Below are 56431 nucleotides of genomic sequence, written 5' to 3'. Positions count from 1 at the left end.
TCCTAAAAATGTCAGCAACCATATCAAGTTTGTTACAGAGACTGCTAAACAATCTACAATTTGTCACCACGTTATGTGTTTCAAGTGTTTATCGTTGCTCCAAATTGAAGTATCTTGCTACTGTGGGAACTGCGGCTTCAGTCAGGGGTACCCTCATTGTCAGGATGGAAAGATGGAGAGGGGGGGCTGGAAGGATGGCTATTGATGTGGAAAGAAGAGCCCCATTCACAGCTTTGTAAAACAGAAGCTTTTAGAATTCCTTCATGAGACAAGACGCTGAGTACCGTGCTCGCTGACTACAGAGAAATACTGCCATTTATATACTTTTATACAAGACATTGTAGCCCAACTTTTTTTTTTTTTTACTAAAGGATTGGATTCTGTACAGTATAACAGCATTTCTAGATAGCTGCTGTATTTTAAACTGACATACAGCAATATTGACATTTTAATTAGTGCAATATCCTGTATCTTTAAATGTGGTTGATGCCAGCATCGTGCAAGATTCATCACTACATTTTAAGTAATGATAGATATTTTTTTAAACTACGAAGTCAAAAGTGTACAAATACAAAGAGTGTTTTAATGTAAGACAGAATATTATTATTGTCAGGATATCAGTTCAGAAAACCAATGTTTGTATTCAAAATAATCTGACTTTATATGCATCTTAACTTGTTGTTCATCAATAAGGATCATCATTATAAAATAATTGATTATAGTTGTGACAATAATATACAGTAAAACAATAAGGGCAATACTCATATTTTCAAATAAATGTGGGCATTGTTTTGACATACATTTGGAAGATTGGAAATATTTTACAAAGAAAATAAAGATACACCAAAATATAACTACAGAATAGACGAATCAAAATGATATACAGGCTATGAAATGAATAAAAATGGACCAAAGCATGAGATAATAGCTTGATGTTGAGATACTTAAATAACCCACAAAATTGTGTAATCTTTTGAACCGGCTGCCCTGTCATCAATGGTACACCTCTGAATCAGCTGGTGCCAAGCACAGAAACGTTAATTTCCATCCCCTCTCCGCAAGATGGCAGTGCAAGCACATTTTTAGTTGAACTAGCTCCTCTTCAGCAGTGACCGCTTGTGAGGGAGGACTGTCAATTCTAATCACTTTGATTTATGGCAACACGGTCCGTCGTTTAATGGTAAATGGCTCAGTGAGGTTAATGCAATTTATTCCAAAGTAACAGGGTAAAATGAAGTAAAAGAAGCGAGATGAATTAATTTGCAATCATGTACATATCATTTTATGTCAGAATAGATGTATCCTCTCTTGCAGGCTATTGCATGAAGTATGCTGAATTTCATGGACTTTAACAAACAACATTACAAAAATCAATCATTGGCATCTGCTGTAAATCTGTTGCAATGTAATTACAATCCACATGTGTTTTGACAGACATTATGTTATTTGTTTATGCATTCATTATTTTGAACAATGGACATCCACTCCATTAGAGGTTCCATTGCAGTATTTCTTGAAACATGCTGTTTCTAGTATTAAGAAGACACAGTAGAGGATGGGGCTGAAATGGTGAGAGAAGAGCCATATGCTTCACCCACACAAATCCACAACCATAAAGCTCTCTGCCCACCATAAGCAGGAAAACAGCACGCAGTCGAACACAGTAATCAGCACACTGAAAGTAAGATGCAGGACTGCTTTGATTAAGAGCCCTGAAGGCATAGGTAGAACTAGAGCTACTAAGCTGAGAATGTTTTTTTCAGTCATTCAGTCTTTTAAACACATTTTACTAGCTTCAAGCCTAAGACCCTTCCTTCAGTGCTGTCCAAGGTGCTGATATCAGCCTTCAGAACTACGCCTGAATGCAGCCCTGCTGCTTCACTGGGGGGAGAATGACGAAATGAGAATGATGACACAACTGCACAGCAATCACAGCTGATGCTTACTGCTTCCTGGTGCAATGCAGTCTTTATTTCAAATTTAAGACCCGCACATATATAGTCAGTATTTAGGGTTTCCTGTAATACCTCTTCTCCTGAGCTTTATTTTTGTTCTATACATACTGTAGATGTGGCTGACAGATACTCTCTGATGCATGGAATGCCAACACATCCACACCTGGAATTGTTCCCAAGTACTGAGGAAAAGAATAATAGCAGGCATTGTAATAAACCACCTTTAATAAATAAATAGCAGCATCACAAAAAGGAAGATGTACAGATATACAGGAAATGATACAATTGCCTTTACAGAGATATTCACTTGATAAAAAAACAGCAATATAGCTCAATATTTCTAAACACATAGTGGAACATTAGCTAACATTTACAGCTTAGATCTAACAACAAACAGATAAGCTCTTGCTCTTTAGGTAAACACAATGATGCGACCAAGGCCCTCCCAGGCCCTATCTCGCAGCTTGAATAAGTAACTGTAATGCAGACCGCAAGCTGCATATGTAATCCAGAAACACATGTAGCATCACTTTCCACCTCTGGGTTTAAAGGTGCTCACTGCTGGTCAACCTCTCTTTAAAATCTGCGCAGCACGACCCTTGAATTAGCTGAAAACAGAACCTGCATCACAAAGAGTGGACACGGGCATGAAAGGAGTTTTTTTTCATGCAAGAGATTTTCCTAAAGCTGGGTGGATTTTTTTCACAAACTGAAAGCACTGACTGACTATAGACATAGACCTGCCGTCAAATCACAAATGACAAAGCAATTGCAGCTGTGGGAGTCCATCTGTTGAGGGACCCATGACACTCAGGTATGCACTGAAACACAATCCCTCATGCCACACCACTGGATGATCACAGCATTAATGCTTTCGCCCTGCTTGTTTATATTTTAGGGATGCAACATAAAATATACCTCACTTGGCCACATGCTAAAAATTTGTGGAAGATGCTCATATAGTGAAAGGGCAAAGACTTAAGACAACAGCAAACATTTCTTTGTACTGTAGCACTGGGAGATGTCAGAATCAGGGTTATGGATCAGTGCATATGCTTAATAACCTTGATCACCACTCACAATGTTCTAGACATGCTAATTTTGTAAGAAAGGCCCAGATCAGTTTTGGTCTAAATTTCTGTATGTGTTTATATCTGTAGCATAACTGCACCTTAGAAGCTTAATTCATCATCCAAATTTCACATTGATCCACTTGACGCATGTTTCTGAAGCCAACCATTCATATGGAACTGGATTATTTGTGTTATAAACGCAGCCTTGCCTGCCTTACAGTCAGTTTATTCCTGCTGCCACATGGGGGCGGTACGACTCTGTGGTGACAGAGCAGTAGGTTAAGCGGGCTTAGCTCTGGTGTGGATATGTTTTTAAAATAAAAAAGTCTCTTGTGCACAGCTGCCAGGTTCATTCATAAACTGTCTTCAATTACAATCCAAACACGTGTCCAACGATACGCCTATATTTCCATGAACACGTAATGCAAAAATGATACATTCTGTCAAATTCCTTAGAATATGTCCAGGTCCTTGAATGCGCAGATTACTGTCTGGCCATGATTCACTGAGTCTGTGACCATGCCCTGCTTTACCCATCTGTCCCCACAGTGTGTACACAGGCAGAGAGCGGGGCCATGCTGCCATCACCCTCTGTGACAGTGGCATTGGCCGACCCTAAAAAAGCAGAGTCACAGGGCAGTGAAGTCACATCACATGGAGCTGGTGTGCTCTGTGGGGACACAGCAGCTGTTGACAGACACCTCAGATGCCTCTGCCTGCATCTCCACCGCCTCGTCCGTGTGGTCGAGCTCCAGGCCGCCCAGCGGGTTCCCGTCGCCATTGCGGCAGTTGCTGTTGCTGTCAACGCTGTCTTTTCCGCACAACAGGGTGGGCGTGACAGCATACGATGGGCAGGGCGTGTGGGCGGGGAGGGGCTTGAGCCCTGCCCCTGGATAGCGGCAGCGCATGTAGCTGGAGAAAGCGCGGCGGTAGGTCTTGTTGAAAAGGGTGTAGACCAGCGGGTTGACCCCCGAGGAGATGTAGCCCACCCACACAAAAACGTTGAGAAGCTCCCCCAGCAGGGGCCCGTCGCAGGCCCCATGACAGAGCACGTTCATGACGTTGGTAATAAAGAACGGGCACCACATCACCAGGAAGAGGAAGAAGACCACGCCCAGGACCTTTGAGGCCCGCCTCTCGTTCTTGATGGCCTGCATCATGCCCCGCCTCCTGTGTCCCCCTGGGTCCCGCCCCCCAGGAGAGCTGAGCTGTGAGGCAGCCTCTGAGCTGGGGATGATGGAAATGCTGTTGGAGGGCGTGGTGATGAGGGAGGGTTCTAAATTCAAGCAGCTGAGGCTGCTGCGTCTGGGCTGAGTCTGTGGGGGTGGGACCGGCTGCAAGGGCTGCTGGGAGGGTGCAGACTTGCCCTCGTACAAGAGATCTGAGGCCTGCCGCTGCAGCACCTGCACGGTAAGGCAGTATGTGACTACCATGATGACCAAGGGGATGAAGAAGGCCACAAAGGAGCCCACAAGCACAAAGTTCTCCTCATTCAGCACACAGCTGCCATTCACAAACACCTTCTCTTCATTAAGGAGCCCGATCACAGGGATGGGCATAGAGATCACTGTGAGGGGACAGAGACAGGGGAAGAGAGGGAGGGAGGTAGATGAAGAAAGGAGGAATAGAGAAGTAAATGAAAAGGAAAGGGAACAAAATTAAAGCCTGTAGACTTTATCAGATCTGTGCCTCTTAAACTAATCTCCTGCCCTTAATCACCTTCCTATCTATACTAACTCTGCACATGAAAAACCTCCAGACTAACAGACACTCCGTAATCGCTCAGCCTATCCATCAATCAGACAACTTAATATAGAGCTCTAAACAAGGAAACTGTCACCGTACTCATGCCAGAACACACCACAGAAAAGCCATGCAAAATCATTAGAGAAAACACCATGAAATGGAGTGGAAAAAGAATCCCAACACCATGAGATTAAGACAAACACACTTCTGTTATGAGTGAATCTATCTAAAGATTTGACTCCAAGGGGCTTCATAGGGGAGATGAGAAGACATCTGTCTTCAGGCCTTGAAGATAAGAAAGAAATGAGCTGGTGGGGAAGGGAGCTGATTACAGAATCCTGCTATCAAAAGCCTGCAAGGTCTAGGGGGGAAAATCAATGGAGATAATGATAGCTCCGTCTGTCACTTCTTTTAAAGCTTTTCTCCAAGTGAAGCTGTCATAAATCATGTCCCTAAGTGCTTGGGGGTGAAGGAGAGGGGCAGAAACGTTGGGCCGGCTCCATTAGACAGAGGGCTTTCTCATGTACTCCTAGATGCAGAAAAAATTGATACATGCAAGAGAAAGCAGGTATGAAGGGTGGGCACAGACAGGGAGACAGTTCCAGCAGTGCACATGAGTTACTCGGAATTCTGTTCAGATTTTTACAATGCAAGCACTAGGTTTCTTGTTCACCCTTCTCTGCTTCATCCAGAGAACAAATTAACAAATTAACTCATACAATGACAATTGCGATGAACTGTTATGAACTGCAAATGCAATGAATTATGCAGCAAAACTCTACAACGACTACATACTTTCCCCTTACCTCTTCTACTCCTCCTAAGACTGTGATTAATAAGATAATGTGCGCGCAGAGGAGGCTGTAATAGCAGCTTTACAGAAGACATTGTCCTCCAGCCCTCACCTATGGAGATGGTCCAGACAGCAGCAATCTTTAGCATGGCCTTGGTGCGGGAGTTGAAACGGCTGTGCTCGATGGGGTTGCGGATGGCTACGTAGCGGTCCAGCGAAATGGCGCACAGGTGCATTATGGACGCGGTGGAGAAGAGCACATCCAGGTAGATCCAGATGGGGCACAGCGCATTCGGAAGGGGCCAGGCGTAATCTGAGCGGAGGACATAAGAGGGGTTTCGGTGACAAGCAAGTTCACTCTGAATGCACACTGCATAAAAGAAAGGAGGACAGGGTGGTTAGGGTCAGGAGACAGCTACTGGAGGCACTGGAGAAACAAATTTATGAAGAAGACAGAAAACACAGATGTTGGGACTCGCTGACATGGCGGCTTTCACGGCGAAACGTATGAGCGGAATGTCATTTACATTTCACTGCCGTCCTGCTTCGCATAAGCTCCAGCTGACTGCAGCTCGTCTAATGAAATCAAATGAGGCTGGGGAGAGTTACTGGACTACTACTGGATTAGGGCAATGGTGGGGATAATCTTTCTCTGTAACTCCAGAGACATGTTCCTTTTATTTTTTCAGCACACTTAATCTGTGCAGTCAATCTGAATGCCCGGTCTGAAACTGCATCTATCTACCGCATCAGCTTTGAGCGACTATAGCCAACTGCAGACATGAAGACCAAAACGGAACCGCTGCTGTCAGTTGCACCCCCAGGAACCATGTACTTTTAATGAATTGACTTCTCACTTACGACAGCTTCATCACGCTGACTAAACCCATTATCCCTCCGCTCACTTTATTCATTTAAACAATCCATCAGGCCAGACTCGGTCTCCATGCTAATGCTGGGAGATCTCTGCCAAACTGACGCAGGACACCCACCCCCTTCTCCTTTCCCAGATGCAAAGTGGAAAGACTTTGCCAGAGGATGACAGAATAAAGGAAGGAGGGATGACTCAATTGAACAACTGTTGATGAAAAAGAGCCAAAAACAGGGGGCCCGTCAAAATGATTTACCTTCCCAGACTGTGGGTCGGACCGCGGGGGCCCTGTCTGAGACGCGGCCCCGCAGCCACCTCCCTTCACGCCCATCCGGTCAATCGGTGCACCCCTCCTCTCCCCTCCACTTTCACACAGCCTGGTTCTGCCTTGCCTCTCCCACATAACCACATCCCTGCCTCTGTGTGCCAGTTCTGGGTGCCAGGTCAGTGCCCTGATCGTTTATTGAAGAGATCAACCACCCACTTCAGGCTCTTCAAGATTTCTGGGTGCTGTCGGGTCTTGGCAGAGTTTTGAGGTCAGTCAGCTTGCTGACTGTTGTTAAAGCCATACTTACCATTCACAGTCAAGCGAAGCTCACTAAGGAAGGATTTGCTGGGGGGCTGTATGTTTTCTGTACTGTATTGTGCCATAAGTGAATCAATATGAACATATCACCGTGTGACTCTGTGTGATTATAACACCGTTATATTATTGTATTTCTGACATTGTAACATGTACTGCATGATTGCAAAACCATACGTGCTAACTGTGCAAGACCTAGCAGTATGACATCACTGTTGCTTCTCACATTCAGACTTTGAGCTGGTGAGGCATTAACACAGTCCATATACAGTGCAGGTACACAGACCCCTGATGTCCGCATAATATAGGACACCACCATGACTGAGGCCACCACATGTTTGCTATTATCCACAAGACATTCAGTGTTGTGCGCAATCAGTAGCAAGTCATTTTCCCACAGATGCACCATATGAAGACTATAAATCACGCTGATAATAATACTGTGCACACAATTGCTTTCCCTTGAATTGTCTGAGCACACGTTTCTCACCAGGGTCTTCAAACATGCACAAGGCCCCACAAATAGAGCTGTTCAGACTCCCTCCCTCATTTCAAATCATATTACAAGATTGTCATCTCTGCTGCATTCCATTAGAATGATTTTATCAGAGGAGTAGGGCTCCTCTTGGGCCCTGCTGCGTGTTTGGCAGATGAGTCCAATACTCCCCAAGGATCATGACAATGTCACTTTGCTGGAGCTGGTATACAGCACTCATCACTTCATTAGACAATGGCATGACACAATCATGAGTCCTCGTTTCCTCCAAACAAGCCTACATAATGCATGGGCTGGGTTACCTGCAAGGGCCTGATAACAATGGGTGAGGAGGCCATATCAGAGTGGCAAAGGAGGAGGTAAACAGCCCAAGCACTGGCTATATGTGATCATTTGCTGTCAACTGTCATGTAAATACTGTACGTGAAGATGAATGATGAATGGTCTAATGAAACCGAAGGTGGCCGGGCTTAAATTAGTACCCTCGGCTCCAGCTTTAAGAGAGGCAGCCCATTGCCTGTCTGTCAAAAAAAATGGCTTGCCTTTTCCCCTGCAACAGCTTTGTGGTAATGGCGATCAGGGACTGTCAGGGATGTATTTGTGTGCATTTGTGTTTGTGTGTGTTCACTCCACTGTTAGTCACTGGATGTCACAGTGGCAGCCCTTTTACCACTTCAATACACTTAAAGCTACAATATCTAGTGGCTTCAGGTATATCTTGATCAGCACATCTTAAGAGGCATTACACTACGTACAAGCATTCATTCACCATTTTGCTTTGTAGATTTAGATTTTCCATATACAAAGAGGGAGTTTATATTTACAAACCATATTATCCAATGGCATTCTTTGGTACAGAAACACATATTTAAACAACATGTATGTGTTGTCATGAACATTATAAATTGAATAATGAGTCATTTCTAAAATTCCCTAAATTTATGCTGTTGCAAGCTATATATAATGTGGTCTATTTTCATGTTTTGTTATGCCTAATGTCAATTCAAATATGCTGCTGTTTTAATGGGGAACAAAAAACTTGGCTAAATTGCTAATCTCAGTGTCAATGAAATAACTGGACACTGCTGATGCTGATTTTAAAACCAATCAGTGGTAATATAACATATTTTACTAGTAATATTAATAGCAGTAATGATATATTAAAAGTATATCAATGCCTGTATTGATAGTATATTTATATATTTTCTCTGCATCACCTGAGTTTCCAAGTAACGAACAACCTCTGTGTCTCAAAACAGAGCTTCAACAATTTTAGTCCTTCTCCTATTTTAATAAAAGTGTTTTTTTTTTTTTTTTTTTTTACAATTGACTATGGTCTTAAAAGACCACCTATTCCGGAGAGTAGCAGATTCCTGGCCACACTGATTAAGGGCTCAGGAATGGAGCAGTAATTATAATTAGGAGATTTCACAGTATGTCCAAATGTTTAATTTGGAGTAATTACTCAATTTATGTAATATAGACCTTGATGAAATAACTCACTTGGTTGTATTTGCAGTCATTTAAATCATTGGATATTTTCCCCCAACCAGTTAAAACAATTTTCAAATAATGAGATAGCCTTACATTATCTGTTATTGGTTTTAAAACAAGACATGCTCTACTGTCTTTCGGAAATCCATTCTTGTTCTAGGGAGAACATAATAAGGAGAGAATGTATCATCAGTATAGGGAATTTACTCTAGGATTCTAATCATTTACCCTCTCATGTAAAAGGACCACAAACTTCACTGTTTAACATACAGTACATAGAAACACTGCATTTTTCAAAAGCCCCGGATAAAAAATGAATCATTTTTGTGTGTTCTACAATGGCTAATATAAGCATTACTCTTACAATCGTTATCTTTAGTTATGCTACAAATATCCATAATGAATACATAGCTCACTGTGGCACATTTAAAGGGCCAGAGCTGAGTGTTACTGACAAGAGGATGGAGAGGACACACTGACAGAGCTGTGCATCAGGTAAGAGAAGGAGACAGTGACAGAGCACAGGAGATGGGAAAGAGGGCAGCAGCACCCAGTACCCACCGTACAGAATATTGATGAGCGAGATGGGCATGACCAGGATGCCCACCAGCATGTCGGCCACCGCCAGCGAGCGCAGGAAGAAGTTGGTGGCGTTCTGCAGCTTCTTCTCCAGCGACACGGCCAGGATGACCAGGATGTTGCCGCCGATGGTGAGGAGGATGATCACCAGGATGAGCAGGGCCGGCCAGTTCTTCTCCTTCATGGCCGCCGCCCTGGAGTCCATCTGGGACTTGGAGAGGTTGGCGTCCAGGTCAGCCCAGACCATGCTCTGATTCAGGCAGACGGAGGCGTTCCCCTGCCAGGCCATCCACCCACCGAGTGGGCCGGTGTCCAGGGAGGCCGTGCTGGAGCCCAAGCCCACAGCCCCTGGGCTGCCAGGGCTGCCCATCATCAGAGAATGAGTGTCCTTACTGGGGTCGCTAATGCCTTAAGCTCCACCTGGGAGCACCAGCGAACCAAATTAAAGGCGATTAATCCATACACAGTTAATGGTGTTTTCATGAAGCAAGGCCGTGATTGCTGTTTCATGAACTGTTTTGGAATAAAAATTATGTGAAAGAAAGATGAACTGTCCCGGATCTCCGCTATCTTTTAAATTTTTTTCTCCGTTCTCTTCTGATTACTGATTACAAAAGTCCATTTGTCCATTGTGATTTTGGTCCAGGAGCTAAGTAAAGCCTAGAATGCAAATTAAAATAATTCATAATATTAAATAATTATCATAAAATAAATAATAAAATAAAAATAAATAAATAAATCATAAATCATAAAAAATCATAAAATAATTCATTTCTCCTCTCTAAACACACCTCTTTATTCAATTCAAAAAGATATCATGCATTTATGAATAATTGAATAATTGTATGGTATCAATCACATCAATTATACTTTTTCTGCATTGTATTTTGATGATTACAATGCCCACAATCACTAGTTCATATTGTCATCTGACATAACAGTCTGTCTCTAATGAATCAAACATCTTGAGTTTCACAACATTTAACAAGCATTCACGCTCAAAAGAGCAAGAATGTCTTCATCTAAAAAAACTGCTACTAAGTAAATCAGTCTGAAGCTGCTGCTCCCCAAGCTCCCCCATAATAACACTTGATAAGCCAGGTTCTTCCCACATCCTGATCCCCTCTCTGGAAGTTGTATCAGTGACTAGAAGTCCACTAGATGACTAAGGGAGGGTCTCACTTACGCTTCCACATGGGGGCTGTTTGATTAAGTGGCAGCATCATTGCCAAATCTCTGCAGCTCCCTCATCCCTCTCCCACATGCCGGCGCCCCTGGAAAAACCGGCCAGAATCCATCTGCCGTGGCAGGAAAGAAAGCGAGAGAAAGAGAAGAAGACACCAATTCATAAAGGACATCTACATTCGATTTTTTCCACATGAACGGAAACATTGATTGATACAGAGGATAAATGCTATAGTTCAGAATATGAATCTTTCTCACCAAAACCCTCTTGACAAGGTATTATATATTACACTGATGAGGGCGGGCACAGATTACTGTGGGAATTATGCTGCAGTACAGGGTAAGATAGAATATGATGGTGCTAGTCCTCCTCAGCACTCTTGATCTGTCTTTTTTCACTTACCGTGCTCCATAAGACCGGACAGGTCAGATATATAGAAGCTCTCTGACAGATGGGGAGTGGATGAACAGGAAGAGTAATGGGTGAAGAACAGGAAAGGAGACACCCCCCCTCCCCATTCCATACTATACACATGTCAACTGGATGGACAATGAGAGTCTGACAGAGGTAGAGCCCTATTCATCCCATGCTAGCAGAGAGGAGGGTTGGGCGTTTGCTGGGTATGGTGTCATGGGTTACGGTTGCAGGGACGGTTGTGTGAATCGGAATTAAGATGTTTAATGTAGACGTTTGTATACATAAAAGAGTCTATGCAGCAGAACTAAGGGGCCTTTTGGCCTTTTAGTATCCAGATTAAATACTGGAGGCTGTTTTTGCTGTCAGTTTGATTAACTGATTATTCACGTCTGGCTATGATATGCTCAAATGACTTTGACTGTAGCAATAACACAACACCACCTCATTAGTCTCAGAGTTGATTGGGCACATGTGATGGGGGGTGATTCAAGGCTATAAAATAAAGATATATATCCAAGATATTTCGCTTGGTTAATGTACCATTAGAAGGCCTCAAAATTGATCGCTTCATGCCCACTCCCACCCTCATCACACAAACCAAGTCCCCCATAACCCACCATGCCAGAAAAGATTACTGCTACCCTTGTTACTACCCTTGTCTATATGTTTTTCAGGTAAACAGTACTGAAGAGAAATATAGACATAACAGGGTACATTTTAAAAAGGATTTACTGATATTTAACCTGTTAAGAACTATAGAAGTTTAACTACAACACAGAAATAAATAGAACAGTTGGTGGTTTTGTTTGGCACAAAAGAACAAAAGGGTAAGTAAAAAAATCCTTTTTATTCCCTAGTAAATAGTAAGAAGTTTCTTTTGATGTTTGGTATATGGCCCTGTGTCTTTGACTTAGTCCCTGTGGGGCTGTAACTGTCTGGAATGTTTCATATCACCAGTGCACAAAACACATGTTGCACATGACAACCGAAGGAAGCGGGCTATTAGAACCTTTCATTTCTCTTGGCATTCAAAGGTTCAGCAGGGCCTAGCCAAGTCCATGAATACCTGAGCGAGAGCGCTGCCTGAAAGAGGTGATAACACTCTGGCCGAGAGAGCCAAAAATTCCCAAAACATCGGCGAACAAAGGCATTAATGGACCACGTTTACGTCATCCTGGAACCGTTATCAAATGTCATGGAACAACAAGGCTCCTGGGATCTCTCGAAGGGCACACGGTCATAAGAAAACGGGGGGATGATTTTAGAAGGAACACAGACAAATGAAAAAGGAGGAGGCCAGGAGGGACTAGGTCAGGGCAGTCCAGCGGTGCAGTATACTAGTTTTTAGAGGGTTTGAGTTCTGTGGGAGCACTGCTCTTGTATGCTTTACTCCATGTTTCATTTTGGTCCTCTTCCCCTTGCACTCCCAACAACTGCAAACAAACAACTCAGGGTAATTTCTTTACTTGTTATTCACAGAGAGCAGATTAATGAGTTATTGATCTGTGATGAATCCGCAATCTGTATTTTGGAGGGATTCATTTGTTTGCCCTGAAAAATATACATAATTGCTGGTTGTTTCCTGTTGCTTCATTGGATACCTCTTCAGTTTTTCGTTCAGGCTTTATGAGTTATTCAATTCAAGTTAGACATGCAGCCATAGCACCATGCACAATAAGTGTTTGATTATCCTCTATCAGAATAATAACTGGGGGCCTTTTCAATCTACTGCAAACTGTTTAGTCAGGCCTTCCTTTTCAATGTTTTGAAATGTACTTTCTTTTAATTTCACTAGGAAATAAAAGCTTTGTGAATCTGATAGAAAATCATTTTGCCACTAAATGAGGAAAAGAAACCATAAGGAATGAATGTGTTTATATCCTTTATTCAAAAGAAGCCATGGTGTATGGAAATAGCCTATTAATGGTCAAATGTGTCATAATTAATACAAAATGCAAGGGCTATGCCTTAAGTAGTTGTGGATTTGTACCCTCTGGTTTGTAGAGGCCTTTTTGCTTTACTGCTTTAAAGTACGATCTCCCACTCTTAAGTCCATGAAATTGCTTTTGAACTAAAGCAGCATTTGTGTGAAGTCACTCTAATTCTACATGAAAGAGACAAGTTAAAAACTCCAATTCTGAGCACTGAAAAACAGGATTCAGTGCACTGAATGCCCTTGTTCAAGCTGAACCCTTCCATTTTATCTAATACTCTTAGGACAAGTAATAGGACAAATATGTCTTTTTTCTCTGGGACTTTCACTTTAGGGATATTTCAAAAAATTTAAATCTGATTAAATTCAGTGGAGTTTTCTTGTATTTGCTCCTCCAACAGTCAGGTTATGAAATGCTTCTATGGCACAAGACAAAAACAATATTTGCCATAAATCCCCAAACAACCAAGTCTAGACCTTTTTTGTTTTATTTATGCTTTCCCTCCTTTCTCACCCTTTTGGAATTGGCAAACGTACATTAAGCTCACCATATGTCCTTTTATTGATTTTAGGTTCCAGCTGTAGTCTGAAATCCATGAAAGCTGGTCAAAATTTTCACCTCACCCCTTACTCCCTCTCCCTATTCTTCCCCCTCTCTCGCTAAAGATGTATTCATGACATCCTTCAAGGAGTAGATCACAGACATCAGGAGTCACCTCAGTTCACCAGCTTCCAGTCTCCCTCTGACTGCACTACAACCAGACCTTCCAGTCCTCTCCTGTTGCTCTCCCCACTCCGACCCTGATATTTCTGATCTACTGCTGGGACACTGACTACCTGCCCCCTAGATCCCATCCATACCCTTCATCTGAACTCCCCAGACCTGCTCCCTCTCATCATTTACCTGACCAACTCCTCTGTCTGTTGGCTGCTTCCTGACAACATTCAAAGCACAGTCTTGCTTATGCAGAAGAAGGCTCCTCTTGATACTTCTGCTGTCCAGAGCTAAGGGCCTGTCTCTGCTCTCCCTTCTCTTTTCCAAACCCTTGAACATTCTGTATTTAACCAATTGTTCAGACTGCATCTCGGTTCAACTTCAACCCCCACCCACTAACACCTGCTGCTTGTGGTATTTGCTGTTTATTTTACGTGTAGTATTGTGATGTGTTCTGTGACCTAGTGCCTGATGTATGATAGTATACTTGGCTTCCCTTGTCAAGTCAAGTTGCACTAGCTAATTTGTGGAAGGGCTTGAATAGTGATAAGCTCACACTCACTGGTCTAGGAGTGTTGTTAGCCTTGTCTGACACTGTTGCTCTTTCAGCTTGTATGGATACACTTCTGTTCTTTTTTTGCTGGAAGTCACTCTGGACAAGAGCATCTGGTAAATGAATTTAATGTAATATAATGTCTGATTTTCGCTTTCAGAGCAACCTCCTTGACCCTGACCAGTCCAGCTTCATATTTGAGTTCAATCATCCATATTATACAGTATAGACATAACACTATAAGAAAATGAACCAATGTCTTTAACATGAACCACTGTGCTGTGATAAATATAATTTTATTGAGCAATTGATTGAAATGTATCAACATGCATTGAACAGGTGTTAAGCATTCACCATGGGAGGACACATCTGGAAGAAGCAATTTGTGATTGAAGCCATTAACTAATATCAATAGTTTTTTACTTGATTAGAACTACTGTCTACTGTGCATGTAATGTCACTTCAGGCAGCCAAGCTATAATTTAAAACATTATGCAGTCGCATTATGTAATATTAAATACATTAATTCTGTTAATTCTATTAAAATTAAAATACCAATTCCAATTCCAAAGTCTGCAATATGCACAATTCTAATTCAAGTTTCAAATGTCTAAATTCTAATTCAATTCTAATTCCAGAGATTTAACTTCTTAGCAATCCTAATTCAATTCCAATTCAAAGTCTACATTCCAATTCAATTCAAATTTCAGTGCTTGAAGATACTTGAAATTCCAGCTCATGATAAATCCTGCACTTTACGAGTTAATTCATGAATTTTCCAATGAATTTCAATTTAAATTGGAAGTGAGCCCAACCCCGCAACCATGTACTGGGTAAGATGGAGAGGTGATCTACTGTACATCTATATGCAGCCTCACAACAGGAGTGCCACAGGGCTTAGTGCTGGGTCCTCTCTTGTTTTCACTTCATGCCATGTCTCTGACTACAGTCATCTCCTCATGAGGCTGTTCATACCACTACCTGAAACTAACATCATCAAGGCAGAACTCCCCTACATACCAGCCAAATCCTGACCTCTCCATAGACAGTTCAACAATTCTACCAGCTAAGAGCATCAGGAACCCTATATCCATATATCCATAGACAAAAAGCATTCATTCTGTGATTATTTTGCATCAACTAGCCTGCGTTTCTGCAGGCTCCTCCTCTACAATCTGAAATAATCTGTCCATTTCTTACCACCTACTTGAAGGAGTTCATGTCCAGGCTCTTGTGATTATTCACTTGGACAACTGCATCTCACTCCTGATGAGCATCCCGGTAAGTGCTACTAGACTGCTGCAGCTGAACCAGAATACTGCATCATCTGGCATTAAACTAATCAGATTTTTATCAAGTCTCACCTTACCTTTCCTCACTCCACTGACCACCATCATTGCTCACATCAAAACCTGGCCTACTGCACAGTCAAAGGAATTTAATTCCAAAGGAATGGCTCCCCCATACCTATTATCCCTTTTCCAAGTCTATATCCCAGCAAAATTACTCTGCTTGGCTACCTCAGGTTCCCTGGCTGCACCTCCCATTCCAGATCATGCAACCCAGTTCTGTCTCTTCTCCACTCTGGCTTCACAGTGGTGGAATGAGTTGCCTACACCAGTCAGCAATGTGGAGTCTTCTGCAATTTGCCAGCGCTGCCCACCCTTTCAGACTATTCTTCACGGTACATTAGCCTTGTCTCAACACCCTAAATCTGCACTTTGGCTCTAGCACTTTACGCTGAATACATAATGCACTTCGTCTAGCCATTGTTCACCTGTATGTAAGGTGAGCGTTGTTTGCCACTGAACCTAAATTGTACTACTTTAAACTTGCTTTCTTGCCAATGATTACCCTTTGTTATTTGCACTTGACATTGCTTGCCACAATAGCCTTGTGAGTCACAGATAATTGTGGATAACAATATCAGCTAAACAAGTGTCTGCTAAATGAATACATGTCAACAGAAATGTAAAATGTAAAAACCTCCATACCCCTGCATACAGGCTGTTTTCCATACTACAGTTCCACAGTTCACCACAGCAGAGCAAATGACAATTTCAGGATAAGTACATCTCGACTGATGCCATCTGAGTAACTTGCAGGCACCTCATCAGTTGTAAGAGGGTACTAAAATGTGGTGAGATATAACAAGCACTAGGAGAGCACAATACATGACAATAATTATTAATTATATTAAAATAATATCGTTTAATAATAACAACAAAACTGTAATATTTTAATAAGTCATATATTGAATTATTCTAATTACAATGGATAAAAAAACAACTGAAATGAACCTTAAAATTGAAATGTAACATTCAGCTGTTTATTTAGGCACCTCCCTGAGAATGAACAGAGAAATACACCCTTCTGTAGTGTAGAACATAATGGTAAGACATTTGATATTTTCCTCTGTTAGGGACTTCCTCTTCAGCAGAGACTTGTTTAGACTAGCAAAACTTGCTTAAAAGCTAATTCTCTTGAAAAAAGTACACTTTCACAGCTTTTTCAAACAATTTGTTGCCAGTAAAGGCTATTTGACTGGATGCTACTGCAAGTTATTTACATGCAGGCTTCATTTAGCCAGGACCACTGACGCATGAAAGAGTGAAAGTTAGGTTTACGTCATCAACGATGACACTTCAAAACTAAGGGTGCATTCTAAGATACTGTATCTGTATTGTATTCCACCTACTGTACGCTCTACATCTACTTACTTTACCTACGTGCTTTTATTGCCATCAAAACATATTCATTCCTAAATGTTGTGCAGACTCAGGGTTAGAGGCCAAGATTGCTTAAATATTAATGTCAGAAACCCGCCATGTGGATTTCATGCAGCCTCACATATTACCATGTGTCATGCCACACTGGTCACCACTAGACATGATAGAGGTCATCACGATGGTGGGCTTGTTTGACCCTGGCTGCAGAAACCCTGGAGAAATGCCAAACTTTTGATTTGTCCCTTTAACACCGGTTTGCTTTCATGAAATAACACGCAGCAGAGGATGTGCAGTTTAACTGATACAAACTTCCCCCGACACAGATGAGCCCACAATCCTCTCCATGCAGGTCTAGGAACGAAGGTGAACACATTTTACAATGTGCGACCCTTGCAAGAGGCCATTAATTAAGACGGAAATGGGCTGATTCCCTAATTGCTCCCACTGTCTAACTAAAGTAAATTACTGCTGACAGATGGCGTGCAGGCTCTGGCTCTCTTATGGCTCCGCATTCTGCTCTTTTGAGTCTGTGCACTGCAGATCACAGGACAGGCAATCTGATTCTGATCAGCTGTGTCAAGAACAGCTGGGCCACCGCTAGTGGCCGACCGCAAGAACAATGTGGGATATGCTGTCATTCCACCTACAGGGTTAATGGCCTTAATGACCCCAGAGGTTGCTTAGACTGCTTAAACAGTGCTGGAGTCATACCACCAGCTAGGTTAACCCTCCATAAATGTCAAACAGATGTCCAGTGTTTAACACAATTCATTGAGCCAAGAGCATTATGTTTCTAACTGTGTTTGATCAGGCTGTCAAAGTAAATGAGTCTTTTGGGGCTGAAGGTGTGAAGAACCTATTTACTACTTTTCGATCAGCAGTGATGCAGGAACCTGACAGTGCTGCATCTGTTACGGTCTGGACAGGACTAACTAAGCTCTCTACAAGTCGGTACATCTTTTTACTTTCATCTTGCAGAACAACTTTACTCAATGCATCAGCAAGACACAGGTAAGTGCACAATGTAAATGAAAATCCTTGTTAGGATCAGGGCAACACACCTCACATACACGTTTGGGTATTAATGGGTAGATCATTACACAGCTAGAGGCAGTCTCCTCTTATAGGTATGCATATAAGGTATGCTTCTGACTTGAAGGAGCAGGGAGAAAAAAACGTCATGACAACTCTGAACTGAACAGAGATATTAATGACTAGTTGGATGCAGTCTGGATGGAGAGAACGGTATTTGGAATTGTTCTGGGGTCTTACACAATTTTGGTAATTTGGTTAATGCTGTTTGTGTTTGCAGGGACACTGGGACTACAGTGTTTTGTTTGAGTCTACCACAACCAGAGCATTAGGTCATGTGCTGTTGTGATTTGTTTCCCTAAGACTTGCAACACTATATATATATATTTTTTTTTTTTTGAGTTGCTTGTTTGCCTTTGGTTCTGTGAAGCCTGGTGACTCTGGTGGTTGTTGGAACCCACATAACAGTGGTGACCTGAGAGAACACTCCCAGACTTTGCTGCATTAGTCTGGGAGGTTTGCCTTGTGGCACGTTTTGTTTTTTTGTCTGTTTTTAACACACTTACACAACACACAGTTAGATTACATTAGCTACTTCCCTTTTACAGCCATGAACATTGTCTATTTTCAAGCCAAGGAGTAGCTGGGTTGTAACAATCCCAAGGAGTGCAGTGACAACTAAGATCATAAAAAGCCCCAGCTCCCCTGGCCTCTTTGTCTGGATATGTTCTGGTTATTATTATTTAAATATTCAAATTGGAATCATAGCACAATGGAAAATTCAGTCCCTCCCCCTGGTGCATCTGACATGCTGAAAATGTTTTAGTTCACTTGGATTCACTGCACTCCTTGTAAGTCTGAGTCATCTCATTGAAACCCCTCATTTGCATGACCTGTTCTCTGCACTGATTTCTTCCAATCATCTTCATCTACCTCTCAGTGAGACCTTGCACAGCTCCATACTGAATATTTGAAGCATCCACACCTGCTTTTTCCAGTACTGCATTTCCATCATCTCCCAGAAAACACTTCTGTATCTCACTGATGTGGTTGTTTTACTCTCCAAACCTTCCACTCCAGCCTCAGCCATGGATGAAAATATGTTCTTTGCCCTTGAGTAAGCAGAACCCAATTCTCTCTCAGCAAAATTGAAACTCTTTCCGGCGGTTTACCTGGCAATTGTTTTTATTCTGTGGGAGGAAATGTCCCCCTGCCTTCTTCGCTCATTATATATTGATTTCTTGGTTGTGCTTTCTACATTTTCTGATTTCTTTTGGACGAAGGGTTGAGATGAAATCTGAACAGGACTACAAGATTAAAAAAATACTTTTTACAGGTGTTTGCTGGGGATCTGCAGGCTCAATTTCACGGGAAGACGAAGAGCACAACCAGGTTTTGTTTGCAGTTTGGGAAGTTGTGAATGAATGCCCTACTTCTGGCTTTATGCTGGACAGCTAACTGAGTCAATGCTTCCTTTTACAACATCAGCCAAACAGTTTTGTCAGGCATAAATTAGTCTGTCAGGAGAAATGTCTAAACTAGTGATTTTGTGCGGGAGGTGACTTCAACTAAATAGCACTTTATACACACCCATATATGAATATGTTTATGATAATATGTACCCAGTATAAGGGGTTAAGTGGAAAATAATGGTGCATCTGCTCAATATTAAGATCCCTGTAATATATGGTGTGAACACAAATGACATTTTCTAGGTAAAAGAGACTCCATGGTTTGCTTGCAGAGTAAGCTCACAGTCATTCCCTAGTGAAAAATGGTGGACAGTTTTACATATGAATTGTGATTGAGCAACACTTGTTAAGAAGCTGAAGGACTAGATCTCAGATCACTCCCACATCTGAGAGGTCAGAAAAAGATTAGGGCAGTTTGAGGTAGCACGTTCTGTAACTTCAATCTTCTAATGTCTGTATAACTTCAAAAGGATTTAAGACTTAAGCATGTAGCTGCCTGATCAGAAATAAAATATGGATAGTTATCGCTATTTGTAGTTTTGTTGATTGTATCAATACTGTAGCTAGCTAGCACAACTGCCAGGATAACAAGCAATGTAAATTAGCCAGCTAGTGTTGCTTTGAATAATTCAACTTAAGACAATAATTAAATGTGTTGTTCAATAAGCTAGCTAGATAATTAATCGATGTTGTACAATAGCTAAGTCAAAGAATTTGGAGACTACAGATTTCTCCTCTATAAAGGACAGTGATCAACAGGGATTCCACCACTGCTAGCTGCCATGTCCAGTAGGTTTTGGTGAAGTTCTTGTAAATAGGTGTTTTGTTCTGTTGTGTAGGCAACGTGTGTGTGTGTGTGTGAGGGTGTACAGTAGGTTGTAGTGAAGTTCTTGGAGCAGCTCCTCACCACCAAACCCACATTTAACACATGTGGGATTCCCTTGGGGGAAAAAAAGATAAGTTCCATGCTTGCAGGCCTTATTAGGCTGAAAAAAGGACAAACCACCAACACTCTGTGACAAGGCCTAAGAGTACATGATTCCATGCAATTGAGCTTAATCTAAGATAACTTCATTCCCTTCGTAAATGAAGGGTCGTGAATAAAAAGGCCTAGTTTGATTGTTTCTAATCTTGTTAACTGCCTGGTAACAGGCAAGTGACTCAAACACTTGCCATTATAATTGCTGTCATCTCACGGACATCGCTGTCACATGTCAGATGGTGTGGTAATTTGCAGTACCATCTACATGTGCTGACCTGCAGTAGGCTAATGGTTTGGAGAACCACTGTAACAGAAAGCTTTAATTTATGTTCTTATCCATCCATTAAATAGATGGTGTCATTTTATTCATGTTGCACATACTCATAAATGCGTAGATGTAGGTCAGACACTGCTCATCAGCATTCTGTGACATTACTGTATGTCAGATTGCTGCTTCTTTCTCTGTTTTACACTACTATAATGATACAATAAGGCACACATCAAAACCTATATGAAATTATACCTCTGCACTGAATTACTTCTACAACTGATATGACTATAATTTATCCATGCCATTCAAACCATGGACTGCAAAGAGCATTCAAGATCTGCAAAGCTAAGATCAGAATGTAACCATTTCAATACATTATATCAAGCTTTATCCTCCCTAAAAATACAACTATGCATTTAAGTGAGACATTCTGACCACTGACCATCTAGGAAAGTAGATTTAAACTTTAACTAACCTGGCTGAAATAGTCCTAGTAAATATTAAGATGTGTGCAAAAGGCAACTGCCCACTCCTCTTAAATCAACATATCTAGCATGCTGAAGTACACTGCTTTGGCAAACACTGCTTTGGGCGTAATGAATAATAACAATAAAGTTGTAAAGAATATTGGGGGAGTAAATATGATTGTCAATTTTTCTCTTTAAATATTGGGTAGGGGATGGGTAGGATATGGTGGTTCAATTTCCCCCTTCATTAAAAAACCCTCTTTTATGAGAAGTAACTATGTTTTGCTTCTTAGCAACTTACACAACACACATTTAGTGAAGAAACACTGGCATTAAAGAAAAAGAGGATGAGCTTTCATTTTAAATGAATGGTTGGTTCCACGAACATTCAATAACTAGCCATTACCCTAATATACCTATATGTACTGGTGATGTTTTCATTACAGAATAGTGTTTCAGTGCTGAGTCTGAACTGCAAACAAGCCTTACTTACTGGATCTACCTCTTAACTTTAATTGTTGACATGGACTTTATATTGTTCTTAACAGCAATATTCATTAATGGCAGTACATGTAAATATGCTTAAAACTACATAGCGGTAGGCACGGTAGACACAGACAAGCTGGAGTACTTGTGCTAGCAAAGAGGAGTAGTACTGACATCATGTTACCCATGTCTCAGAGAGAGCTGCAAACTGGAAGGAAAGTCATGTCTTCAGTTTTAAGAAACCATGATTTTTGTCAAACCTGCATATAAGAACCTCTCTTTTCAGCAAACATTTCAGAATTCTCTTCATCACAGGGGATGAGAAGATTGGATGTTTGGTTTTTTGGCTTCATCACTGTATTTGAGCTCTCACCTCACCTCACCCTGTTTTGAATGGCCTTCAGAAAGGTGAAGTGAGGGCTATCTTGACCAAAGCAAGAGTAAATAGATCCTCTTTAGCAAATAGGAGCTAAACCAGGAGTAATTTACTTGACCAAATGAACAGCACAAAGATCTGTTTGCTCAAACTGGGGACTCGTGAATGGGTTCAAGGATTGACACACTGGAGTAAATCAAAGCCCAGCATCACAGTCAATGTTAAATCATTGCATTGACTTTTCCCTTCAAATGGGACTGCAGTTTACAGAATATTCTGAAAAGGAGCATGACCTTTTACAAAGTAATCTCTGAATAGCCTATAAATAATTCTGACACAGAAATGAAATATGGTCATGCAATGCACAGTTAGCACACTGCACTGATCCATGCTCCCAAGCAATATTTTACATTACTTTGCTGTCATTTAGCAGATGCTCTAATCCAGAGTGACTTACGTAGGTTACAATTCTATTCATTTAAACAGGTAGATGTTTACTGGGGCAGCTGTGAGTTAAGTAACTGGCCCAAGGGTTCAACAGCAGTGCCCCAGCAGGGAATCAAAACAGCTACAAGCAGTTATGAGCACTGTGCCTTACAGATACCCCTCTACTGCCCCTACAAAATCAAGACCATGGGATTTAACTGTATTTACAGGTCCAACCAGCCTCTATTTTCAGATTCATATTTCTCTGTCTTTACCTAAAGCAATTATTCTGAATTTATACTGACAAAATCAGCTTTTTTTTGTTTATAATTGGCAGATTAGGTCCAATGGGGGGGGGGGGGGGGTGTCAAACAGGACTGTACAAAAATACACTGTATGTCAAAGCAAATTTGTATATGACAGCTGAAATTGTATCATATTGTTGTGCACTTTCTAGTCTTTTTAAGTTCCGTGTTTGCAAAGATGCAAATTCTACTCCAATTAAGATTGAATAACAGCTTTAATGCACATACATAAGCACAATCCCTCTTTATTTCTGTCAGCTCAAGAAAGTCACATTCACATACTGGGCAATTTAATTTCTGTCAGCTCAAGAAAGTCACATTCCCATTCCTGGGGCTTTCCTTTCAACTTTAAGTCAACTTGACAGCAAGCGAAGAGGTCACTAACCAAGATGGTGTTTTGTTTGCTGGATAATTATCTCCTCATTTCTTCCTGCTCTTTGAACACGATGATGATGATGATGATGATGATGATTATTATTGCTGTTGCTGTTGTTGTTATTATTGTTGTTATGCTAGTAGTAGTATTACCAATACCTTTAAAAACATAAGCAATGGAGGTTAAAAAATTTCAGGTACCATGTCCCAGTAATTCAGGAAACAACATACAAAGCATGGCATGAAAAACCAAGGGCCTCTGGGGATTTCTGCCAGTGTGCTATAAACACATGTCACTCTGGTAATGGCATCCCTTTCAGTGAAAGCACTGTATTATAAAACAGACATTTCAAAATGAGATAGAGAGTGCTCCACCACTCAGGGTGAATGGGGAGTACATTATGCAACATTTATTAACATTTGTATGCATCAAAGGTATTGGATCTCAATGTACTGTTGATCAGCTCTAATATTTGTTTTTATTTTCAATTAAAATCAATGTTAATATAGCCATTAATGTTAAACCATGAGGAAATCTACTCTTTTGTCACACAGAAAATGACTACGGTGGGCTCTGTCAATGACTGTCTGCAGACCTAACCTTTCCTTATGTACACACACACACACACACCCAAACACACACACCCACACACACACACACACACACCCACACCTGCACAAACCAAACCACTGAGAAAACCATAAGAAGCTGCCACACAACCATAGCCTGAAACAGCAGACATTCATCAGCGCAGCGTACTGACAGTAATAGTGGAGGCTTGGCTAATGAGCTCAGCCGTACCAGGGTAGCAGCGTGGCTGAAGAGGGAAATGGAACAGCTGTCAATACGGGGCAGTGAAGCCATCACTCAGACCGAGGGGGGAGCGAGCGGCGCCATGACGGACGCCGCTCTCTCTGACGTCCGCCGCTTTGATGTTCATTTCACACAGAGCGGCGCAGAGCTGCGTTGGTGTCCTGTGACCCACGATGTGGGCTGCCTCCGCTCGTTAGGGACCACTGGAGACTGTTTTCCCAAGCCCTTCACAGCCTGAGGAGACCTGTCACATGTGCAATTTACTCCTTGCTTCACAGCCTGCTCGCAAAGCCCGGCTTTCTGTTTGCTAATACTCCCGCGCGGCCTGCACAACTCAATGAAATTGACCTACATGCAAAACATCTGGAATCTTACCTCAAGGATGGACTGAGCACAATTCGATAGGAATAAAACTCAAATCCAGTCCATGATTATCAGGCACTGCTTTTTTGTGTGACACTTAATTAGCACTCCTCTTGCTCTATCAGAGGAGCATTTAGAAATTTTGGTTTTCTTTGAAAAGGCACAAATGAAGAGGGAAATGAAAATAAAGTCTTCTAAGATGTAGCTCTGATCATTTGTCTGAGAGAAACTCCGGTGTTCAATTTTCTTTCAAAGTCTCTCTATGATAAAAGTAAGAACTCAACAGGTGAGTATGGGGGAAAGTGAGGTTTCTGACATTTTACCAGGTATTGGTGCTGATAATATTTTTCTCTCTTTGTATAAAGTATCTGACATTCTGTGGAAGGGTAAATGGGCTCCGGGCTTGTGTCTAACTATGAGACCCTTCTACCCACATCTGCTGAAAGAAAGGTGATTTGGCTTCAAATTGAATCATCGAGACCCGAGGCAGTGTAAAAACCAACCTAACACTTGAGGCCCAGGCGAGCTAGAGATTCCCGTCACCTGATTAAACTATGAGAGGGAAGCAAAGCACAAACTCCAAGGGTGGCACAGCCAGTTCTGTCAGCCCAATGGAAAATATTCTGTGATTGAGTCAGTGGCATGCACCCCAATATATTCACACCAATGTGATGTGAAAGCATGACAAAGAAGTCGTGTCAGTATCTCTGTACTGGCACATATAGATACAGATGGGTTTTCAGATGGGTTTTCTTGATGTCTTCTTTTTGTCTGGGTGGATATTCACTAAGCAGCTCCTGCATGTCCCTGGAGACTGCTTGAAAATCTCATCTTCACAGGTAGTGAGAAGAGACTGAGTTAAAGGACTTAGATACTCTAAAAACAGTATGAATGACTATCGACATTTTCTCCTCTATCCAATATTTCCTAATCCTGCTTCTCTGAAAATTGTTCTCTAAAGCTGCATTTACATATATACACTATTTTATTTAAACAAGCGTTATACTTCTGAGTGTTTTTGTGTGGGCAGAATGCAACTCAAAATACATACACTTACCCTTTCAGAATTCTGTTCCAGCTCAAAAAGGAAAAGAGTTCCACTCGAACAATCAAATTCAATTTATAAATACTTAATTGTTTAGCATCATCTCACATAGACAATTGAATAGGACAAAACAGAGAATTCAACACAAAAATGTGAACATAAAATATGAACAAAATAACAAGTAACTAGGTGACGTAACTCCAAGCAAAGCCAAATTTCCCATATTCCTCTGATTTGGCCAGCTGGCTAAGTAAGCAGTGACACTGCCCTTCAAAGTACCAGATAACAAAGATGAAATAATACATGAATGCTCAATATTTAACAAAGTGCATGTCTTTGCAGTAATCTAATATGCAGATACAAGCAGGGCACAGTTATTTGGAAAAATACAACTGATATATCTGGTAAACTACATACTCATCCTTAATATATTTTATTACATAATGATCAACTTTTTGTATTTTTTTAATGCCTTTTCTGCTTTTCACCATTTTGGAATAACTACTACTACTACATTTAGGTAATTCTCCACAACACCCTCTATACATGCACAGGACAGCTGAACTGAGACAGACAGTATACATGAGCGAGAGATACAATCCTGAAATACACTCAAACATAGCCATAGGCTATTATTCACACTACAAGCCCCACAGTGCACCACAGTGGAGCAAACTCTGACTCGAGGATAGATGCATCTCTACTGACATCACCATGCAACTTGCAGGTGCCTCCTAAGCTGCTAGAGCGATGCATCTCTACTGACATCACCATGCAACTCGCAGGCGCCTCATAAGCTGCTAGAGCAATGCATCTCTACTGACATCACCATGCAACTCGCAGGCGCCTCATAAGCTGCTAGAGCAATGCATCTCTACTGACATCACCATGCAACTCGCAGGCGCCTCATAAGCTGCTAGAGCAATGCATCTCTACTGACATCACCATGCAACTCGCAGGCGCCTCATAAGCTGCTAGAGCGTGCCAAAGTGGAAGGACGAGGGGATGCTGGCTGAGGAAATCCACCTTACCCAGGGAGAGGGAACTCAACTGCATTGCTGGTAGCGTGGCCAAGCAGTCTAAAGCACTGGATTTAGGCTCCAACCTCTCTGGGTTTGAATCCCACCGCTGCCATTGGGTTGATTTTGTCTGTACATTTGTACCAGCATAGTAGTAAGGAGCAGGACTTGTTTGTAATGTAATATAATGTTCTGTTGCTATGGACTCACAGTCTTTATCAGCAAATGACATAGTATCAACAGTTACAGCTATAGAAGTACTTATAACTATGCTCATTGGCAAAATAGTTTGGTAAGGGTAAGTTGTATTAGTAGCAGTAATCGTATTTGCGTTTTGCTTGGTAGTACTACTTGTCGTATTATTACATTTTTAATCATCTTTTCAAAGTTTATCAGATGTGACAGTTCATTTGGGAATGTCTGGAGGCAGAAAAGTTCACCGTGTGCCTCTGCATACTAATCTGCACTGTCCATCACTCACGAGTCTGGCTGTTGCCTCAGCCTGCTAAACACAGCGCTACTGCTGGCCCTCAGCAGGAGGTGACAGCTCTGTCGCAAAAGTTCGGGAAATTTAATTCTGTCAAACCCTCTATTCGCAGAAGTAATGACTTTGAGCTAATGACCTATCATAATTTGGACTATGCACACATGATAACATTGTTGACTTCTCAATTTTCTAATGCATATAATTACAGCCTTAGAATGAAGCTGGAGCCAAAAGGTATGCACCGTGTTTAATGAAACAGCTCGATAGGCTTTATTTACTGCTGGTCCGTCAGAATTATTGCAGACGTATTCGGAAACTGTCGGTGGCTCTCAGGATCACAGAAAATCTTGATTCTATGTTTTGTGGAATATGGTTAAGATCATGCCCATATGCTTTATGTGTCATATCAAATTCAGCCATATAACAAAATGAAAAGAAATATGAGCAAATGTAGTTCAGCCCGAACTAACTAAAGTCAAATGTGATTTACAATCCTGTTACTGTTGCTCTTCTGCCTCATATAAATACTGATAAGAGATAATGAGAAGACATTGACCCAAATCTGACAGTGATTGGGGGTGCAGTGTAAGGCAGGGAACACTTTTTAAAAATTATTTATTTTGCCTGTGCCTTACCCACGTAGAGGGAATTGGCAGCACAGCAAGCAGCAGTGAGAAGTACATAATTAACTGGAGAGACAGATCTGACCTTTCTGTCAGTTTGCATTGATTCCACCCGGTGGGGGGAAGTTGTCATCCAGGCCACAGCACAGCTGACCTTGGCACTACAGCGGGAGCATGGAGATGCTTACTCCATCACTGCTTCCACCTCTGCTGCACAAACTGCGTATCTGGTGAAAGGCTGGTTATACTGATCCACTGTACCTTTCATAGTAAACTGGAAACAGACTGGAGGCTAGTGTCAGTACTCCAGCCCCCTAGCTGTGGTGTTTTTGTTTTCCCCGGTCCATGTGCTTTTGTTTTTCCTTGTGTTTCTGACTTTGCCCGGCTCCCCGCCTTGTCTCCGCCTGCCTGATTGCCTGATCGCCTTCACCTGCCTGCCTGCACACCTGCTTCCCATCCCCTTGTCTGCCCTGCCCTATGTCTTCTCTGCGTGTCTCTGTCCTGTTGCTAGTTCGCTGCAGTGTATTCTCACCTGTTTCGTCCCCGCTGGTGTTTCTGCCCGTTTGCATTCCTGTTTCTCGACCTCACCTGTGCACCGACCTTGTTCCTGCCTGCCGCCTTGCCACTATTGCCTGATTGCCTGCCTGCCCGGTTCCTGACCCTGATTCTGTCCACGGACTGCCTTCCGGTTTTCGACCCTGCCTGTTTCTGATTTGCAATTAGCCTGATGATCATTAAACCCGTTTGGAACCTGAAGCTCCCGTGGTCCACGTCTGAGTCCTTTCCCAGCCCTGACAGCTAGTTCCAGACATGTAAGTTAAAAAGGCCAATATGTGGACACTAGCACGAAGGACATGTGAAAGGTACAGTGTGTGGGTGAGGCTATACAAGTGAGATTATAATGTCCATATGTGGGTGTGGCCCAACAGAAGATACTAGATGAAGGCTACGGTATGTCAGCATGGCCCCGCATAAGAAGAGGTGCATGTTGGTGTGGAAATGAAAGAGCCGGTGTGTGATTGCATTATTGTCTTTAAACAATTAAGTCATAATTTAATATCGTCTTATTAAACAATAGCTATTCTCAAAAGTAGGTGAGAAAAGGGTCCATTGTATATTCAAGCATGTAAAGGAATGGAGGTTCTTTCTGAACAGAGATATGTGGAGGAACCCAATGATGCTATCTCCAGAATGGCCTGTGAATCCTAGCCTTTAGTCCCTCCCTGTCAGCTCCATTACCTAATCAAATCATATTCAATGAGGTGGACTGGAGACTGTAGATACAGATTGCAACTGAATGCTATATAAAGAGTTTGTAAAAAGCCTTAGGGTATAATTGTGCAATTGTATGGGATGGGATTCTAACCCTTTTACCTAAAGGAATTGTGTGTTCTCTTATTATGGCTCACTCATGTGCTAGCTCCTGATTCTGAACTCCCGATATATCAACAATGGCATTTTTAAATCAGGAAAGCATTCACCAAAGCAGACGTAGTAGGTCCATGTGAAACAGCATGAGAACCTTGCTTTAAAACATGCTTGATGGAATAAGAACACTGAGGACACAACTGGGATAGCCGGCACACACATAAGGCTCATTAATGAACAGATGGAGAGCTTTAACCAGACGGGGCATCCACCATACTCTTAACTAAACCGGTCTGGGTTGAGCCTTGAGCCAGTGCATACGAAATTGCTGCACATTGTGACTGTGATAGCATTGCTACATATTCACAGGAAAACCCTTGGGACAGAAGCAAAGATTCATGGGAATTCATGTTGAGCCCCTTGGAATGAGCTTCAGAAACAACCCTCTCCATGTGTCAGAATGAGGGATTTCTTCGAGGAGAAGAGCTAATTTAGTTTATTGTAGGGGTGGGATAGGACAAGAATAGGGCTGTACTGGATAAAATTTCAGTTGGGTGCATTAATAAGCCAAACCTCTGATCTGTAAAATGAAAACGGAAAAAGTCCACAACAATGTAGCTCTCTGGTAAAGAAACAAATGCGAAATCCTCTCTGAATCGCAGCATGAAGCTCATTAAGGACAAGTCAAGAGAAGAGAAGCAATAATAATAGTAATAAAAATAAGATTGGCAGTGTTAAAATCTGAGGGAGAAATTCATTTAATTCCAAAGCACATTTCCATGAGCCTGGTCAAGTGGAACGGCTGATGCTGAAACTAAGAATTGTCCCCTTCACGCAAGGCTGCCTACCATTCGCTGTGGGCTTCTACCTGCGAGTTGTTGGGAAGCCTATTTAGGAGAGGAGGGAGTACTTCCTCTCGGCCAACATGTAAAAATAAATGGTTTGAATGTTTCATCAGAGCAGACTTTCGGCCACTGGCTGGGTTCTGCCATTCTATTTCTAATTCCCCCTTGAATACAGTATTGTGATGGGCACAGATGACTTGCAACTCAATCTCAGTGGATGAAAATATACACAAGGCTCTCAGAGATTCGCTTCTGCAGAAATTTCCTATAAGCAGAACACCATTGTATTATTATTCACTTGGGAAATATCATCAACAAACACCCGACAATATATAAAAGTAAACATTTCAGGGGTAGGTTGCTAACGTGACAGCAACTGGTGAAACTGGTGACAATTTTGGTATCTGTTATAGTTATGTGAAAAAGCAGTGAATAATTATATGTGTTATTATCCATATATTAACAAGTTTAAAACAATGAATAATGTTACAATGAATTATAACCAACTTCCGTCTGCTGTGTTGCAGAAAAAACAATTATAAATATTTATCATATCAGTCATGTTATTCACTCCATTATTCAATGATTATAATGATGCGATGTAATGACTTGCAAGACTTGCAATATCCTGGAAACAGACATAGGACAACCTGAATGTTGTGTTTTTCTCAGTATTTTCAGAAGATGTTACAAAATTCATGAGATAACTACTTAACCTGGTAGGAGTAAGTGGCTTTCAGTACTAGTCCTGGGAGATGCTGGTTCATGCATTGTCATTTTAGTTTCATCTTAATCTTAATCTTAATCTTGATCTGGTTTGTTTTAGCTTTTAGTTACAGGCCTGCATTTCCATTCAGCGTAGCCTCCAGGCAAAACATAACTATGATATGAATGTCTAGGACCCCAAATTTTTTTTAATGGTTACAAATATATTATTCATGTCATGGTTCCTTTTTTCTTCTCCACTGGAGTACCACCACTCCTTTTTTGTCTATGTCTCATTTCTTGTTACAATCTCCTTGGATCATAATGGGAGTGAAGCCACTCAGCTACATTATTTTTGAAAAAAAAAAAACTAGATAACTATCTAGGAGCTATGAAGCAAGGAATCTACTTAGCTAAGCTTGTAAATTTTGCAGTATTGTTTGATTTTTTTTTTTTCTTTTTCAGAAAAGCTAGTCTTATCTAGTTCATCTGTAGTTTATGTAGCCATTACAATTCTAGGGACCTGTACATGCATAGCACAACTATGTTTTTGCCTGAAGATTGGGTTTGCCCATTCAGTTATTTGCAAAAGAATTGCTGGAGGTGTGTTACAAAGAAAGAGTAAAGGTACTTAAACTTATTGTTTGCTATTTTCTGCCTCTGTGTTAATAAAGATCAAGATTCAGATGAATACAGTAGACAAATTTACTTTTTAATGACTTCTTCTGGGACCTGCAACAATTGATCAGCTAATTAATGTTCACTCACAGACAGCTGTGCCACATTTAAATGTAAGAAAAATAAGCTGAGGAAACTCATTTATTCTTATCTTGCAATCAACGCAAACACATCTCCAGCATATCTGTAGACAGGATTTAGACCAGAAAACTGTCATCAGACATTAAGTCAAAATTAGTATTAAATGAACCACTTAATTAAAATTCACTGTTTAATTGCAGCATACACAGTGGATTCACTGGCACTGGACTAGGACCTATGGTCTTCCATCAAGCAAGGCAGATCTTTCTCACTGGCAGGTAGAGAACTGAACAATTGCAACAAACTATAAACAGGGGAGTCTGAGAACTATTTTAAACTGATAATGGTCCATATCCTGTTTCTCAAGATTAATAAGCTTGCCAACTTTGATAAGGATCAGCCATCAGCAATCACTGCTACCCAAACAATTACATTTTTGTACCTTACATCACATAGCTACAATTATTACAAAGAGATCGTGTGGATTTCATTCATTTTAAACATCTAAAAGACTGGAGAGAAATTTATATCTTCAAACCAATTATTTTAGGGCTAAAGTAACACTGCAAGTGTGTGGTGGCAAACCCACAGGAGTAGAATATATAAAGTAAAAAGGAATCAGCTTCCTTGTTTGACTGGTAAATCATGCAAAGCACTCATAGATGGACTTCATGAAAATAATCATACAATAAAGTTAAAAATAAACTACTTTTCCACTCCTATTTGTAGCGCACCAGCTGCCACTGGGGCTACAGAGCATGAAAACAAGTTTTTTGGTGCAAATGCATCCCTCTCCACTCCCATTGCACGTAAAACAACTGGGCTAAATGATCAATTTCCCTAAGCAGCATTTCTAAAGGTTGATTAATGAGTAACGAGCATGTAACCACGCTGACAATCTCTTTTGTATATTTGTCTGACAGGTGTTTAAAAAGACTTATTGTTTTAAGTGTACCCTCCCTTTCAGACAAAAGGAGAACAGCATCTCATTACTGTCTGGATGGAGCATGGAGACAGAGAAAATGAATTAGATTAACCTTGGAAAAGGTGGTGATTGACAAAGGAACAAGGTGTAAAGCAGGGTGAGATCGGAATGGTAGATACAGGCTGTTACTGCTCCCATTATCAATTAAACTAAACCGTCCCACTGCCAAAGCTGTTAACGTCCATGTTCCAAGGTTCTTCAATTACAGACACTGAGGTAACAACAGAAAGGCAATAAATAAGGACAGAGCAGAGCAAAGTAGTAAAGGGCAAAAGAGAGCACTATTGGCTTTCACAGAAACATGATTCTCATTTACAGGGCTTCTGAACTGGTGGACTACACACAGTCACACCATTTACATGTTATTGTATGAGCCCGTGAACAGCTTTCACTTCATGCTGTAAATCTCAAGGATTCTGCGTGGGCTTGTTATATAGTGTGGAGCTGTAGGATCTGAACTTCACACATTCACTGGACTGACACGTTCACCTGTGGTGTTGTTGATCTTCTTAAATCTGTGTTTATTTTGAATACAGATTCCATCCCAACTGTAAACTCCGCCCTCTATCACAGACGCTGTGTAGCTGAAAACCAAGCAGAAGAGAAAAACTTGGCACACAGTCATTTCTCTCCTCCCCTGCATCATGCCCTCTTCCTCTGGCACCTCTTCACCTCCTTTTTTACTGCAGTTGCCCATTAGCAACATGAGGAGCTATAAAATACCATCAGAACTACAAAGACAGGACTTCCATGCAATTTGTGATTTTAGTTCAGCCAACAAACTCCTGACAAGGACGCCACAAATTGTGTAGAATGGGAAGTAATCTGGAGATTGTAACCTACAGAGGTTCTACTGATAGTTTGTTTTGCACCCCTCCCCCCCAATTCTCCTTACTATTGCATGTGCACACATCAAAAACACCTGAACTACACAGTTTACCAATATTTAATTCCTGTAATGCCCTCTGTGGTAAAAGAAAACATTTGATTCTGTTTTAATGGCATTAACATTTCATCATTTTTTCTTTGTACAAATTTGTAAAGACCGCACCAAATGGCTTCCCCTCTTTTCGCCATGGTATTTCCTCTGACTGTACAACAAGGTAGAGGTCTTGGATAATAAAGCTTGGATTGTTTGCATACTCTGATCTGTATTATTTTTCTTCCCAATGACTGGACCCCATTTGGTCGAGGAACCCTTTGCATTGATCCATGCTGGGCTGGCAGAAAGGCAGAAAGGACTTGCTCCTGCTCTGCTCTGCCAAGGGGGATTGCCACTGTGGTGTGGAGAGGCAGCACTGGCTGTAGGTCCAGTCACATACACAATAATGGAAACAGACACGACTTGACAACGGCATTTAATAGGAGCTAGATAGCTACGCACCATCCAATACAAGCTGACCACCATTTTACTCACTCCAACACACAACTCCAATCTGCACAACTCAGGACATATATATATATCATCAGGTCACATGCAAAATACATCATCATGCTCGCTACACCTTGCAGTGTCAATGCTGACCTTTGGGAGATGGGAACAGAGACAGATGTGACACAACTGTGATCTCACAGAAGTGAATGAAGCTGTTTATGTTCAAGGACACTGGTGTCCCCTGTTGTGTCTAATATGGCAGATTGTCCTTAAGATGCTTTCTGCTCCTATGCTTCAAAAGTAAAATGCCTCCTCTTTTTTAGTCTCAACTGTATTATGCGGAAAGTTAACTTTTTACAAAACACTAATGTGAAATGTTTATGAGTAGGAAAATGATACTTAGTGTCTAGATGAATGAAAATTTACACAGTCCCCTCTGCATCCACTATTGATGAAAACAAATGCATACATGTGCCATTAGCTAACAAATGTATGAGCACTTTTGAACAAGCTGGTGTAGTCGGTAAATTATTATCCAAGACTCCAAATTTACCAGTATCATTGCTGAACAAAATAGCCGAACACACCACATAATACACAATGAGCATTACCAAGGTTTCTGTTTTCTTGCTAGCTTGCTCAGAGCTCACCGTGAAGGCTGAAGTGAGGTTAAAACTACTGTGTTTTCTAGGCTTAACTCTAAATGCAACCCTATGTAATTACTAATGTAAATAACGTAACAACAGTTAAACAGTACAGTACAGCACAATGATAATAGTAAACTGCTTACTTAATATCAAGTGTGACACTACATTTTTAAAATGAAAAGCTAAGTCATGGCAATTAGGACATTATTTGACAGGTACCCCAAAAGGTTACAACTGTCTGGTAAACACAATGTGTGTTGTGGGTTTCTGCTCCACGCACATCATCTCTTACCCCAGGTGCTTAAGGTAACATGTCTACAGTGTGTGTGACATGTCCATTCTACAACCTGCCAGAGGATGACAAAGGCATCTTCTTAGGGCTTGCCAGGGAAAACGCAGCATTCCAAGAACATGCTCATTTGCACTGCAGAGAATATTGATTATTGGCTTTCAAATGAATCACCTCATTCGTAACTGACCAACTGTCTACCTCTCTCCACCACACCAATGGGAGGCAGTGCACAACAGCAGTTGCGAAGCACTATTAAAACCAAAATGGTTGCCAATTCAGTTCCCAGATGGGCTACTGCTGTTGAGACATCAGGTAAGGAGCTGAACTGACTCATTAAATACCTAGATGTATAAATAGATAACGTCAAAATTGTAAGCAATGTAAGTCACAGTGGATGAGAGCATCTGCTAGGCAAAAATGTAAATATCTTCCCATATTGCAAGGTGGCAGCCATGGAGATTGGATCAAGGGACGCAACGAGGAGTGTTACCATTTAAAGTATTTTCACATCAAAAAAATTAAGTACAGATGGTGTGGCTAAATGCAAAACTAAATGAATGAAGACACTATAATGAATACCTTATTCATAGCGCTTTCTGATCTTTCTGTGAAAAGATACAGTATTCTTTTCATAAGGATCATGTCCTTCATGATACATAAAGACTCTAGCAGTTAAGTGTTGTTCTTCGGGTCACTGTATGTCACGGTTTTCAAAACTATTTCAATCTAAAAATGCACCACGCAACATCCATACTGCCAGGCCTGCAGGGGTTCTGTCAGAGTCTGTTTGTTACAGAAGACAACATGAGAGATGAAATTCAACACAAAGTTAACATTTGTCATCAGACTCTCATCTTTGTCAGTTACTTCGCCCCTTCTCCCCCCCTTCGCCCCTTCTCGCCTCACAATATAATATGTCTTTTCTCTCATGTCTCTTTTGGCTTTTCTGTACCTCTTATCTTCCCTTTAAATTTCACTGCATTTTCTCTCTCTCTCTCTTTCTCTCTCTCTCTTTTACTCGCTCTCTCTCACTTGCTCTCTCTGTCTCACTGTCTTTCTCCCTCTCTCCATCTCTCTTTCCCTGCAACCTGAAAGTGCTGCATATCCCTTTCCAAATTACAAATTCCCTGTAGCTCCCTTTCTGTATCCCTCTTTCTTTTGTCTGTCCACAACATGGCGGCCATCAGCCAGGTATAGCCCCCCAGGAGAAGACCCAATCTTCTGACAGACAAGACCCAATCTTCTGAGTGGGTGATACGCTAGAGTCACCTTTCAAACTCCTCCCAACCTTGAATACAAATGGCTCCCCTGCTTCTCAGCAGCACATTCTTCTTCATTTGCACATCCCTCTCCCTGACTCCCTTTTCATTAAGAAAAAGTACATTGTCTCTTTACTGGCAAAGTACCAAATCATTTCAGTCAGAATGATAACCAGTCACAGGACATGGCTGATAAGGGAGTGACGGTCCCGACAGGAACCTTGAGATTGCATCATTTACGTCCCTGTTACAGTGTATTCTGTCCCCCAGACAACACTGCACTCTGAGCTCATCCGATTAATGGACAAGCTGGCCGTTAAGCCAATTCCTGGCCCAAAATACTACACTGACCATGACAACTGTTGTGAACAACAACAATAACAAAAGTCATCACTCTGTCATATCATGAATGCCCTTCCAAACTCTGGGCCTCTGTCCTCTCCCTCCTGTTTCTGGGTAAGTTTGGGCTGGTTCTATTCACCACACCTCAGCGGCTCCGTCTTCAGAAAGGCACAGAATAAAACCCCAGGGTTAGATTGTCACACTTACCCGATCTGCAAAAATTAGGCACTGGAAAAGATAAACAGGTTAGAGGCGTGAGTAAACACCGAAGAGTGCTCTCCAAACAGATAAGAGCTGGAGTCTGAGTGGATCGATTTTCCACCTGAAAAAGATGACCTTTTCACAGCATACCCCTGATAGACATCAATGAAAATAACAAGGAGCAACGACTTATCGCCCAAAAAATCCATTACAAAGCGCAAGCCTTGGCTTCTAATGCCCACCACAAACAGGCTCTCATCAGAGATAGGGGGCTCAGGCTTGACAGTGAATTTCCTCTATAATCGCAGGAGAGGGGGCTGTGTTATGACGCTAATGTGAACCTGGTGAAAAGCACTTACTGTGAGAATCCCCAGGAAGCTTTCACATCCTTGGAGGACACAGTTTTAAGGGAGGAAAGACTTAAACCAAACTGGTAACATGCATAATTTAGATTAATAGACTAAGAAGCAAAACTCGATATATCTGGATTGCAACATGAGTGGTAAAATCCTTCTTGTTGTCTGTGTTTGGTTAAGAGAATGACTCACACAATACATCTAGATTTATCAGATGGCAAGAACAAAAGGTATAGTACTTCAACAAAAGAGAAGAGAGACAAACATGTTTGGAGCTTATGGGGGGTGTATTTACTAAGAAAAAGATGGAAATAGGATCCTATCATTCAGGTCACCTCCACCTGGAACATCGATTGTTGAGAATTCAGTGAGCAGGGCTTCTCTTAGGAAAGTGACAAGGCCTTCCAGAGAAAGAAAAAATGAAAGGTACATCTGAGTGGGATAAAGGTAAGGCTTGACAAATGGGTTTCTGAACAAATGAACCACCGCAATCAGAAACAATCAGACCTGTCATCCTGTCACCTGTCACCTACCACTGTGATAACACATTGTCCATTTGACACCTGAGAAATTGCACCGAGCATATAACGTATATTACCTTTACACAGTAATCTAACTATATCACTGGATTATTTATCCATAACTATGTGTCATTCTGTGCATAACTACTAATATCTCAACACAAAAATCAAGGCCTATGTTAGGGGTGGATTCAAAAACCAAAGCCAAGTTGAATTCTGAATAAAAGATGATACTGAAACAACAGTTTTTGTGGGTTTAGTGTACAAATGAATGATCTAGCACAAGGTAACAGTTTTTAGCCAAAAGACTGGGGGGAGTAGCCCCCTTGATAGTGAGGATGAGATCTTGATATGTAGCTTGCTATGCAAGTGGACCTGGGTCTTTAGCACAGCAAGGTCCATTGATAGTACATGTGCTATGTCATTGAAAATTTGATCCTTGCCTTGGACCACATAGGTTATATTTGGCATGATTGTGATGTTGAATTCCACATGACGGCATCATATTTCTTCAAGAATTTCATAAATATCTTTATAATAAATATTTATAAATAAACATCTATGACAAACATACACGTAGCTCTATAACTTGATGTTACATTATTTGTCATTTTTGTGACGAAGTTCAAGGTATGAAGTGGAGACTTCATACAAGTCAGGCAGAAAGTGCATGGCCATCCCACTGGGCATTTTAAGCATCATTAAAGCCTGTGGCCTGTAGTGTTGTAGCAGACGAGAACAACATGGGGCACTCTCACACGGAAGAATGCCCACAAACTGGACAGTAAAAATAAATCATGTAGGACAAAATGTCAATACTTGCAGGTAGGGAAAACGAAATTGATTTGAGCAGATTTGCAAATCCCTGTTGGTTCATTTCACAAAGGACCATATTTTTTGTGAAAAAATGTCCTTGCTAAATTAACAATCTGAGCAGAAGAGAAACTCACTTCATTCTCACTATACTGTCTGTGTGGTATAAAACAGATATGTGAGATTAAACAATTCTAGTGACACATATGTTACAAACCAATTGTATCTGAACAAGAAGTTCTGACAGCGCTTATGAGTACAACAGGATAGTGATGGCTTGTTGAGCAGATTGTGAGTATTCAACAAAGAGCTGTTGAAGTGCAATCAAAAATAACAAATACCATGTTAATTACATAAGTGGAAGATAGTTACATACAGATGTGTGAATTTCACATTGTTGTTAATGCCAAGTATTTAAAAACAGGTTCAAACTGAAATATCACAATTCTCCAGGGTCTCAGATACTAATCTCTTACCCTCATGATGTCATTCTCTCAACTCTCCAATTGGAGGTGTGAAATTTCCCCGAACTTGATTCACTAATGTTTCACGCCTACTTGTGCCAAAGGACAAATCAGTATGTTTGATACACCCACACTGTACTCACTTGTCTGTCAGTGAATGTGAACACTCCTACACTCTCAAGCCTGCATTTGCAGCCTGGCAGAATGTGAGACCATATTTCGCGGACATCCTTTCTTGCTATCCCATCATGTTATTTCAGAGCAGTGCTTGTCACTGACATAACGTAATGGGAAAAAACTGCATGGAGAATGTTTGAAAAGTAATTTGCCTTAAAATTAGCATACCATGCATATTTTATCAGAAAAAGGTGATGCAGAATTTGAAAAATATATAGGACATAGGACATAGGACAGTCTTTAGTTGGGTGTACCAAACACTCAGAAATTCACTGGCCTTACATTCATAAATACTTGATATAAACCTACCTTCCCCAAGTTTTATTTTCTCAAAGTTCCACCATTCTGAAGAGAACAGAATTGATGTCCTTGAGTGGACTCACATTAGAATTTAAGTCCAAAGGACTTCAAAGTCAAAAGTTCACTAATATTCATTATTTATTGGTACACAAGCCTGAACTGACAGTGCTCACTGTTCAGGGCATAAACGTCAAATGCTCAATATGTTTTTATAACACAACAAATCCACAAAGAAATCAGTATGGTTGGTGGAAAATGTTTTTCCTGTCAAAGTTTATTGAACTGCATTATTCAGAATGACCCTGGATAAGCATATGACTATGGCTTTACCAATTCTGCCACAAACTCAGACCCATGTCATTTTTTCATTGAGTGCATCTGAGTTTTCGAGTTTCACAAAGCTGTCACATACTTTACTCTCCCGATTAGTGTGCATATTACAGATTTGCCATGTGTCTGTACAAAAATTCAGGTTTGAATTTCCTACACAGGGTATTCTGTCATTTACATAACATAAAATCAATAATGTTAACAAGCTCATTATTCCTTGTGGCCTACTGAAATGATAATGAAAAATCTTTTGTGAGAGACAAAAAGGAGCACTTGTTTATTTTTGCCACTGAAACATAAGGGAAAACCACAATGCTCTTAGACTGAATCTGGGTCTAAGTTAAGCTTATTCCTGGTGCTGTATATTTTGACTATATTATAGCACAGGGACTGACAGCAGTGTTCTGGATACTATAGGTAGCATTTCACTATTCATTAGGTGAGCTGTGAAGGTGTGTTTATAAATAGAGTACAGCAAGACACTGGAAGAGCAATTTAAAATGCACTGTTTATATGAGTGGGCTTATCTCAGCTGTATCTCAGTTGGCCTGGCTGAGATATACTGTATTTCAAGAAGAAAATTCTTGCAGCATAAAAACACTGTTAGATAATAATACAGTGCAATTGCTTTTCCCTCCTCTCCTGCCATTGAAGACAAAGAATTTGATATGTCTTTATGTCTTTTATCATACACAAGAGGCATTTAATCTTGTGGTGTAACAGATACGTCTGCATACCTTTCCACTGCTAGATAAAAAACCACTTCACTACCAATGCACTTTCATGGCATGTAACCACATTTTTGTCTGTTTTGTTTTTCCCAAACATGTTAATATGAAAAACAGATTTTTAAATAGTAAGCAATAGCAGATCGAAATATGTTTGATGGAATTTTTCACATTGGTCTCCACTGATGCTGTTAGTAATCATGGCGTATGGCTCACTTATCTTGAATGAACATTCAAAGAGTTAAAATACTTTCACAGTATTTAAAATAAAGCCTTTTACTGGGTACAGGACTTGTCACAGATAGTAGTCCATTCCCCTCCATTACATTTCAAAGTGACCCATGCAATTGTGTGGAATGATTAAGTTATAATAGGGAAGAGACAGAGACTAGTGCATTTACTGCTGGATTATATGAAGGGTGAAATACATTAAAGAGGTGGAGTACATTTTTTGCACTTACTGAGAAATCTGACCACTGGAAACTCTTCCCATATCTCCTACAAGGAAAAGTTTATTGAGTCAAACTGATGATATAGATCTGCCCATACCAAAAACTAGGAGGAAGATGAGGGCAGGCAAATACTGAAAAAGACAGGAAATGGGCAGCATTACCCTTAACTTGGCCTATGTACTGACAAAGCTTTGCAGGAGACCACACACTGCTTTGATTCCTGCCATGGTACTATGTAGCTACACATGTCCAATGTACTTCACACAACATGTAGTTACAACTGGACTGGTTGTTAAGGATTCAATACCCTCTCAAGCAGCATAATACTATTAATTACAATACACTATTAGAAGAATATGGTAAATTCTGTCCACACATCAACACTATGACCATGAAAACATAAAGAACTTTAACAAATGTGTGGTACTTCCAGATAATGTCCTAAGACAAGATTCAGAGATTGATGTTTTAAAGTTTCATCTTACCTTTCATCATACCCAACACAGTCCTGTGGATGATTGGGAGCAGCCATTTGAGATGATATAACAAATTTCATCAACGTTGCTGCTAAAATGGCTGAGAAATGATGACCCTGATAATCATGTTTTCTATGCCTTCACAGTTGGCACTTAGCTATTATAATACTGAGACAATTGTCTCAGTAATAACAGAGAAGCGTGTGTGGTGTTTTTTCACGTCCAGTTCACTTTTTATACTTTTTGACTCCATGCAAACATCTCTGAACAACCACTGAGTCACCCAGGTCTAACTGAATGCAAATGGAACTAAAATGCAAACTTATACAGTGTTCTAAAACCTATTTTGAAACAAGCTGACTCCATACAGACACCTTAGACAACTTAAGTTTTCTGACAGATACTGCATAGCAAGTTCTGTCTAAAATCAGTCATAAGGAAATTTTATTCACACAGTGTGTGTCAATTACTGCTTTGTCATCAGATAGTATTAGACTGTCACACGGGCAAATGAATTAATATGCAAGTTTGTGGTGTGAGGAAACTAAAATCAGACCAATAAACAAACAGAGGGGCCACAAAGCCATGTCTCATGTTCTAAGATATTCAACAATTAATACTTCTGTTTGAAATAAAAACTGGTCTTCAAGCTGGATATACAACTCTAGCACTTCATTTACTGATAAGGTGAGCAAAGGGCACAAGCCTGGTTTATAACCCTGGTTCACAAGCCTTTTTTATAAGCAATGAGTATTGCTCCAGCATTACAAGCAGGTATACTGTTAGGGCAACATGAATATTTTCATGAACTGATCAGCTAGCTCTCTTTGAATAGGCTACTCTATTAACTCTGCATAACTCAACTTGAAGCAGTTGGTTTCATTTGCTTGGCATTGGGGACACAAAAAAATATTCAGATCAGGAGCCAAGTAAAAATATTTCTGTTATTCTGATATTCTCAAGAAGCGCACACTATGACATTTAAAAGCATAGTCTTAGTCTTAGATTCTGTGCAGCTGGTCAGCTTGGAGTAAACTCTGTCATAATTACTCTGTATGGCAGCATACCTTTGGGGACAGAGGTAGAAATTATAGTTCACTGCAGCATCTTAAAAATGCCTGATGGAAGATGGAGTTCCTTTATCATTGTCAAATGTATTTCCATTCAACTGTCCCATAGCCAGCATCTTAGCCCATCCATATTCCCACGCGCACTTCTATTGCTGTGCCTATGGCATGCTTGTGTTTGCTTTCCCGTTCTCCTCTCCTCACAGAAGATACTGCAGTAACAGCCACAGTACAAAATGTCCTCTCAGGTGGCCAAGCCCCTCTTGAGCAAATTAAAAGCTCACTGTAAATCGTACTCCCAGTACTGAGCATCTGGGGTCTCCCAGGGGTGATTTAGCCTTGGGCTACCAATAAATCCTCACCTATTTAAGGTGGTGTTATCATGCACCTGAGCAGGAGTTTCTTCTTCAGTTCGGCTTTAACTTCTTTCAGAGTGAGGCTATAGGGGCAGCTCAGCAGAACTGACAATCGCATTAGAAGTCTCCTCCAAACCCCCCATAAAGGACGCCGGAGCAAGCAGCACTGGCATCCAGCTAAACTCCTTTCCTTACAGCCCACTTCAGATTCCAGCCGAGCGTAGACTCTCTTTCCACTCTTGCCCTTACAAACACCAGGGCTCTTAATCTCCTGATTATGCATGATGTCAAACAGTGAAAAAGATTTATGTGCCGATTAGGGGCGCAAAGCTGAATGTCGCAGGGCTTGTTTTAATGTAAGCTGGATAGTACAAGTGCATCAGTGCTGGCCGAATTCTCCATAACTTCTGAAGGGTATTTATTTAGACTGAGGAACACTCAAAGGTGGATGCGAGCATAGCCATTGTGCTTAAAACAGCCTTCATCTGCACAATGTTATTAGGAAAGACTTCATCTCATTATACTTCCATATCGGTTGGTCTTCCGATTCAAACACTGCAGATCTTGTCAGGGAATTGCAGGAAGTCTCAGGTCATCGGGTTATGGCTGTAACTTAAGCCACAGCAGAAAGAATGCATAATTTATCACTTCACTCTGGACAATGTTTTGCTATAAGAGAGACAAAGCAAAAAAAAAAACCCTACAAGTGATGCCTTGGCCTGTTGGTGATGACAAGTACAATGCCATGTACATTATTACACAGTGTCTGGAGTTTGAATCAGAAGTCTTTTACTGTCAGTAAAAGTACTGTCATTACTGTATCTTGAAAATAACCCCCATTACTAAGCAGTTGCACATTTTTCTTTACCCTGCTTAGCATTAAGGTTTTTTTTTTAATATCATTTGCAATGTTATAGTCTGCATGTGATTTTATACGGTCACGGAGATGAATTGCTGCAATGTTCTTGATAGCACTATTCAGTTGGAGGTCATGAAACTATGACTCAACCCTTAATGACTACACTTAGCTTCAATTAGACATTTCTGATTTGAATCTTTCCCTCTGCTTTATCTTAGTCCTTGGGAATAAGTATGAGGTCATTAGAGTAAAACTAGAGCAAGAGACTCATCATAGTTGTTAATGTGATGACGATATATGTGTCATGGATGAAGATGGTCCACACCAAAACACCACATCTCGAGACTCTAAATTGTATCAAGGGTGGCATAACTTTTCTTTCAGGTATACACACAGCTTCAGGTGCCTTCTGACTAATGAGTTGGAGCCTGGTGACAACCCTAATTCGCTGACAGGTGACCGAACGTTCTGACCACTGGAATCGGCCTCTGTGTTTCAAAATCTGAACATCCGCCCCTAGCGGTTGAAGTTAACAGTATGTGTTTTTACTGCATACCAGCTATTCATAGCGCAGGGAAGTAGGAAGTATTCTGCAAGGGGCTGTGGTGAGGTAGACGGGGAGGAGGTTCATTAACGTTAAACGTTCTAATTCCCCAACCAAAACTGAGGCTTAAAATTTGTTTCAAATTGAGGGTGTATCCACAATGTTTAATATTTCAAATGTGAGGCTGGAGAATATTGTTCAAATAAATTATACATTGCACTGAAAAAAGTTAGCAAAGATACTCCTCTGAAAACATAATCGGGGTCTAATCACTCTCTCTCAACGTAAAGCACTGCAAATTATTCTGGCTTCAGTGTTGACAGGATCACCAAGAACCAACCTTAATGCTGCAGGCTCGGCAGGTGTTCTAATGAGTAACTCCAGGTTACTTCAAGTAAACCTGCTAGCGAGCAGGTTAGCTTCAGATCATAAATTGCTGCTGTAACTGACCTAATATCCCTAAAAACCCTTTGGTGGTGCTTGTCCAGGATTTGGTGCATGTAAACCAATTATCAGGGCATGAACAATCGGTGTGTGTATTCCGATTCGTCAGGAGACCATGTTGTGAGTTGACAGCTCCAACGTTACCGATGTTGCATATAACAACTTTTCTATGCACAATGATAAATGAAAATTCTGGCCCCCACCCCACCTCTGCCAAAGACATCACACCTGTTGTAGTGAAATTAGGTACTGGGACCTGAACACAAACACTTGCACACACAAGCACACACACATGCACACGCACACACACACAAACACACACACATACAGACACACACACACACATACAGACACACAGAGGCGCGCGCATGCACACACCTTAAAATTCCCAAGGAGGTGAACACTGTGAGGCCTGTTGAATGATGGAGCTAATGTTTAGCAGTCAGTGGCAGCCGGTCTCTGTGTGCCTGTCAAACAGAGGCAGGGTCCTTGAGGGGAAACCAGGCAGTCTCTGTCTGTATCAGATCTGGAGGTGGCGCTCTTCAGCGGGCTGGAACACCAGCCAAGCGGCACCTGTCACAGTGCCCATGTCAGAGGCAGATAATACAAAAGTGGGGTAGTTGCAGGATGGAAATGCAAAAAAGGAATCCCAAAATCTGATGAATTATTGTATCCTTTTTTTTAAAAAAGAAGAGAATGGGTACCGTAATGGGCACCTGTAACTACTCTGCTTGATCCCCTTTATAGATATGCCTTTTCACCATCCAGCGGTAACAGAACGTAAGTGGGATGAAGTGCTGTTTTGGGGGTAGTGTTCCATTTGTCAGTCTATGAGTGAGTGAGTGGGTGGACACAGGCCACCACTTTTTGTAGGGCTTGATTAGGTACAGCCAAAAATATGGCTAATTTACTCTAAAATATCAGCTCCAGAACTGCGGGCTGTGGGTGCTTTTCCTTCATGCTTCAGTTGTATTGTTATCATACTTTATCGCTGCACTGAAATTCTCCAATACGCAGGGATCATCACTATACAGTGGAAGAACTGCCTTTGAGAAAATGCCAAGAGGCACACTAGAAAAAAAAGAATGCTGGGAGACATTTTTAATTTGTGTCTCCACATTTTATCTCAAGGATAAAAATATTTTTTTAAGATATTTTTTTTCCCAAACAAAACATTTGAATATTTAATCCAAAGAAATAACTCCCCCATTATTCAAAAAGTAACAACAAAAAATTACAACTATTTTCATATATTTCATATTTCACTATTTTCAAATGTGGAATGTTCTAGTGTTATGGTAATAGGCTGCCCTGAACTCTGTAGGGACATTTTTTAAAATAATAATAATAATAATAATAATAAACTACTTCCATCTGTGCTCAATAATAATAATTCATGCCGTGTTGATGTGTGTTACAGGTAGGATTAATTTGATCATGTTTTTGTATTACTTGACATTGCTCTAGTAAATAATAGTCAGGCTTTGTCACGCTCTGGCATGTCTGGCGCTGCAGACATGTTCTCTTTGCAAATGAAAAAACTGCCTGCAATGTTGAATAGAACCACTATTACAAACAGTATGGAATAAGCAGGACCTAAGCTATGGATAGAGGTGAGGCAGCTACTGTAGTGTAGATATCTTCACTGTTGAGTGTCGTAATGCAACATGTTGCTGTATTTGTGTGTTTCTGCACTTTCTGTGTATGTGTGTTTGTGTGTGTGTGTTACAGTTTTATTACCTCTGCTCCTTTTTGCCTTTATTGTTTGTTTTATTGGTTGTAAAGCTCTTTGCACAAACAGTAGGAGATACTCTATAAAACCAATGATTATTATGACTCAATCTGTCACCTTTTTAGCACGGAGAGAACTTATTGCCCTTTTTACTCCTCTCTCCCCAGTGATAATTACCACAGCACTAATTGCTGCACAAGTGCCTCAGGTATGGTAATATGTTCCACTGTAACAGCGTGATGTACAGATTGTGTAAAGATAAAAAAAAAAGGGAGAGCTTAGCCCTGGACAAATGGTGTGTGAAACAAAGATGTGACCGTGCCCTCTCTCTCAGACCGGGGAGAATGGGAGCCCCTCCGCCTCCACATTGCAGGCGCTGTGCAGACAGCACTGGAGACACACAGCATGCACAATGAGGAGGCTGAGAAAACCCGCCGCTGGGCTCCTGCTCTTCGTAGGGGCATGGAGAGAGCATGCGCACGGACACCCGTGCTGCATCTGCCGCTGCGGAGGGTCCAGCAACAATGAAAAGACTGAGTTCTGAAAGCCTGTTCACCAGAAGAAATAAATAAAACAGACCCAGCTACTTCCCCTTTTCAGAAAAGCACCAACATTTCAAATTCCTTTCCCAGCAAAATCAAGAGGACAGCTTTATACAAATACATTGTAAGCGAATTTCTGAGGAAACGATGTGGGATCCAAAAACCCATTATGCACAAACTGTCCTGGACAGGATAACTAATCATTCACTAATCAGAATGGCTCCTGGTACTGTATCTGTCTGAGTCCTCCGGGAGGTCAGCTAAGCTCAGGACTCTGCAATGACTCCAATAATGCAAGAATCACAGAGAGGCCATATGGCAAAAAAGACAATCTATTTTCAAATTTAAATGTCTCCATCATTCTGATAGATATGAAGCTGACCTTGCATGACTTTAGTATGTGCCTCACATACTAACAAAGTTTAGGACAAAACCCTGCAGACAGAAATATAAAAGAGTGTCAGATTCTGCCAGTGATCATCAAGAGGGTTAAAATGAAAATGAAAATATCTAAATTTAAAGGCTCTTCTTCCATGCCTATATTTGCATTCAATTTCAGCATGCCAACTAATGACATGCATATTACTGAAACAAAGTTACTTTTTACTGTTACTGCAGTATGACAGATAATTAAATGTCATCCTCAAAATATATTATTTTTACAGGTTTTGTTTAATAATGTAGTAATTATAGGTATCTTGGACCATGGACCATCGCCATGTACAACTGCCGAAAATTAAAATAATAAGCATACAAATGAAACACATGAATGAATAAAAGTATTCATAACTTGTCATAAATCAGAAGATTGCCTTCATAAGTCAGTAGTTTAGAAGGAAAAAAGCCAAAAAGAAAATTGCATTCATTTGGCTACATCTATTTGCCCCTTGCACGGAAGATGAGCTATGCAGTGTCACTGTACACTATGTTTTTGCAGGTATCCAATAACACAGAAACTACAGAGCCAGGTCGGCAGCACATCATTCTGGATTACAGAAAAAGACAGGATAGACTTTACTGTGGATTACAAGGAATTATTTCTCTCTGCAGTAAACAAGTGATGAAATTCTTAACAACATTACAGGTGTCCAGAAGTGATGGTTACAATTAACCCCACTCGGAACACTGTTGCAGGTTAAAAGTGAAGAGAAACACATCTGAAAAGCTTTTGGCCATATATGGCATTGTAGAAATAGTTTAAATGAGTTTTGAAGTAACTGAATGTAAGGAGACAAAGCAAGTCAAATCACCTTCATTGATGATCTGTGAATTTACACTTCTAGGAAGACAAAGTTGTTTTTTGCATTATTTTTGCATTATTAGTACCTCTTGTACAATGAAGAATAATAATAAGAGGAAGAAGAAGAAGAGGAAGAGGAATGCTCATTAGCTTCACAAGATAGATAATTCAGGAATAAACAGATAACAAAATTCTGTCACAGATCAAGGTAGCAGAACACTGAATAAATTACAGGTTCAGAATGCAAACTGTTCACCTTGTAATCACACCCCCAATACTGTGACTCAGTATTGCAATTCCACTCTTGCATGATAATGTGGTGTTTTTTTCTAATACAGTAGATGCCCCGGTACGCATAAGTTGCCCATAATTTGAATGCATGTGTTCTTCCTCCTCTGCTTATTTGTGTGGGATTTCACTCTGCATTCTTCAGATGACAAAGATGTCCGGGACTTCATTAAATATGACGAGGATGCACTGAAATGAAGAAGTGAATGGCAGGACTAAGAATAAGTTAGCCTTGCCTTCTCACCGATTGCAGTCAGCAGGAATGGAACAGAGAGTTATGGTACATAGACAGGGGCAAAGTCAAGAGGGAATTCAAGGACACTTCATGTTCTGGAAACAAAATCCTCACAACCAGATAATCAAGGCAGATTGAGCAATCACCACACCATCTTTGACCTTTTGTGTCCTATCCTGTGGAAAACTAATTAAAAAAGAAAACTCAGGGGAGTTTTGTAATTAACAGGACCATCTCCAGGCTACTCATAATTAGTTCCACACCAAACTTTGTCAAGTGTAAATAAACAAAAATAAGGTACATACCAGACAAAAACTGAAATGAAAGCACTTATGACCTTTGCTTTCAGCAATTAAAATGGCACCCCATTTGAAAACCCATGAAAACAGTGTGCATCTATTTTCCCAAACATCTCACTATTAAACCATCCGTAGACCATACTGGGGTGGAAAGGGTTCGGAGTACATGCGGATAAGGATGATACTGATTATTTTTCTTTACTCTGACATTAAAACTAGGCCTATTTAAAGTATTGTGAGGATGTTTGGCTTCTCTGACAATTGTGCCATTTGTGTATAATGTATGGTTGATTGTGCCACTGAATAAGAACTCTAGATGGACAATATATACAGTCAGTTATATCATACAACACACATTATGTAATGTCTATTGTGTATTTATTCTTTCACACACAAATAATATGTTTGAATCCATGTTAACTCTGTCATGTCTCAGTACATAATTCCAATAGTTTTCATGCTTTTATAATATGTTTGCATGCATTTTTAATATGATCAATAAAGGATTTTACATGGAGCATGTTTCCACCTTAATAGTTTCTGGCACAACAGCATGACAGGCAGATGTTTTAAAATGCAGAAAAGATAATGTGCTTTAAAACTCTCACCTTCTGGACTTAAATTGACGTCATTGCCTGTGAATACGAAAATCTCTGACAATCAATGGAAATGGTTGACACGCTTCTGGCAAGGCTAACATTTCACTAACTAATTCAGTTAGCAAATCAATAAAAATGTCCTTCCTTTCATTTGATAGAAAAAGAGGAACTCAGGCTACAGGGTATGGATTCCAAAGGCTCGAGGTGCTGAACTGGTATGCATCTAAAGATTTCATACAGGGATTGAATTTCTCAGGTGAACTGCACAGAACATCAAAGCCCCCCACTCTGTCTCAGTCTATAAGTAGCCCTGATAGTCAATGGAAACAGGAGGTCTTGTGTCACCTGCCACGAGGAATATCAATGTGAGGAGACTCAAGTTTGAATCCTTCCATTTATGGAATACAATCAGCAGCAACTCTGACCGGGAGAAGGGCTCACAAACTGGTTCTGTCAGCCTGGCTTGTGTCATGTCTCTGAACAGCTGCGGTGTGACAATGCATTTTCATGAGTACACCCGCTAGTTCAATCAACAGGCCCTTGCCGGACATATGGGAGATTTGAACATCCATCAGATCTTATTTTCCCAGATATATATAATCTCCTACTAGAAAGCAGAAGCCCCTTTCCTTAAAAACCATTTGCAGTAGCTAATGTGATACAGCCTCTTGATGTAATCAAAATCATGTTTTCAAAAAGAGGTCAGAAACACCTAGAGGGGCCCTGGTGTAGCTTTAAGGAGCCATCAGCAATCACATTACTAACCTAATTGTAAGTAAACCAGTAAATGGCAAAGCTTAACAAATGCACATATAATGATTTCACTTGCTGCATTAAAATAGCCAAAGCCACATGATTTACATTTACATTTATTTATTTAGCAGACGCTTTTATCCAAAGCGACTTACAAAAGTATGTATGATCTGAAAACATGACATCAACACCCTCACAGAGTGTGAGTTATCTGTGCCACTACAGTGTTGTCACTGTGCAAGAACTCTGCAACACTGCAGCTACAACCTCAAAGAACAGTGATTTCACTGCAATGCACAGCTCAACACTTCTATCATAAGAACTGAAGCTGTATTTCTGTGATATGTATGTTTTGGTCTGTTTTGTGCTCAGTATTTTAATTTGTTATAGAAAACCACTGGAAACTAGTTTCCATGTGTCCCTTATACATTTATGCAACACTGTGATCCTAAAGTATGTATTCACATTTATCCTAAAGTATCCAGTATTGTGTTCTGTGTACACAAGTCATACCTTTGTGGGGCTCAGGCAAGTGACAAATGATTATGGTGGTCCTCATCAGCAAGACTTGTTCACAGTGTATTGTGAAAAAGAATTTCCAGTCTGGGTCACACACCCTAGACTGTGTGTCATCTGGATGTATTTGCTGTGGGAAAACAGTGTCACAAAAAGCTACTGGAGGTCAAGTGTGAATGGGGACTTTTTTTAAACAGACACTGTGGATGGATGATTTGTGCTGTGCTAGAATACAATGTGCCTTGGAGGAGACTGTTTGTGTCCTCTGACTCCTGTTTTGTTTTGGATTGGAGTAATCATTACGGAAGCACAGAAGGGTCAATGAGGGAAGAGGGCCCGGATATGCTGGTTTATATGTAATACATTGGTTGCTAAGCACAACACTCTGGAGTGGCAAGCCAGCAACAACACAGTCAATCTGGAGCCAATAAACTATTCATCAGGAAATAGAGAGATCTCCTGACCAAGGATAGTCCAAACCTTGAGCAATATTGCATACAGACCTACTATGCCTACAGTAGGGAGGAACCAGACTTTGTCAATATGATTCATGCATGTGTTTTTTCTTTTTTAAAAAATACTTCAGGGTTTGACTGAGTTCATCTCACAGAAGTCAGAAGGACTGCATAAAAACAAAGGTGTACTTTCTGTATCTGTTCACGAGCAAGGATAATAATAACCTTGAAACTGTTTTCATTTGATTTTGCATATTTCTTTTTGTAATGAGTGAATCTTCCACACAAAAACCTTTTGTATCTTTGTTCTGAGAAAAAAAATAAAACAAAACATTGAAACCTGGACCACAAAGAGGGCCTGAACAGGACTGAATTTTGTTACTTTACAGATGTTTAAATCAGTAGTCTTATGCCACTTCTCTCTGGACTTATTTATTGCCATTTTAGAGCTATAGATCATTAGGAGTCTAGTCAGTTTTGCTGTATGTGTAGTCAGTAACTGAATGTTCTTTCCTGAACTGTGAGCTGAACTCAGAAGTTTCCCTTTTACTTTCAGAGTCCGACAGTTGGAGTGTCCCATCGTAACCAGGACAAAGTATTCTAAATTTATTTGCACAATCGTACTGATTGCACAAGTTGTATATCCTCAGTCACTTCATGCAGATGCTTCTCTGATTAAGATGGAGACAGAAATGGCGCTCGAGCTAGTGAAGACAAAAGCACATAAAATCAGAATATCCTATATGAATAGTTTTATTTCTGCCAAATTATTACTTTCATAAGTGAATAAAGCATAAATCTGGAAATCTCGATTGACGAAATTTACTAAGTGAGCTTTTTTTCTTTTAAGCTGTTGCTTACTTAATTGCTTGGCCTAGAAGCTGACTAGCCACAGAAGAAGATATAGCTACAAAAGATACTATTAAATAAAATGTTTGTAAAATGTGTTGTGTAATAAAAAATCACTCAGAGTAATGTTCAAGCAATATATGAATAATGTTTAAGCACATATTTTGTTTACCAAAATGCAAGCTATATGAAGATGTGCATTATTGTATAAAACTGAGTGCTAAAAGCTTGTTTTTTCATGTTTTTATTGTTGAAATTAGTACATAAACATGATTGCCAGCAATATGTTCCATGTATGAGTGAAGTTAACAAGCAAATGTGAAAGATATGTTTTAAGATCTCATAGCAAGAAAAAAAAGGATAAGAATTGATTTTGTACTTTTTTTATGCAGCTTGGTTTCAAGATTGGGTTCATTTCTACGATTTAATTTGTGGAAACGATGGCAAGCCAGCAAACCCAGTCAAACGCAATCAGCTAAAAGTCATACTTATAGGCTTATAGACTTAGAGGGAAGTTATCAAATTGAAACAGGGAATGCCCAAAAAGGCTTACTTGTTTACTGGTCCAACCTGAAATTTAAGATGGGCCAACACAGACTTCGCACAGGCATCTTCTACTTCCTTGTGGATTTTTGCCTGCCCTAGAAAACTCCAAGCCGACAGCCGACATCAGCTTGACAGCCAAGAACAAGACAGAACCCCATCCAGCCTGATGAGGAAAAATTTGACAGTAAAGATGACTACGCATTTCATCTTCCATTGAACCCTTCAACTGCTACAGAGGAAAGGTTTACTCAGGTGCATGAAATTCCAAAGAAACCCCACAGACCTAATACTCTGACAGCATGCAGAGACAGCCATAGCAAGATGACTCACGTAATCCAACAAGTCTGATCCCACAGTGTTATTTAATCACATGAAGGGACTCATATTGATTTAGGAAGCAGGGTGTAAACAAACATTATTTTATTATTATATTAAATTATTTTCAGTTAGCAGGAGAGAATTAATGTTAAAACAAAGTCCCTATGAATGTGTGCATTATCATATGAAACAGAGCAAAGTGGTTGTGTTACATTTTATTGTTGAAATTTATCCGTAAATATGTGATTACCCTTTCTTAAGGAGAGAACGAATAAAATAATTGAGTGTAAATTTTAATTGGTACCAGTTAGAATAGGTAAATTTAAATTTTATTTTTCTAATTGGTGAAATTATTTATTTTGGCTAATACTGAGTACTGTTGACTGTTGGATTTTCATATTCTCCAACAAATGTACTGTACCCACTGCTTCGTTTTCAATCCCTCCTATGAACGTAGATTAAAGTGTATTGCTGTCTAATGTAATACAGACAAACAGCATTATACGTGTATGTGCCACATTCATGCTACACTGTGAAGACTGAATATTTTCACACAGCTCCAGATTGACACTTGTTCAATTTTTCATTGTTTAAAGTAACTGTTGGTTCCTAGACTTCACATCCATATTGCAAGAGGGGCAAAACTATGCTGTCAATTCCAGATCCTTGTTGGAAGTTTTAGATTTATCTGAAGTATTTATCTTGCTAAATATAGCAGCTTACCTGTGAGCTTTTTCTGTGACAGCTTTGACTGACATTACTGGTGATGGAAAGCCTCTTCTGGTTACATAACGCCTTTAGTTATAACATGACACCTTTTTACAGATTACTTGAGAGCTCCAAGCTTCAAAGAAATGGTCAGATAATACTCTTGGTTAAATAGTTTAAACTATAACACTTTGTAAAGATGAATTGCTGTATTTGAGCGTTTCATAGGGAATTCCTAAAGCGCAGGTTTAAGAAAACCAACCCTTGAATTCAATCAGCACTTGTCCACACTCAAAAAATATGTGCAAGTGGTACTTTTGTCAACAGAAGCAATTTTTTACATTCATTCTTACTGAACTGTGATAAGAAAAAAAGTGAGTGAAAGTTGTCAAACATTCAAAAACACTGGACAAAATGAATGCTGATTAAATTTAGACAAAGTCTCTCTCACCCTTTTCTCTGTAACATTCATATCTAGTGGGGATTGACAGTCTTTGACCATCTCTTCTAAGGTTGTTAGTTCTTTCAGCATTTCAAATTGTTTCTTAGTTGTTTCAATGGAATTTCTTCAGAACAATATTTGAAAATACTGTTTACTTGTGTCTCTATTATTATTTGACATTTTCTGTTGGTTTTTCTTATGTTCACTTTCCCCAAGAGAATGGCTGTATGTTGTTTCACATAGACACAATATACATGATGCAGTACAGCGTAGTTAGTAACATGCTGGGCTTCATTTAATTATAAAATTTCTTAACATTCACTATAAAACAAATTCAGTAGATATGAATTTTCATACAATCAAAGTGCAAAGGTTACTATTGATGGGGGTATGGCAATATGTATATTTGGCTAGGAGTCTAATGAAGGGATAGCACCTAACCACAGACCAAGGCTGTTGACCCCCCAAGTGAACTTCAACAGGGAAAAGACAGGGGAGATCAGAGGAGGAGGAATGCTGTGCTTTCAGCTGATGCAGAAAGGAAGTAGTAAGGTACATTCATGCATGGGTCCAGCTTGTTTAGGTTTGGTTTACTCCATAGGGATTGTCTGAAAATTGTCCTCCCATATCTTTGTTTGGAACTTCATTTGTCTCCATGGATTGTTTATTCCTTGCCATTCTTGATGGCCAAAAAAAAACCAAAACATTTGCATGTCTAACCATTCTCCTTCAGGGAAATTCTAATACAGCTAAATAAATTTGAGCAAAGTTTTCAAGGAGCCTTGAAAAAACATTCAGTTCACTGTCCTGGTGAGGACAGGCGTCCTGGTGTCCTGTTCTGTCAGTTGAGTTGAGTGTCCCCACACATCTGTGACAGAATCGGTTCTGTCCTAGAAGTTGTTTTTCATTTTTACTGCCTTCCAATATTTTGCTATTGCGTGTGTTACCAGACTAACCTGAGAACAAGGTTGTATGAAAAAGAACAACACTAAGGGCAAAAGGACTGCAACACCACAATATCAATGAACATGGTCAACATTTCAAATCTGTAAAGAAAACAGTGGAGCTGGCTCTGTTTGAGCCGCAAGCAGCTGGGTGAAGTTGGCTGTTTTCTCTGGGTTTTTAGGAGATCTTGTTTAAACACACAGGCCCTATGGAAGCAGAAAGTGAAGAGTACACTTCCCCGCCTCTGCTCAAAGTTGATATGAGCTCCGGCTCTGAAAGGAGAATCTGGCCTTGACAGGCTCCCGTGATTCAGGAGGTAAAATGAGTCGGCACACCCCTGAGGAGGGGATGAATCTAAGCTCTGTGGGGATGCCCATCTGTTGGCAGGGATACTGGAGACCTTCCTGCCCAGCACAACACCTGAGCATACAGGCAGGAAGCTGCTGCAAAGTGAAATCTCAGGATGAATGGCTTCAAATGGATCATTCTGTCTCCCTTTATTTATTTATCTGTACTCCTCTCCCTTCATTCAGCCATAATCCAAAATCCATATGTGGATATTCCATGGGTTACGGTTGAAACGCATGATGTGTAAGATATTAATTGTTAACTCACCAATGTCAGGGCATGCTTCCATAGTATAAAACATATGGACCCAGGCCAGGGATGGGGTGGAGGAGCCGGGGGAGAGGGAAGGGGGGGTGAGGCAGGGATGTCTTTGTGCTCTGCATGATTCCTCATTCTTATCAGAAGACAAAACAATACTGTGTCCCCTGAAATGACATTTTATCTGCACTGAATTTCATTTCAAAAAGCACAGACATCCTGGCATTCAGCCATCTATGTGTGGTGTTTTACTCTCCTGCTGCATATGCTGTTTCAAATGTATTTTTATAAATTAAGTCATTGTCGTCAAGGTTTGTAGTTTACAGTGACAAACTGGGGTCTACAAACCCAAATGATCCAGTTTACCTAACCTCACTACAACACATGTCAAAGCCCCATGTGGGTTCCCTTTGACGTTGTGCTATATTTGTGCAGTAGGAACAACTGAACATTGCGCTGCCAGTAAGCTCGCCTTGCTTAACAGAGGCATCCATGTTCTGACTTTACATTCACAGTGCTCCTTTGCTGGACCTCTGAACCTCCTCGCTTGATCACTGAGACATCGTCCGGCTCCAGCTGGCCACAAACTACTGCAGCTGCCAGGCAGCCACCTCACGTGTTCCAGGAGAGTTAGGCGTAATGTCAGACTCATTTCGCATTTTCCCAACAAGTTGTGCCTCATGTCGGACTCATCTGCCAGCTTTACATCTCCCAGCGTTAGCCAATCACAGGCTGCCTCACGGCTCACTCACCTTGTTCCGAGGCAATCTATGAGCACCTCTTCATAACCTGACCCCAGGAGTTTATCCCCCTCTCTCTTCTGCGGACCAGCCCCGAGCATCAGTGCAGGACGGGTCCCGTCCTGCACTGATGAGCCAGAAACCCAATGGACCAGCCAATGGTGTCTATGGACCCAATGGACCAGCTCTCCTTGGAGGCATCCATAATGTTTTATGATCTCACATGGCTTACAGCACTCAAATGCCCTCCTCCAAACTCCCACAGACTCAGTTTTTTGCCTTTTTTT

At 40.7% G+C, this 56431-nt stretch overlaps 1 protein-coding gene across 1 annotated transcript; it reads right to left on the bottom strand.

The window, feature by feature from the left end:
* Nucleotides 1-3678: 3678 nt before the first annotated feature.
* Nucleotides 3679-9963, bottom strand: LOC118775509 (5-hydroxytryptamine receptor 2C-like). The gene is made up of 3 exons (XM_036525463.1): nucleotides 9573-9963; nucleotides 5680-5880; nucleotides 3679-4595 (listed from the first exon to the last, which is right to left on the bottom strand). Exons 1-3 carry the CDS (start codon nucleotides 9961-9963, stop codon nucleotides 3679-3681), a joined length of 1509 nt encoding a protein of 502 aa, XP_036381356.1.
* Nucleotides 9964-56431: the final 46468 nt, after the last annotated feature.

Source organism: Megalops cyprinoides, chromosome 3 (assembly GCF_013368585.1).
Source record: "Megalops cyprinoides isolate fMegCyp1 chromosome 3, fMegCyp1.pri, whole genome shotgun sequence".
NCBI classification, from domain to species: domain Eukaryota; kingdom Metazoa; phylum Chordata; class Actinopteri; order Elopiformes; family Megalopidae; genus Megalops; species Megalops cyprinoides.
The sequence above is the reverse complement of the archived record's forward strand: the minus strand, read 5'-3'. Positions and strand labels throughout refer to the sequence as shown.

Coding starts and splice junctions, on each gene's coding strand:
- LOC118775509 (XM_036525463.1), bottom strand. CDS start 9,963: ATGATGGGCAGCCCTGGCAGCCCAGGGGCTGTGGGCTTGGGCTCCAGC. Junction 5,881..9,572: donor GCTCATCAATATTCTGTACG/GTGGGTACTGGG, acceptor TCCTCCGCTCAG/ATTACGCCTGGCCCCTTCCG. Junction 4,596..5,679: donor TGTCTGGACCATCTCCATAG/GTGAGGGCTGGA, acceptor GTCCCCTCACAG/TGATCTCTATGCCCATCCCT.